At 45.7% G+C, this 72,089-nt stretch overlaps 2 protein-coding genes and 1 pseudogene across 2 annotated transcripts; all 3 read left to right on the top strand.

The window, feature by feature from the left end:
• The first annotated feature begins 22,320 nt into the window (after positions 1-22,320).
• LOC124662652 lies at positions 22,321-29,998 on the top strand. The gene is made up of 12 exons (XM_047200459.1): positions 22,321-22,546; positions 22,738-22,926; positions 23,016-23,135; positions 23,232-23,386; positions 24,484-24,810; positions 24,910-25,046; positions 25,246-25,363; positions 25,450-25,542; positions 25,644-25,721; positions 25,812-25,899; positions 27,857-27,919; positions 29,805-29,998. Exons 1-12 carry the CDS (start codon positions 22,321-22,323, stop codon positions 29,894-29,896), a joined length of 1,686 nt encoding a protein of 561 aa, XP_047056415.1. The 3' UTR covers positions 29,897-29,998.
• An 11,497-nt stretch (positions 29,999-41,495) lies between these two features.
• LOC124667593 lies at positions 41,496-42,534 on the top strand (annotated as a pseudogene).
• A 3,048-nt stretch (positions 42,535-45,582) lies between these two features.
• On the top strand, positions 45,583-46,668 carry LOC124659862 (BTB/POZ and MATH domain-containing protein 1-like). Its single transcript, XM_047197684.1, has one exon. The coding sequence runs from the start codon at positions 45,583-45,585 to the stop codon at positions 46,666-46,668; it is 1,086 nt and encodes a 361-aa protein (XP_047053640.1).
• Positions 46,669-72,089: the final 25,421 nt, after the last annotated feature.

The following is a 72,089-nucleotide window of genomic DNA, read 5'->3' as shown; positions in this document are numbered from 1 at the left end:
CCACCTCTGCAGTTCCCAAGACGGCGCCTTCAGGAAGGGGACCGACGTCGCAACACCGCCGCCGTCCGCAAGGAAACACCAGGCTTTCACCCACGCAGAGGAGGGTAGTGAGAGTGGTACCTCGACGAGGCCTTCAGGAAGGAGCGCGGTGCCGGCGGCGTCGTCCTCGTCGTGGTTGCCCAAAGGTTTCCCCCGGTACCACCAGCCAACACCACCCTCTGCCCAACACCTAAAATCGGCGGCCGGAACCACCGAGCTCCAGATCTGGCAGGGGAAGAACAAAATGAGGAAGATGAGGCTTCATCTTCAGCTCTGGCAACCGGGCCGACGGCGCAAACCGGTGCCGCGACCCTCAACCTCCGTCGCCTCGCCGCCCGCGCGGCCGAGAACGACGGCCAGCACGCAACCACGGCCGCCGCTCGCCGCAGGGCCGACGCCGTCCACACCCGCCCAGGGCCGCCGCCCTGGCTCCCAGAGCCCCCACCGAGGCGGCCGCCGGCAGGGAGAGCCCACCGAGCAGCAGCCACGACCATGGCGAACCTCGCGCGGCGGTCCTCCACCTAGTCGCCGCGGGAGGAGCGAGGGCCAAGATCCCCGCCGCCCCCTTCACCGACGCCGCGTGCTTTGACGCCGGCGCCTCTGGGGGCGACGAGGAGGAGGGGAGGATGGAGGGGGGCGGCGGCGGAGAGCGCTAGGGTTCGCTCCCTCGGTCGCCAGGAGGGGGCGACGCGAGGGGAGCGTTTTTTTTCTACTGTAGTGATAATTAATTTTTGGATCTTCTTTTTTTTTTTTTTCTTTTTTTGAGCTTAATCAGTGTCTGGATTTCTAGCGAGACCCCATTCAGTAATACTCATTTACTGGGATCGAGTATTACTGAATATTAGTGTACTTTGATTAGCGAGTACATTTCTATTGTTCCAGTACTGATTACCAACTATGATACCCCATTCGATAAAATTTGAGTTGGTACATTTTCGTATGTCCTACCGAGTTTGACACAGATTATTGAGAGCCTCAGGCTAATGCACAGTGGGTGACCTCCTGCTCTAGTGCGACACATCTCCATAAAAAAGCGGTCATCTGTTCATCCCCATGAGAATACATTGACTTGACAAACCCTAGTTTTCCTACTCCTAAACGAGGATGGCACCAATCTAGGCGTAAACGATACCCTCTTGCGTTTGTGGTTCGTGTTAATATAGGGTGAAAATAACCCCATATTGTGGTGTATATGGTGATGTACTACACAATGCCTATATGGTATCAGACTATCAGTACATGTAGCTTGGACTAGAATGCTTAACAGCCCACTTAATCTAAATTCGTACAAAGATTTAGATTATGCCTAAACTCATAAAGATTTTTTACTGGAAGTGTTTTGGTGAAGCCATCAACAACTTGATCTTTGCTAGACACAAACTTGATTTCTAACCTTTTATTTGCCACTTGTTCTAGTTTAGTACGTGCATTAAATACTAGATTTATAAATAAATATGTAGCACCTAAATTATCACACCATATACAAGGTTTTTCGTATAACTTCACTCCAAGCTCTCCAAGAAGTGTTTCAACCCATATGAGCTCAGCAGTAGCATTGGCTATGCTTTGTATTCAGCTTTTGTGCTTGAATGTGACTTGGAATCTTATTTTGTAGCACTTCATGAAACCAGATTTGGTCTGATAAATATAGCAAAACTCCTGGGTAGAACGAAAAGGCACTCAAAAGTGTAGAAGGTGACTACTGATATGTAATACTACTGATATGTATAGCAAACCAGGAGTACAACTTTTATAGTATCATTAACATATCTCAGAACTCTTTTGAGTGTTGTCCAATGAGTTTGTTTGTATGGAGTTATTAGGCAATGGATATGTAATGTACAGCGTGTGCAAGGCTGGGAGCAACAAGACAATCAGACAACCAACCTGATTACCTGACGGCATCATTCCATTACTACTACGTTTTTCTTTCTTCCATGTTTCTTTCTTCCTTCTCCCATGTTTCTTTCTGGTATGGTGTGGTACTCTCTGTTTTGTGATGTTTGGATGTATGAACATTTTACTGGAAATGTTTTGGTGAAGCCATCAACAACTTGATCCTTGCTAGACACAAACTTAATTTCTAACCTTTTACTCAAACTGGAAGTGTTTTGGTGGAGTATTTGCCACTTGTTCAAGCTGGTAAGTTAAATGATTAGACTAGTCTACGTGGTGTGTAGTATATTCTTAGATTAAGGAATCGTCCTAGGCTAGTTGAGCACCAGGTCTACCTTAATCGGCCGAAGACTCACAACTGGAGGACCTGGAAATTATAACGTGACTTCCACTAAAGCAGCCCTGATTGGATTCAGAGGAACGTGGGAGGAGGCCAACGGTTGCTGTACAGACTACAGATCAGGCTCTCCCAAGTTCAAACGCCTACGTGTTGTGTTTGTAGACCTGATATCCGACGACCGGCACATGATCGGTGTCGTCCCATCTGGATGTCATCTGGTTTTTCTTTCTTTCTTTTCTTCCCATTTGTTTTCTTTCGCCTGCCTTGCTAGTCTGGGAACAAGTAGTCGTGGCGTTGGACTGATCGATCTATCATGATCTGTGCCAATTTGCAGATCGCTGGCTGTCTGCCGCATTAGAGCGTCTCTAAATGTTAACCGAAAAAGTCTGAACAGAAATTATGGGTTCCGAGAAAAAACGCTTCGTCTGTGAAGGCGATTAGGGTTTCCTCGAGTAACCAGGTGGCGCACGTCGGTGATCGTCGGGGCGCGAGAAGGAGGACGCTTCTGTTAGCGTTCTCGGGGGAACTCTAGTGGGAGGCGGCTGTCATGGATCCTCATGGTTCGGCTGCAGCGGCGGGAAAGGAGTCGGCTGGTGGGGGATCGTCCTCGACAGCTGATGAAAACAGATCGGGGAATGGGACCTCGGTTGAGAATATGATGAAGAATCTCAAACTGACTGCTGCGGAGGCGGACAGATTAGTAGATGATGATGAGGAGGAAACAGAGAAACCCATGTGGGCGCTGGCGGGTAAGATCTTATCAGAGCCAAAAAATTTCCATATCAATACTATCTCCGCCGCCTTGCGACCAGCATGGGGAAACCCTAAGGGACTACTCTTTAGGGATGGAGGGAGGAACATGTTTATTGCTGAGCTTGATTCGGAGAGGGATCGTGACCGTATTTGGGAGAGATCACCGTGGATGGTGAATAAATGTGCGGTGGTGCTGGAGAATTTTCACCACTGGAGTCGACCCTCGGAGATGAAATTTGACAAGCTGCTGATCTGGGTAAGGATTATTGATCTTCCATACAATAAACTGAATGAAGTATGGGGAGAGAAGATTGCAAGCAAGGTTGGAGAATTTATCAAACTTGATATTAATAAAGGAGGCCTTGTTAGTGCTCAGTATTTACGTGCCAGAGTATGCATCAAGGTGAAAGATCCAATTATGAGATGGGTGGGACTTGAGTCTAAGAAACTGGGGAGAACCTTTTGGTACTCCGTCCAGTATGAATTTTTGCCATACTTTTGCTTTTCATGTGGAGTACTGGGTCACTCTGATACTATCTGTCCAGTGCCAGGTGAAAGAGATGAGCAAGGAAATTTACCTTGGGGTCCATATCTGAGAGCTCCGATTGACTTCAAGAGGAAGACTGGTCACCCTTTTGCGGAGGGAGGCTATGATGAATTTTATAAGGAGTTTAAAGAAGAGGGTACAGGAGAGTACCAAAGTGAGAATGGAAAGAATGCACCTGATGGTGTTCCCCCAGCACGGGCACCTATGGGTGGCCGGGGAAGGGGTGGAAATATGAATGGTCGGGGTGGTAAACCTCTAGTTTATCGGAAACTAACTATGCCATCTACGGGCCAACCTAGTGGAGCTCAGCCTATTGAAAATAATCCAATTAGAGATATGGTTATGTTTGAACCAAATATTGCTGGGTCCAAACGAGATGAAGCAGAATTGAGAAGATTGAAGGAGGGTTTAACTCCAGATGCAAAGAAGAAGAAGAACAATCCCCTTTTGGCGTCGGCTGCAGAGCAGCCACGCCAGGACTAATGAGTTGTTTAAGTGTGAACTGTCGGGGGCTTGGGAACGACCCGACAGTTCGAGAGCTTCGCGGTTTCGTGAAGCAAATGGACCCGGCCCTGGTTTTTGTGATGGAGACGAAGATCGAGGGTAAGAGAGTAGAGAACATGAAGAGCACTTTTGGTTTTGCTGGAGGTTTTGCTGTTGATAGTGTAGGGCTGAGTGGAGGCATTGGTCTCTTTTGGTCGTCAGCTGTCAATGTGGAGGTGAAGAGCTTCAACAAATATCACATTGATGCTATTGTTCAACCAAAGGACAATTCAGTCCCAAAGTGGAGGTTTACAGGTATCTATGGTGATCCAAGAAGAGAGAATAGACACCATACTTGGACACTCATGAGGAGGTTAAAAGGGCTCCGGAAGCTTCCATGGCTATGTGTTGGGGATTTCAATGAAACTATGTATGCCACGGAACATTTTAGTGAGCATGCTCGGGATGAATGGCAAATGAGGGCCTTTCGGGAGGTAGTAGAGGATTGTGATCTACAAGATTTGGGCTTCTCCGGTCAGGCGTTCACATGGGATAATAGAAATGATGGTATGGCAAATGTGAAGGCTAGGCTAGACAGAGCTTTTGGAACAGACGACCTATGTCAAATGTTTCAAGTTCTGCGTGTCAAGCATGTGAATTTGGTGCAATCGGATCATTGCATGGTGGTGATCGAGATGAGTAAATACGTGAAACAACGACTTTCAAATGGGCGGAGTTTTAAATATGAAAATGTGTGGCAAACTCATGCTGATTATGATAGAATTGTTAATGATCTATGGGGGAAAACGGAAAAAGGTACAGGCCTGTCTGGTTTTGCTAACTCTCTGTCTAGTTTGCAAACTGGTTTGGAGTCCTGGGGTACATCTACTTTCGGTAATTTCAAAAGGAAGCTTCAAAATTTACGGAAAGAATTAGATCGTGTGAGGAGAAACTCGATGGGAGGTGGCCCATCGGCTGAAGAGAAGAGACTCATGGAGAAAATTAATGAAGTCCTCTACCAAGAGGAAATTTGGATTAAGCAAAGAGCCCGGGTGAATTGGCTGAAATCAGGAGATCACAATACTGCATATTTTCATGCACATGCGGCTCAAAGAAAAAGAATTAATGGCATACATATTCTGCACAGAGAAGATGGTTCAATTTGTGAGACTGCGGATGATATCAAGGATGAAGTACAAAACTTCTATTCTGGTTTATATACCTCTGAAGGCATACCGAATTTTCAGCAAGTCCTGGACTTGGTTGAAGAGAAGGTTTCCACAGAAGATAAAATTATGCTTGAGGAAGAGTTTACAGTGGAAGATATTAAAAAAGCTCTTTTTCAAATGCATCCGTCCAAAGCTCCTGGTGTTGATGGTTTTACGGCTGGTTTTTATCAGAGACACTGGAATCTTTTTGGAGAAGAACTTTGTAAAGCAATACTAAGTTTTCTTAATGGAGGAGAGTTACCAGCAAAATTAAATGATACAGCTATTACTCTCATTCCGAAAGTTAGAAATCCTCAATCAATAAAACAGTACAGACCGATCTCTCTTTGCAATGTGCTTTACAAGATTGGTACAAAAACAATTGCAAACAAGATGAGACCAGTTCTGGAATATACTATCAGTCAAGAACAGAGTGCGTTTGTACCAGGAAGACTTATCCAGGATAATGCTCTGGTGGCTTTTGAAAGTATTCATTCAATGAAGAGGAGAAAGAAAGGCAAGAAGGGACACTGTGCTGTTAAATTGGATATGATGAAGGCTTACGATCGAGTTGAGTGGCCCTTTCTTGAAGCAATGATGCTGAAACTTGGTTTCCCGGAGAAATTGGTTCAATTAATTATGAAGTGCATATCTACTGTCAAATTTTCAGTTAAAGTGAATGGAGGCTTATTGGAACCCTTCCAACCCACCCGGGGTATTAGGCAGGGTGACCCCATATCGCTTTTCCTTTTTCTGTTCTGTGGAGAAGGTCTGACTACTTTATTGCACAATTATAGTATGGGTTTTGTGGATAGAGGGGTGAGAGTTTGCAACAGATCACCCTGGATTTCACACCTCCTGTTTGCTGATGATAGCTTAATATTCATCAATGCTAATGGGGCAAGCGCTCGGAGACTTAGTGAGATTTTGCAAATATATGATGAGGCGTCTGGCCAGAGAGTAAACAAAGAGAAGATTTCTATTTTTTCAGCCCATGTACCTCTGATGCTCATCGGATTGAAGTCAAGACGAATCTAAATATCCAGATTGAGGCATTCAGTGAGAAATATCTTGGACTACCAACTGCAGTTGGGAAGGTTACGAGTGAAGTGTTTGAGTTCATAGCGGATAATGCAAGAAGCAAGGTTAATGGTTGGGCGGAAAAGAACCTGTCATATCCGGGAAAGGAAGCCCTCATTAAATATGTTATTCAGTCTATGTCGACATATAGCATGAGTTGCTTTCTTCTTTCTAAAGGCTCCTGTCAAAAGCTAAATTCAATCTCTGGCAGATTTTGGTGGGGAGGAAATCTAGACAGAAGGTCTATGCACTGGTTATCATGGGAAAAATTATCAGTTCCGAAGAGTAATGGGGGTATGGGATTCAGAGATATGCATATGTTTAACATTGCTCTTCTTGGAAAACAGGTGTGGCGTCTTTTGACTAACCCTACATCTTTGTGCTCTCAAGTTCTATTAGGACGGTACTGCCATAATACGAACTTGATGGAAGCTTCTGCTCCAAAAACAGCTTCAAAAACCTGGCGTGCTATCTTGGCGGGAAGGGAAGCTGTGGGACTTGGAATGATTAAGAGAGTGGGATCTGGTGAAAGTATTTCTATCTGGAATGATAACTGGATCCCAAAGCTGCATTCTATGAGGCTATGGGTCGTCGTAGAGACACTGATATAGAGAAGGTAAGTGAATTGATCACGAATGAACATAAATGGAACATTGATGAGATCAAGGATCTGTTTTTTGCACCTGATGCTGAAGCCATTTTGAAAATTCCCTTGCGAAGCAGTTGGGGTGATGATAGTATTGCATGGTCGAAGGAGAACCATGGCATATATTCGGTCAGATCAGCGTACAACGCGCTGATGGATCGTCAGGAGAGGGTTCAGAGTATCAGTGGGGGAGATAATGCCTCTACATCCGATAATGGCGCCGATATATGGAGCCGATTATGGAAGCTTTGTGTTGTACCTAAAGTACGTGTCTTTTGGTGGAGAGTTCTTCGAGGAATTTTACCTGACTACAGGACTCTTACACGGCGGCATGTCATGGAGAACAGTACTTGTGGTATTTGCAAAGCGGAATCGGAAGATCTGATGCATGCTCTAATTGAGTGTAGTCATGCCAAGCAATTCTGGAGTGCAGCCAAAGAAATTCTTCTCTTGAAGTTACCTAAGCTTCACCCTCTGACTTGGACAAAGGATATATTATGTGATCCAAGGTATACCCCGGATGATCGAGCAAAGATTATAACGGTGATGTATAATATCTGGACTTCCAGGAATAACATTACTCATGGAGAGGTGGGGTATAATCCAGCAAAATCAATGGAATTTATATCCGAGACTTTGAGTCTTTTGGAGATGCCAAAGAAAGCCCCGACTAAGGAAGCTCGGCGGGCTAGTCAATGGAGCAGACCGACCCAAGGGTATGTGAAAATAAACCTAGATGGGGCGATCCGGGAGGAGGAGAATAGGGCGGCCACAGGGGCAGTTGCCAGGGACAATGTGTCCTTCCGCGGAGCGATTACCAAGGTTTATGATGGGGTTTTGGACGCCCTGACTGTTGAAACTCTAGCTCTGCGTGATGCTTGTGCCTATGCAGTTCAAAAGGGTTTTGATAAAGTGGTGTTGAGTACAGATTGTCAAGTTTTGTTGAAACATTGGGAAGAAAGGAATCGACAGAGATCTATGATTGGACCTATCTTAGATGAGATTAGTGAGATGAAGAGTGCTTTTTCTTCTTTTCATGTATGAGGGCCGCGAAGCTAACCAAGTGGCTCACTGTTGCGCTAAATTTGCTGCTATCAATGTTGAGCCTAACACTTGGGATGCTGAGCCACCGCTTTGGTTAGTTCACAGTCTTCGGGCTGATTGTAATAGTGTGTAACTGGTGGCTGCAAGTTTTTGACGCACTCTTTTCCTTACCAGGGTACCGAAGGGGACTGGAAGGTTTTTAATGAGGCGGCTTGCTAGCTTGATATATATATAATGATTTCAAAAAAAAAAGTGAAATTCAGTATCCTGAAAACGTCGCTTAGGATGATTTTGAAAAAACGGAATTAAAATCTCGCGGGAGAATTCATCTATGAACACATATAGATAATACTTTGATGCTCCGATTGAGCATCAAACTTTACATAATATCTACTAAAAACCTAAATTAACTAATAGCCCTAACTGCGCGAGCTAATTCCGACCAAAACGCGGCCCCGATGGCCTCTGCGCTCGGCGGTGCCGCTGGTGGCGGAGGAAGGCGTCGACGCGGAGGAAGGCGTGGAGCTCCTACTGGGGAGTCAAGCTCGACGATCTCGAGCTTGACGCGGCGGACGCGCTCCTCGCGGCGGACAACGTCGCCAGCGAGCTCGTGCCTCCGTCTTCGTGATGGCTGCCACGTGCGCGATGACGGCGTCCTCCTCGTCAAAGCTGTGGACGTAATCTCCCGCGGAGAACGTCGGCTCCCGCGCGATGATGGCGTCCTCCTCCTCGAAGTTGTCATAGACGGGCGGGCGAGGGGGGCGGCTCGACCCGTCGGAGGAGGACCCCTCGCCTCTGTTGTTCGCGTATTTCACGAGCTTGCCTGGGGGCGTGAGCCCCCAATTCGTCCACCGGCGGGCGTTGCGCTTGCGCGCGCCCTCCGAGCGGGTTGAACTTTCGCCGTTCCTCCTCCGTGCGGAACACGGGGGGGCCGCGGCGGCGAGTCCCCGCCGCCCAAACCTGCGTCACCCCTAGCAAAGCTACCGCGGCTAGCCATTGGGGCGCGTAGCTCGGGCGAAGCGGCGCTGGAGCGAGGCGGATTCCTTGTCGGAGAAGGTGGAGCGAGGCGGCGGAGCGGCTAGCAGCGGCAGAGGGGAGTAGGGTTTGGAAACCGAACTCCCCTCCGTGACCCGTTTTAATACGGGGTGGTCATCGCGTTTCTCGGGCCCCCGAACTAAGTTTACGGGCCAGGCCACGAGTTCGGGCTCCGTTCTGGGCCACTTTCGGCTCGAACCCATAAACTCGCTGGAAAAATACGTTGCTCTTACACTATGGTGAATCTGCGTATTATCGACTTTGACACGGTCTTTCTTTTATTCTCTCTGTTGCCTTCTTGTTTCAGGTTCTATGAACATAAGTACAATGTAAATTTATACACTCACACAATATCTACTTATTTCTTGTTTTGTTATAGTATATATACTCCAAGTGTTAGCTCATTACATCAAACTACCCAAAAAAAAAAGCAATAAATACATACTACAACTATCTGAGAAATGTTCAAAGTTTGAAAAAATAAATTAAATCAAAAATTTGAGAAATGTTCAATCTAAAAAAATGTTCAAGTTTGAAAATGTTCAAGTTTAGAAAATAATTTATATTTAACTTTTTGAAAAATAAACAGATTTTTAATAAAATATTAAAATCTTAAAACTTCCAGATTTTTTTAAAAACGAACTTAAAGATATTTCACCTTTTGAAAAATGTAAAAAGGAAAAACAGAAAAGAAAAGGAAAAAATAGAAACAAATAAAAAATACTGAGAGGGAACGTTGGGCCGGGCCAAAACACCCGCTGGGGGTTTGCTGTTCCGTGTCGGCATACAGGACCCCCCATCCAGCCCAGCCTTACTCTCAAAAAAAAAAATCTAGCCCAGCCTTGGCCCAGGCACATGGCCTGGTTGGTGGTTGCTGAACCTGAACCTGGGATCCGGCCGCCGTTGATGAACCTAAACTTGGTATCCGGCCGCCGGCGCGCGTGCCGCCGATCACCATTTTTTTTTAAGATGACCGATCACCATAACTTGACACACCTAGGAATCGTTGATGACGGATTGTTACCATTCTTGTTCCGTGTTATCGAATTCCCAGACGCAATCAATTTGGCCATCTTCATCTTACTGGTTGGTCAAGTGGTCATCAGTTCCTCTCCCTGGGAAGTGGATGCACTTGGACTACTGTAGTTACAGCTATCGAAGAGACCGAGACAAAACAGTTGCAGCTCTCTTACCATAGCGCATGCAGGTGTGTGTACATTCTCTGAATCACGCTCCTATAAGTGAATGCTCGAGTCTAAAATCCCGTCGTCTATCTCTGGTCGAGCGATGTTAATGGCGTTCAGTGAAGCGTGAAGCGTGCATGGCCGCGTGGCCATCCGCGCCGACGTTTATTGCGGCCAACGCCCCGCTGCCGCCTCGCCTACCGCCGTTGTACAATAAAAAGCGCCCCTCCTTCATCTCGCAATGTTCCCCATTCCAATCTCGCTGCTTCCAAGCTCACCGCACCTCCCTACTCGGAGCCAATATCGTCCTCCCGCAAGAACATCCGTTCGCCGCGGCATCCTCACGGTGGCGGGGGCGTGGGCTCTATACCGCGCGCGGTACCCTGTCCCGCCGGACATGCCCCTGCCGCCGCCGGGAACCGAACGCTGGAGGGACACGATCAGGACCCAGCGCGCGCTCGCCTCACCATCGAGGAGCGCGCCGATACCACCTAGGCCCCCACCGGCAACGACGAATGGTGGGCGGACTTCTTCCTGGCGCAGTACGACGTCGACATGAATAGCACCGACGGCCTCGTCGGCCAGAGGAATACGTGGAACAAGGAGGGGCGCGTCCATTTCTGGGGCGTTCCCAGGCGCACCCTTCCGAACATCGTCGACGGCATCCACATGGGCACCACAAGGTTGGAGATGTCAGCTTCCCCGTCACCATCTCATTCGGCCGCAGCGCACTGGCAACCAAGGAGGACGTACTCATCCTCCTCGAACTCTTCGTCTTCGGGGCCGGCGCGATCGACGCCTTCCTCGCACCGCCCCACATCGTACAACGTGCCAAAGCGCGAGGTGAAGGAAGATCCAAAGTACGCGACCCTACTCGCGACTCGGAGGCGTGGTGGCAGCAGCGTCAACATCCGCGAACCAGCGTGGCAACAACATAGGCGCGCCGGCGACACCCTCCTCGTCCCGAAGCCGGAGGTGAAGGATGAGCAGGACGACGAGGAAGCCGCGAAGGCCACTCGGATGGCGGAGTACGAGCGGCGGCAGCGCCTCATCGCCAGCAGGGATGACCCCGAGGACTTCCCAGGGTTGCACACGGCGTTTATGGCGTCATTGAACGACAAGGACGCCTGGAGGGGCAACCTCGACGCGGCGGTAACCCTATATATCCGCAACGCTGGGATGCCTCTCGTCGACCTCACCAATGACGGCGAAGCTGGGCCCAACGGCGAGGTGAAGGACGAGTCCGTCGATGAGCCTAACGAGCGCGGCAAGCAGGACGTCGTCGTTGACGGCATGTACAACTTCCACCAGTACTACGACTCTTCTGCCCCCCCGCAAGTACTACTAGATTAGGGTTTTGGTTTAAATTTCATCGAATTTCGCTCGAATCTATGTAATATATAGCAAGTTTGAATAAATTCAATTGTTTTCGATTAAATGTTGAAAATCTCAAATTCTGTTTTGGGGGACGCGGCTGGGGAGCGATATCCTCAAACGCGGCACGAAGAAAACACGTCCCCCAAATGCTAAATCCGGCGTTGTTTGGGAGACGCTTTGGTGGATGCGACTGGAAATGCTCCCACCGGTACCTTCCGAATAGGCGCCGGCACTATGGGGAGCGCCGACACTGCAGACTCTATTTGAAGATATTGTTCCCACACCAGCACCCCAAACCGACGACCCCGATAGGATTTTTTAGACAAACTAAACATATTTTTGTACTTTTATTTTTCATGTCATTCAGGATCGAGTAATGAATAATATTTTAGCAGAGGGAATCCAGGTTCACTTCACGAGCAGTAAAACATTATTCATTTGTCGATCCCGATGACATATGAAATCGGCTTGAGCTCTAGTCTAGTGGTCGCCCAGCTCTATGGAGAGGTTGCAACTACAAAATTGTGCTAAATTCTTGTAGAATTTATGTATACTAGCAAAAGTGCTCGTGCGTTGCATCGGGAAAAACTAATGCTGGAGATTGATGGAGATCCACGACGACCAACCAACATGCAAGGGGGCAACCATCGGGGAAGACATCTCCCGCATCGGTAGCAAGGGGCGCGTGGAGGCAGCATCCGAGAAAGGGGAAGCGCCTAGCGCGGGGATGAGAGCGCGTGGCGTGGCGGTGGGAGCGTGTGGTGGCAGGCTTACATCGGCGGCCAAGGTGGAAGCGTGCAGCTACGGCGGCCTGGATGGGAGCGCGTGGCTCCTGCGACGGTCTCCATAACAATGATGATTCCTAAGGGCGACTTGACACGCCGATATTTTTCTTGCCAATCTTGGTCTAGCTTCCCTTGGTCGACATCAGTGTGTTCGACGATATGAATTACATTGGTACGTACACTACGATCTCATCGGGATCGCTGTACCGTGGCTTCTCTAGCGCCTCCAAGGAATGCGGTTATAATCAAATTATATTAGTGAACAGATAGAGTATATCACACATACTTTGCATATGCAACATCTTCTCATAATCTCGTGTCAGATTTTCATCCTCTCTACCATCACAATCTGAAAGGTAACTTTATCTCTCTGATCCTTCTCATAATCTCGGCGTGCCAGCTTTCCATCCTCTCTTCCCATCACAAGAGAATTTTAGATCATGGTGCTACTTATTTTAGATTCACCTCGTATTCAGGCAAATTCAAACCTATATAAACCGGTTGGACTTACTATAGGGAAACGGTGTGGGACTATTCAACATGATTGATGGTTGCCTACAATTTTCTTTTGTGAAGTACGGAACAAAGCGGCCGTACTGGTGATGGTGATTGGGTTGTTCGATCAGTTCCCAAGCCACATCGATCGCGTAGGGCGAAGCCCAAACCAACCAATCGAAAGCCCAGTCGATTGGGCCGTTTGATCAGTTCCTAGACCACACCGATCGCTTTTGAGTTCTGACACAACGATGTCTCACAACATCATAACTCCATGATTATGTTCTTAAAAAAATGGAGAGGAAAGAGCAAGCATGTAGAATGGGTTGATGAGTAACCCAAACTGCCAAAGCAAGCACCAAGCAAGCACCATCTGAATGAATGTTTACTACGAAAACCGTTTCATATTCTTGTTATTGTCTCATTGGTGAACCGGAAACTTGCCAAGTCGCTAACACAAATGGAGTGAATTGAAATACTAATGACTGAATAGGTCATTGGTTGAACAAAAAATTCAATGTAATACTGAAACAATTATAAACGAATTCTGAGTGCGTTAGCTGACTATGCTAAGCGAGATACACTACCAGTTCATTGCCCTTGCATATACACTTCGATATTTAGGCTGTCGGCAGGAACTTGTCATCCGCTCTTGTGTCTATATCTAATAATAAAGGAGCTAATGTTTCTATACACTTAAATATAAAAGTGCAGATGACGAATCAAGTATGATATCAGAATATATTTTATTTGTAAGATACAGAGACCAGCTAACTCTGAAGAGATACAAAGCTAGACAATCACACATATGCGTGGCATCAGCACGCTGCAACTCCATCTTTTTTGTTCATAGCCATAATCAACAGTCCATAGGGAAACTGAAACTGAATCTGAATCTGCAACCACCACTTCTTGGCCGGAGCGTCGTTCTCCGCCTCTACGGCAAGCTGCTCGACAGTAGCCTTGTACGAAACGGTAATGCCACCGTTATCATCGTTGATCAGATGTGGATCATGAAGAAACACTTACCCACTGTACTTCTTCACGGTTGACATGAATTGCAGAGTAAAAAAATTCAGAGCAAACGAAACCACTTTGCTGCATCCGGACACATTAGATTCATCTCAAAAGGAAGAGCAGATGCATTCTTATCACCTTTTCGTTGACTTCATTAATCAAACCAGGTCTACTCCTACTCCAACCTAGAAAAAGCAAAAAACGAATTTGAGATTTTGAGCTTGCCATGAGGCCATGCTGCCTTCCGCGCCTTGAGCCCTTGCAGCAGCGACAAGCTGCAAACCCCATGCGCCTAGCCGAGGCCTCCAATGCGCTCTCAGCCGCCGTCGTATAGGCCGGGGATCGAGCGGGATCTAGAGCCGATGAGCTAGCGGCAGCGAACGGAAGGTCGACGTGGCTGGCAGCGCAAGGGGAGATGGGCCAGGTGACCCGCTCAGCCGCCGTCCGCTCTTCCCCCGACGCGGCGCAGCCACCAGCCCGCCTCCAGCTCCGGCCGACGGAATTCCTCCTGCAGGTTCCCCAACCAACGCCGCCGCCGTTCCTCTGCGGGCCTCTGCTCGTCTCCGACGCCTTCCCCTGCTCCGCGCCGCCGACCGTCGCCTCGCCGTCTGGCCCCGCGCGCGCCGCCAAGTCCTGCACAGCGGCCGCCTGCAGCCTCTCCGCCGCGGAAGTCCTTTTCCGCCACGGTGGCGCACAGGAGGGGCGCTGGTGGCGGCTGTCTGGCTTCATGGACGGAGGTGCGCTGGCGGTCGGCGAGGGCCTGGACAGCGACGGAAGTCGTGCAGAGGGGCGCTGGCCAGCAGCGCGATGCGCGGCGGCGCGCTCGGGCAGAGGAGTTCTCTACTGAAAAACAAAACGAACAGGTACCGTGGCATGTAGCCGTATTATGTACTAGTAAATATGCCCGTGCGTTGCAGCGGGAGAGGGACAATGTAAGTCGTGAAAATAATTCTAGCACGACACTGTGTGCTCTGCAGTCAAGCATGCCACCGGGGTCTCCAATCAAGCATGCCACCAGGGTCTCCTCGGCTCGGCGCTTCTCCGCAAGCGTCGGTAGTGCTAGGCGCCATTTTCACCATCTCATCCTATCGATCATCCACTCCAACACAATGAAGCCAAGAACTTTGTCCGTGCATTGCCATGGGTTCTCAATTCTTTTTACCGCCACATCACAGTTATGGGTCCTCAATTCTTTTTACCACCACATCACATGCGTAAACATAATAGCTACATACCAATACTGTCAAATCCATTTAAGTGTTGACAAATGACCATTATAATTCATGAACATGTGTAAATTAACATTTGATCGATGATTTGCATAAATGAAATATTCATACACAAATGATGTATTGTTACACTTGTGTCAGCAAACATAAATAAATATGATAAGAGTCCATAGTGTTCATTTCTTATAAAGTCATACATTGGATCCTACTTCATCAACTCTAGTGAACCTCCAATGATTATTTATCTTCTTAGGTCTTAAGTGTGGACACTATATATATAGAGTATTTTCTCATCTCTCAGCTGCTCGGTGATTCGATGACATCCAAGCCCTAAAACCATGATGACAGGCGATACTTCCTCTTTCTAGGGCTCAATGGCGTTCTCTTCCTAAATCCACTCCCGTTGGTGCTTCTCTTAGAGCATGAGTCCCATAAAATCGGCAGTTGCCGAAGAGCATTTAGAGTTAGCTAGGTGAGCTTTTTCCCTTGAACTTCAGCCTACAAAATGTAGTCAAATCATAAATATTGACTGTAGACACTCGGCAATGCAGTGAAATTATTAGTTAGATGGATTAACAATATCTAGAGATAAGTTCTTGTCAGTCAGAGGTTTCAAGCATCTACATCAGTGTATAACTCAGAAAATAGAAACCTTGAATCAGAAGTGGAGTATTGCGCCGCGTAGAGCAGGGAGTTACAACTTAGACATCGATGAGGCCTTCGCCAACGAATTCCCTATGAAAAAACTATAGTTGTTAGATGGACATATAAAATGTGACCATATATGACCACATGTTGGCGTAGAATAATGTTTCAAGCAGTGTGAGTTGGACCGGTGTCAAATGTTGTTTTCTGCTCCCGGGTACACTCATTTTCAATCGGATCAGCTGACGCTAGGAAGAATCATGAGGAGGGACATGGGGACAAAAACTATAGACAAAAAAATAAGAAGAAATTGAAGCTGGCACCAGTTTACCTGTGCTGCTAGATTCAAAATGAGCTAGTATCCGCATGTACCAACCCTCCATCAATATATAGTACTCATTGCAACGACGCAGGAAAATGAGTTAAAATTCATGGTCTAAACGGAAACCACACATGCAAAAACTGCTGCTGCCGATACACATCGGGACAAAAGACTAACACATTGAACCCAACCCCCAAATCCGCCTGCCTCAAATCTAAACCATCACCCACAACTCCATGGAAAATCGTAAGATCTACTCGACATTTGGATCGATAGCAATATAAGAAGAAGTGAGCTCGATCCGGAGAGGGAGTTGTGATCTTGTGGAGGGGCTTACCAGATGGGGACGGGACTCGACGACGACCTAGAATTGCTCGGGGTACTCTGGCCATCCGCCGCCTGCTGTTGCCCTTGAATCTCCGTGTATCTCCCCTTCTCCCATCGCGCTCTGATGATTTCTGTCGGTACCTCGAGCTGGGGCAGCGTGTGGTGGACGCCGCCGGGATCCCCGAACTGGACAACGCGCGATGGAGTTCTTGGTAGGGGGAGCGATGGCTGCCCATCGCTGATGCTAGATCTCGCCGCCCGATAGCCTCCAAGCCACTTTGCTCAAACCCGCGCGACATGGCCGTAGTGAGCGGCGGCGGGGTGGTGAACCCTAGCTCAGAGGGCTCGCTTAGCTGCTGGGTTGGGGCAAGATAAAATGAACCGGTATGGTGGCATCTGTGCATATTAAGTGATTTGGTGGGAGGGTAAAATGGTCAGATGAAAATATGTGGGACGAAACCTCTAGCCGGAGGAAACAGAACCAGTTCCTCCTTTTTATATAGTAGAGATTTTGGTGGGAGGGTAAAATCGGAAAATAAAAAGCTGGACGAAAATTTTGGCAGAAACCTTAGCTCCTTTATTATTAGGTATATATAGATATAGACTAGTAAATGTGCCCGTGCGTTGCATCGGGTTGTAAAAGACAAGATGATGTTGATATAGTTTTTAAAATTTGAAATAAATATTAATAAACATTATAATTTATACAAAAACATTATAAAGTTTTAAGATTCACTTTTGGCTTTCTTTTATACCAATTGAAATATGAAAAATTTCAGTTCAGAATTAGTTCACTTTACCACCTCGTGAGATAAAATTTCCTGTCACATGACGTACATAATTTTATATGCTAGGAGCGAACCTGGTCAATCTGCTTATTCATCTTGCTAGTACATAGCCATATAGGGTCAATCCACCAAAGTTTTCAACAGTTTCTTCTAGTTAGCGACCTCTAACTGAAATCAGCTCTACATGCCGTCGTGATTGGCTGCATGCACAACATCAGGTTGCCGGCTTCACTTCTGCACCAACATCGGATTGTCCAGCTCTAGCAATCTACGAGAGTGCTAATCCATACCTGCTACCTTCATGGGTAACCAGTAGAGGATCGTCGGCAATATGATTGAGAGGGAGAGAAAGGAGAGCCTCACAGGTGCAGCGAGCGGTGAAGGGAGCTGGCGCGTTGATGGTTAGGCCACGCGGCGGGTCGTACTGCACGTTTAATGAGGGACTCAACCTTGTAGAAAGCCGGTGTCGATGCTTGACTCGATCCGGACCTTGCCACGCCGGCAGGGGCTGAACTACCGTATGTGTGCGTAGGGGCTTGTCATGGAGAACCTTGTAGAAGCTCGGGAGGCTCCAGAACTCTGCGTTGCCCGCGTTGGCGTTTGGGTTATACTCTCCTAGATGGGGAATTCGGCGGCCACGGCCAAGAACAAGCATATGGGATCACGGCAATGCTACAGGAGGTCGCGCATCCGAGAGGTTTTGTTGAAGCGATCGAGGAGCGGGGTTGGGTTGGATTTCCTGATGGACTCAACCCCAGCAAAAGGAAACCAGAGTCCAGGAGATAACATAGCCACGTTCCGTGTTTTTATTTTTTTCCTTCCGAAACGTTTTTTAATTTTAAATTAACGGATGGCAGTGGTGGGTAATTTTATTTTACTTTTGGGGTAGTTTGACGTTGGACGAAAATCTCGCAAGAAAAGTTATTTTCTTTATTATTAGGTATAGATAGATAGCATAAATGTCCGTGTGTTGCACCGGGATATAAAAAACAAGAATGCACGTTCTCGTTGGTACAACCGTTACGTGGTGTGCAAATCGATAGCGGGGTGTGCCGGCGAGATCTTCTCAAGTACCACATTCGGGGTACCAAGCTTGCATCCGCCGCCGGCGGTTACGGCCACCTCAAAGTGGTCACCGTGCAACACCGGTCCCCTCTTGCCACGACCAAGCTTGGCGGTGGCGACAACAAGACGGCGACATTGTGGCCTTGAGTAGCTTGTCCTACACACGCTCTCACCCGCCACACACACACACACAACTTACCGTGCCGATCTGGTGAGCAATTGAATTGATTCTTCTGACAATAGCGAAGCCATCAGAACTTTTGTTGTCTTTCAAAGGTTGAGGATTAATATAATTAATCTGCTTGATAAAATAAAAGGGAAGACCTCGTAGTGCCATTCTCTTCTATCATTAAGAGGCAATGCTTGTTGTGCCTTTTAACTGAAAGAGCACGAACCCGTGCAGCGCTGCAGCCAAACAGCAAAGAAAGAGCAGAAAACAACCCGTCGCTATGTCGTCCCCTAGCAAAGCCCCAGTCAAACTCAATGCCAGGTTTGATTGGCGACGAATTACCCCTCTGTTCTTCACGCGCGCGCCCTGGCGCTTCGCTGTTTCCAGGAACTCCTTCATGTGCACGCAGGCTGCTGCTTCCTGGCCTAGTAAGCCTTGCTCAAAGAGCCGTGCCAGAACCCAACGAAGCGCCGTCCGGACTTGACGCCGCTGGCAGATCAGAGGCTCAAGGCCCGGTCTTCCTTCTTAGTGGCCGCGTTGGAGATGACGCAACCGATGGAAAACTCATCGACGGATAGCTTGCAGGTGCAGGCGTACCAGTACGTGGCCGGCGGCGGGAGATCGGACAATCCGATTGACAGCGACCGTGGGAGGTTCACGCGGGATTGGGCGATTATAATCGAGGCTGCAGACAGGCGGCGACGCCAGACCGTCGGATCGTGCTGAGCTTTAAGGTGCACCCCGCGGCACTGCAGACGTTCATGGGCGTAAGCATCATGGTGTTCATCCAAGGTGAATAGGTTTGTCGATTTCGTCTGTACCACGCCATGGATAGGCAGCGACGCTCGACTCGTGATGAGCTTCAACGTCCACCCGCCGGCGCTACAGATGTTCATGGGCGTCAGCATCGTGGTCATCATCCAATGTCAATAGGTTTACTGATCTCTTCTCCTTGGTCATACCCATCATCGTTATATAGGGATCGTGGTGGTTACGATAGGAAAGGTGCCAGCTAGGCAAAGAGTTGTTTTCTTCTACGGAAGAAATAATAAACCGACCGGGACATGTATGGGTGTCCATTAGAAACACGACCGGATCACCAGAGTATGGGCGTACAATGGCCTAGTAGGAAGACGTAAAATAAGTTGGACCAAAGCGTAGAGGGGCGGACCAAACCAAGGAAACGCAGCGACGCTCGACTCGTGATGAGCTTCAACGTCCACCCGCCGGCGCTACAGATGTTCATGGGCGTCAGCATCGTGGTCATCATCCAATGTCAATAGGTTTACCGATCTCTTCTCCTTGGTCATACCCGTCATCGTTATATAGGGATCGTGGTGGTTACGATAGGAAAGGTGCCAGCTAGGCAAAGAGTTGTTTTCTTCTACGGAAGAAATAATAAACCGACCGGGACATGTATGGGTGTCCATTAGAAACACGACCGGATCACCAGAGTATGGGCGTACAATGACCTAGTAGGAAGACGTAAAATAAGTTGGACGAAAGCGTAGAGGGGCGGACCAAACCAAGGAAACGTTAGCTCCTTTATTATTAGGTAAAGATAAAAATATAGATAGTCCAAGACCATGTTTGAAAATATCGTGCATCTACTATGATGGGGTTTTCTTTCTTGATTTATGTCATTTTGCTTGTGTCGATGTGAAATTACAAATCCCCTATTATATTTAAGAGGTGTTTTCCAGCAAGCCTGAAATGAATTATGATATGGGATATTTTTCTTTCTATTTAGCTTGTTAAGTTTTTGGGAAGAGAGAATTAGATTATACCTACATATATACAATGAAGTCATTTATCTTTTCTTTGAAAACTCAAGATAAGTGGATAATATTCATGAGCCATCAAATTCTTATTTTATATATGTTCTATTCTCATAAAACAATGGCCATGTGGTCCCGCAACAACGTGTGAGAAATCATCTAGTTTCACTAGTCTTGATAAACAATAAACATTTGCTGCTCTCTTTTGGCATGATCGCGTCTCCAAACCGTCCCCTCGGATCAAGCGTTTGGAGGACGTGTTTTGTTCGTGCCGTGTTTAGGGGACGTCGTTCCCAACCGCGTCCCCCAAACGCCCACCCCAAATAAATATTAATGCACGAAAATAAAGATTTCATTCAAATTTGATTATATATTAGAAAGTTTGAATGAAAACGGTCAGGTTTCATCTAAACCCTAGCATACTGACCGCTCGGCGGTACGTTCGACGGCTCTGCCCTGTCGTCGCCTCCCCTCCGTCGTAGCTCCTGCTGCGCGCGCCGCCTCTCCATGCGTAGGGCGGTGAGCAGACGCCACTGCTCCAGCAGCGCGTCGTCGCCTTCCCTCCCCTGATGCGCCGCCTGGAGGGAGAGCTCGATGGCGCGGCGAATCTGCGCCTCTTCGCGGGCACGGGCGTCGTCCTGGAGCTTCTTCTCCGACTCGAAGGACTCAACGAGCGCTCGTTGCTGATCCACCGCCTCGTCCGGGTGCGGCCCGTCGTCGTTGGACCACTCGAAGTCGTCGTCGTCGTCCTGCTGCTCCGCCTCCTCCTCCTCCTCCTCCTCCATTTGCGCCTCCAGTTGCGCTGCCAACGCATCCGCCCGCGCCCCCAGGCCGCTCTGTTGCCGCCTCCCGCTTCTGACGCTCCTCCGCCGCCTGCTGCTGCTAACGCTCCACCGCCTCCCGCCGCCGACGCTCGATCGCCTCCCGCCATTCACGGTACTGGAGCTCCCGCTCCATGCGCTGGCGCTGCCGCTCCGCAGAGCACCGCTCGGCCATCTCCTCCGTCCGGCGCCGCCGCGCCTCTTCCGCCGTGGCAGCGTCGAACGCCGCAATGGTGTCCGCCAGCGCCGCCTCCTTCCACGCCGCGTTCTCCTCAGCTTTGGGGTCTCCCGCTGCTGATGCTCCCGCCGCCGCCTCCCGCTGCTGACACTCCCGCTGCTCGATTGCCTCCCGCCGATGCCGCCGCTCTGCACGCCAACGCTCCGCCCAGTGCCGCCGCGACTCTTCCTCCACGGCGGCGTCAATGTCGAACTGCGGTGCTTCCGGTGGTGGAGGTGGTGGTGGAGACGGCGGTGGAGGGAACTGGCCGGCGCCAGGCGGTTCATCATTGCGGAGTGGCGTTCGAGCGACGAGGGCTGTGCTTGCGGCGGAGAAAGGGATGTCGGCGGCTGTGGTGGCTGCCATGGAATGCAGAGCTACCTGATGATGGGCCATGGTCCATCAAATTGCGGCGTGCTGTATGCCGACTAGGTCGGGGGTTCTGTATGCCGACCTGGTCAACACGGACCAGGCGCCGCACACCCCCTAGGTGGGTTGTTGGCCGGCCAAACATTCCTCCACCTTTTATTTTACTTTATTTTTTTTGCCTTTTCGTTTTGTTCTATTTTTCTTTTTACATTTTTCAAAAGCTGATTCTTTTTAGATCTGATTTTTTAAATCCGGAATTTTAAATTTTAGTTTTTTCTGAAATCTAAATAATTTCAAAATTTTAACATTTTTTGAACTTGAACATTTTTTGAGATTGAACATTTTTCCATTTTTTCGAAATTTGATCTTTTTTCGAATTTGAATATTTTTCGAATATGAACATTTTTCAACTAAAAACAATTTTAAATTCGAATATTTTTCAAATTTGAACACTTTTCCAATTTAAACATTTTTCAGATTTGAACATATTTTAATTTAAACTATTTTTTGAATCTGAAAATTTTCGAATTTACCAACACACGACTCGTCGTCGCCCTCTGTTACTCGGTTCTCCTCCTCCGGCGCCGCTCCCCTCAGCCCCCAAACCGCAAACCCTAGTCCAGCTGAAAAGATGGGCAGAGGACATCGCCGGCAGGCGGCAATGAGGAGAGGCCCCTTGACAGAAGAGGAGGAGGCGGGGACGCACTCCCGAGCGCCGGGGGCGGCAAAGAAGAGAGACTCCTTGCCAGAGGCGGCAGAGAAGAGAGACTCCTTGCCAGAGCCAGAGGCGGATGCGTCATCTGGGACCGATACGGAGAGCGAGGCAACGAAGATGGATGTCTATCGGGCTGCCCAACTTGCCCGTCCAGAGATGAGAGGAGTTGGAGGTAATTTTTGCCCTCCCCGACCTATTTTTTCGCCGGGGGAGAAGATGGATGTCTATCGGCCTGCCCAACTTGCCCGTCCAGAGATGAGAGGAGTTGGAGGCAATTTTTTACGTCCCCTCCAACAACCTATTTTCCTCATAGATTGTTGCATACTGGATGTTAACTTGTTCTTGGTGCACGATTTTCTTTAGATGACCCGGACGATTCCGTGACACAAACACATGGATCGAGATCGACCGAGGCAGTTGAGGAGGATGACTTCACACCGAAATCTCCAATCAGCATGCCCTACATCCCCGACGAGCTAAATGATCCGACTGCTTATCCAGCGATATTCGCCTCCTTCAAGGAGGCCCAAGTTAAATACACAGCGAAATTAAGTAAACCCCTACCCCAATCCCTCTACTCTTCTCAGGTTTGCAACCTCCCATTGTGCGTGCTTACTTAGTTATTTGTTCGTTCTCTCTAGGTCGTCGGCTCCGTCTCTTGCCCAACTTGGCACATTCATGCCATCTTCCGATCGCTGAATCTGCCAAAGAGGGGGTGCTTCATGCTGCTAAATCTATCATCAGGCTCTCATCTTCTGTTGGTGCGTATGTTGTGGCGTGCTGCTTGCTGAGTAATATTTGCAGATGGGGAGCTAGCGGCTGACCAATTGGTGTGGTTTTCTGATCAATATTTGCAGACGGGAAGCCACTGGCCAACTGCTGTGGTTTGTTGATTAAATGGGACCCGGAGAGCAAGACAGGGACTGTTTTGACGACCGCACACCTGATTCGCTCAAAGCATCCCACGGAAAACCACTGGGAAGGCAGAGACGAGTACAATATTAAAGCTAACGTGAGTTTCTGTCATAACACTCACTTGTCCATTTGTTTCCTTCTTTTAATCAGCCGCTCATAGCAGTACTGTAAACTGATTAATTAATCAACCCTGGTACTGAATAAGGTGATCTATTCAGCGCAACTTCTTGTTTTGGATTGTTGAAATTCATTCTTTAAGTAGTCTTTGAACCATAGGTCATTTCACCTTGCCCCCCAACTTGGGAGGATGGCTGAGGAGACAGATAAAATAATAAGTTGTACTATAGTCTTTGAACCATAGGTCATTTCACCTTGCCCCCCAACATGTGACTGATTTCTTCTTTCGTCTTGCATTACACCGAGGTACTTAACAAATCCAAATGGAAAGTGTAATAGTTCTGAATCACATGTTTCCCAGTGCATTACACCCACGTCATTAGTTGTAGTCAATGTATAGAAGTTAAAGCCCCAATATTTTTGTGTATTTATTGTGAGTTGATGCCCTCTAACTGCTTGTTGTTATGCTTATGACAACTGAAGCTATTTTTTCCCAATATAGTTATTTACTCGATTTAGCTGCTTGTTGCATCTTGCATGTGAACGGGAATTGTAAGAAAAGCTGTATGTCCATTCCGCTGAAGTAACTACTTGTTGCTGCTTTGATATGCTGCTTGTTGCATCTTGGTCTGAGAAAGCACAAGCTGTGTTCGATTTTCGGTCTGAGAGAGATCTAGACCTCGGTTCTGACTTCACTTTTTCCCTTCGAAGGAGTGTGATTCTGTTTCATTCTTGGTCAAGTGATGCAGGTTAAAATGAATTTTGCTTCTGGCCATTCGGTCCCCATCCACATTGTATTGGCCCAAGTCAGGTTATGTCTGGAGTTCTTGTCCAAATAGAATAGCTTTTATCTAATAATCCTACTTAGACGTGAGGTCATAGCTGCATTTATATAAATACGCGTATACGCCCTGTAAAATTAGTGAGCGAGAAAGAAGTAAAACATGGAAACAACACACGTTATGTCAGTCTTCTTGCGTGCAGGAAGTGTGTGTTAGCTACTAAATATTTTTCATGCCTCGTTTGCTAAACTCAAATGGTAGTGTAGTGTCATAATATTTGCAGCTGCCATTTCAGGTTATTGTTCACTTGCTGGATGGCACCACTGCAGATGGCCACTACCTCTACCACCAGGAGCATTATGATCTTGCCTTTTTTAAGGTTAGAGTGGATGCACCGGATTTGCCCTCTTTCAGTGGCAGTGTGCATTGTGGTCAAGACGTTTTCAGGCTTGGAAGAGATGACCATATGAATTTAAGGATAACCCGCGGTAGGGTGGAACATCAGAATCCAAGAAGTAATCAGAGGCATCACTACATGTACTTTTTCCATCAAAAAGAAGATTCTCTTTCCCATCCAAAAAATGACTGTTACCTTCCCGATAAAAAAAATGACGATTATCTGGTACGTAGTGCTACTTTCTTCTAACTCTATGGGTTGCAATTCAATGCTGATATTTTGTTGTTTTGAGTTGTAACTAGTAAAATATTTGTCATGTTGTAGTGTGATGACGATGGATGGTCCATCATTGATTTGGATGGGAAGATCGTTGGACTGGTTAACAAGCACCTTAGGCTTAAGAAGTCTTTGATACCTTCTTGTATCTTGGATAAATGCGTGGATTTGTGGTGTGAGTTTCGGTACGTTTTCACCCTAGTGCTGTTAAAGCTAATGCAGTTTTTTTTCTGCTTCTCATTTGGGTTGATAAACACAATTGACTTGATTAATGATTGTTCCCATGGATGTCCTGTACATTTCCACCTTGGTTAAGGATTCTTCTGTATACCATCTTTATATGTTTTGTTTTTTGTGTTATAATAATGATTATGTTTGGTAAAGGTGCATCCCTCGGCTCCATCTAGGGATGAAATTTTCTTCCATCAAGCTTCTTGATCCAACACATATTGACAAGATGTGGCGCATGTATAAAATTAAGGACGGCCTTATTGTTCAAGAGGTATGCAGTTGTTCACTGTTATTTAGTATTGCTAGAACTGTTCCTGATATGCATATAATGGAGTAATCATGGTAATTGAACATTAGGTGTCAAAAGAATCGCATGCTGAGAAACTTGGAATCTGTCTCGGTGATATTATTGAACGTTTTAATGGAGAATCCATATCTACTACAGTTGAGGTAGGTGCATAGTGTATATAAATGAGTTTCAAATAAAATGAAATGAGAGTATATATTAATGTTACACATTATGCACTTAACTTTTGTATTCTTTTTTTCAGTTGGAAAACATGTTGCTGGGCAGATGCAGGGATCATTTAGATCAAGGGAATCGCTTGAATGAGAAAATAAATGTTTCAGTAAGTTACTTTTAAGTTTTAAGTTTTACCCATGATTTGCTTGATTAATGTCGATCATAGCACTAATGAATAATATTGTTAACTTTACAGATTCAAGTATTTCACACGGAGGAACGTCTCCGAAGAAACATAAATTTGATTGTAGATGTATCAGAGGGTGGAGAGGTCGTTAAAAGAAGTAAACATCTCCCCTTTTAACATTGTATAGTCAATTCTTATTGTGAATCTGAAGTTATCACATTTACTGCTTCTGTAGTATGTTTTAAATGAAACTTGAAGGTTATATCCATTATGCAGTGGACTCGTCAATTATATTCATGCAGGGACTGCATACTGTATTTCCGCTGTTCATTTAGTAGTGGATCATTCAGACTAGTAAAAGCATGTTCAGTTCGATTCCATGTCGAGAGTACAAGCAAGCATCACATACTATGCTGTCACCGTTTATTTGGATGACCATTAATTCAGACTAGAACAGGGACTCTCAATTCTTTCTCTGTCTGAAGTGTAAGCATACATTACATAGCATATTCCCCTTTCCCAGCATCAGCTCATTATCTCAAGGTCCAAATCTGAGAAAACTTATACTCCGTAGGTTATTTTCCACATGATCTGAGTTTTTATCTGTGTCAGCTTCATTTGGTATATAGATATACATGTTGAATGGAGGCAAAATTGGTTGCATATGTATTTTAGATGGATTATTGAAACCTGATCATGTCACTAGAAGAGTAACAATTGATTGCTGTGTATATGCTCTTTTGATGCACAAAACATTGCCGGTCAAATTAACTCACAATACATACTATTTCCTACTGAATCTCTGAAACTCAAATACTTATTATGAAAACGATGTAGTGACCTCTAATTATTTTAATATATTTTCTCTAATTTGGTTTCCAATTGAACAAATAACATATGAGGGGCTATATTTAAATAGAGTAGATTCCAATTTACTTATTTAGCAGCAATTCATCTTGCTTCCCTAGTTAGTGACAGTTGTGTCAAAATTTACCCCCTTTAAACATGCGTCGTGTTCTGTTAGGTAGGGGAACGGCCGGGCTATGTGTTGTGCCGCAATGCAGGTATCTCGGCAACACACAGGGCCAGTACTTGTTAGATTATAATCCAAGCTTCTGGCATCCAAGTTCTATGAGCTTTGTTGCTACTAAAATATCATGTGCTAGTTTAATAGGTTGAGTCCGTCTTGGAGATGGACTTCAAGTATTTGGCTTACTTAGCCGAAGTCTTATTATTATGCATGGCCTGGCTATGTGTGTTAGTGTGTATGTATACATATGCCATGCGATTGGAGTTATTGAATAAAACGATCAAGGCATGATATGTGTTTTGGCAATCAATCTGCAACGTCTTGTATCTCGTACGTGCTAGCTAGTAGAATCAGTCTACTTCGTACATGAGCTATCCCCCAACTTTGGCATTATGATTGAGTGATAGATAATTGGCAAAGATTCTGTGATGATTGAAAATTGGATCTACATTGTTGCAAGAGGATTGGCCAAACATTATTTGGTGCTATGTATATTATTGTGGTTTAAGAGCTGAGTTTGATGTGATAATCGATAAGATTTGTCGAGTTAATCTAATAAGCTGGTAATTTTGTACCTAAATTTGGGCTCATTTTCTATTATTAATCGCTAAAAACTATTGGATAAACTTGATATTGATACCATCATCACTTGTTTATGCATATGCATGCACGCACTCAAGGTCTAGTCCTCTCTTACTCCAAATTTTGATGATGCTGCAAAATTCTTAATGAGATGACATGGGCCTCCTCTCCTGTTGATGAAGTTTTTCTATTTTCATATTATATCTAGGATTGTAAAAATATTTTTTGTAAAACAATATTGATCTAAATAATCATTTTCCATGTACTTATGTGTTCATTGTAATATTTCATTGGCTAAATTGATTAATGTTTAGATTTTTATAGTACGGGGCCTCAATTTTTTTGCCACCCCCTAGCTCTAACTTTCTTTTGTGACTCGTGTCTACTTTATTTTATTAGATTATAGATGGGGCTGGCGTTTCACTTTGTTCTTCTCAAACGTGCACATAAGTAAAGTAATACTGTAGCATTCATCTTCATAGAGATGTTTTTATTTGTGTAGGGACATACCCCATCACTGCTATAGAAGGGACGTCTTCAGGGCAATCTAGCCAAAATGTGGCAGGTAAGTAAACGTAAACCTGCACGTGCAATGCACACATCTACTAATATATAGAAAAATGTAGTACATTACAAACACTGAAATTCAAATTGTTGGATGTTATGAAACAACATGGCTCTTGTGTCCAGTCACAAAAATAAATTTGACATGTTTCCGTAATTTATTCTCTAGCTATTTCTTCGAACATACATTTTCATTGAGTTGCCTTGGCCATACAGATGATCCTTTGCTACCAAGGCCAAAACGTACTTGGGAGAGTTATTGTAAAACGGTACTCCTGTACAAAACTAAATGTTTGCCCCTTCCATCAGTCTCTAGTCAGATCTATTTTTTCCTTAACCTGCAAAAGAAAAGATTTATTTTTCTTAATATAACTGATGCTAGTGATGTCTCATGTAACAATTTTTGAAAGGAATAATGTAAGTCCGAACACATCTCACCTTTTATTGAACCATTGCACATAGAAGCACAGATGTGCCAGCAGCAAAAGTTTTGCACATTGACATAGCCTTAATGTCATATGAAGTAACATGAGAGAAAAAAAATATAATATGCACACAAACATGCCAAAATCATTCTAAATTTGCACTATCTGAACTGAAACTCACAAGCATCAAAATGAAACGGACCATACCACATTGTTTTAGCATTGTCAAGCAATCATGATCAGTATAAACATGCATTCCACCACTTCAGCAAGAAAAAATAGAAATCAGAAAACATTATGTAGTATACCCCTGGCCCCGAGGCTAGGCCTCTCTTGAACAACTCATAGTAAACCTCGATGGTTATCTTCCTCACTTTGCTGTTCACGTTGCAAGTCATAGAATGCCCCTCACTTGGACACATGTCCAGAACCATCAAATAAATACATGCTGCATTTCAGTCAGCTCGGCCGTGGCATCCCCGACATGGTTTTGAAGGCGTTAAAGCGTCTTAGAGCGGTTTGGGGGCACTCTAACGCCTAAGCGCCTAAAGCGGTCGATTTTCCAAGGCATCGCCACCACACCGGCCCTGTTCATACAGGAAACCCCAAAGGATGCCATTTTGCCAATTCTCGCACCACCTCACAGCTGGCCCACATGGACCCATCAACTATGTGCCACAGTACCTGCTTGGGCTGTTAGCAGTAGATGAAAAAGATTAACCGAGTTGTGTGACTTTGGGCGGGATTTCTTGAGTCGATTGGGGTCTGAGGAAACAGGGTTTAGATTTGGGGCAGGACGTCTGCGGGGAGTCTGCTATGGTAGACCATTTATTCTGAGCCATTTGAATGTTGTGATATAGGCTCTTGGTTTTTATTAGGTGGATTAGATCCAACCACACACCATGTGCTGTAGTGAAGGAAAAACATCCCAAAGACACTTTTGATACCCCATGAATGAAATGCAATCAAGAGGCTCTTCTGCATTCCACCATTGTCTACTTCGCAATCCACCACTATCTAGATTTGCTATAATCTTCAGGCTGATGTATTACCCAATGTTTCAAATGGACTTGTGAAGTGGAGAGCTGTATCCTACATGTGAGCTTTGTTGCTTAATCCTTGATATTTTCAGGAGTCTAGATTGTACAATGAATGACCACCTAAATAAGTACTTGTATATTGCGTAGGAGTTTGAATCTGTATCTTCTACATTTTCTCCTTAGATCACATTTCCTTCTGCGTTTAACGCAAATGGAATGATGTCCTCATGTTCCTTAGTCAAATCGATAAACTATTTCCGTGTTCTTGGTGTTTTATGCCCAGTTTCTGCATACAAATTAAAGTTGCACACATTTGGACGCATGTTCAACTTCACCTTGTTGATTTTTAAGTTTTGTTATAATATGAGAACCCTGTTTCGTACCGACAGTTTGACTCCTGTTTCTTGGCAATGACGGCCAGGGTCCCAAGATAGGCGAAGGGCGTTGGGTACTTCTGAAAGTGAGTCCAACAAAATTGATTTGAGAACTGAGACCGAGGTGATTCAGCTGTGATGCCCTCTCGGGAGTATCGTCAGCATCTCAGAAGTGAACCAATAATGTTATGTTGCCACAGTTTGTTAGTTTAGCCGTGCCTAATCACATTCCATTGTAGATGCCATGTAATTGATGAGCAACTTCATTTGTACGGTTTAAGTCTATTTGATACGGTGGTTGCTCTTATGAAACCAATCTATTTTCCTGTGATGTTTTTCCCCTTTTTAAGGCAGAGAGATGTTTCTGCTTGCTTTCAGATAAAGGTAGTGCAAGAGCATTAAGGATAAATAGCCCACGTATACAAACAGTCAGATTCGAACGCACAGGTTGCAGAGAAAATGCAACTTGAAAATAAAACCTTGCTCTAGTACTGTCTCTCTACTCCCTAGTGCTCTTCAGCCTTGCAAGGCAACTGTACTTCTGGATAAGATGCCGCAAGATTCACTGTCTGGATAGTACTTCTGGGAGCTATTCCATGCAACGGTGCTTGCAAACAGACACATGCAGGTGCAGCCCAGTTCGGTTCGCAGTGCCAGTTACGCCATAGTGTGAAAGTGTGAGACACGCTCTGTTTATGTGTTCTAGATTTAGCGATATATGTAATCTACTTGGTATTCATGAGGTTTTAACACAAGTGTGCAGCTTGAAGAGTGAAGGAGGTGCGATTCTTGAAATGTTGTTGCGTGATAGCATGTGATGAAACGTTGTTGCGTTAAGGTACAGACAATGGAAGTATGAGACACGCTCTGTTCATTTATGTGTCCTAGAGTTAGTGATGTATGGAAGCTCCTTGGCATTCATGAGGTTTTAGCACAAGTGTGCGGCTTGGAGAGTGAAGGAGGTGCGATCCTTGAAATGTTGTTGCGTGACAGCACGTGATGAAACATTGTTGCGTGAAGGAGTGCCAGTTATGTCGTACAGACTGCGAAAGTGTGAGACACGTTCTATTCATTCATGTGTCCTATAGTTAGCGATGTATGGAAACTCCTTGGTATTCATAAGGTTTTAGCACAAGTGTGCAGCTTGGAGAGTGAAGGAGGTGCGATCCTTGAAACGTTGCTGCGTGATGGCACATCGAAAGCACCGTTGCTTCCTGTTGCGATCCTTGAAACGTTGTTGCGTGATGGCACATTGAAAGCACCGCTGCTTCCTCGGGTTAACATGAACGATCTGATTGCAACTGCAACTTGGTATATTTGGTGGGAGCGTAGTCAAGCTACGCACGGCGAGACAGTTCAGGCTCATGCGAGGACGACACAAGCAATCTCTACCGTGGCACTTAACTACTCGCCGGCAAAGAAGAGTAATGGGTGAATTACTAGGCGCATATGGAACAAAACTGAGGGAGGACTACGTGAAGCTCAATGTTGATGCTGGTTATAGGGCTGATGCAGGTTCAGGAACTACATGAGCTATCCTTCAAGATCGTCGAGGCTTCTTTCTTGCAGCTAGTTGCAGCGGCATTCCCTTTGCCACCGACGCAGCTACGAATGAGGCCAGAGAACTACGCGATGGACTTCTCCTGGTAGGCCAAATCGGGTGCAACAGGTTAGAAGTGAATTCAGATTGCATGGAGGTGATCGACGTGTTGACAAACGACGGGAACTCACTTGGCCCGACCGCTGCTATCTATGAAGAATGTAATTTTCTTAGTCGCAATGTTACTGAATTTGTATTTTATCATTGCCCTAGGGAAGCCAATATGGCACACATGTTTTAGCTAGTCATTTCAGATGGTTTCAAATCGATTATCTCAATTGAGGAACCACCTGATTATTTTGGTTATGTATTAGCGGATGATGTAACTGTGTTTCCATATTAATAGAATCTGCCATCATGGCTTTCCCTAAAAGAAAAAGATGCATCACCATGGCTTAAGCGATAGCATACCCTCCCAACACACGACCTAGCTCATGCATGTGCGGATTCCACAATGTAGCAACCCAAGTGGAAAACAACCGGAAGATGCTGCACAATATGGATTCTCAAAACACATAATAAGTGAGGTAATGAAATTAATCAGTGACATGGAAAGAGAAAGAATAGATGGCAATAGTTTTGGTCGACATGAGCTATGATGTCGACGCGTGCCCACTTGATGACGGCTATTAGCAACACCAAAAGATCTTGATACGTTGGAACTCCAAGTGCAGAGTGTTGTATCAACAGAATATTTTTCCTACAAGGGTGACTCGAGGGTTTATATCGAACTTTCGGGGAACTGGACAAAGAGTATACTCTTTTCCCTTCTTTTAGCAATCCTGCAAGTAAAATAAATACCTTGTGTCCCCAACTCCACCGTGTGGTTGTCAAGCACAAGGTTTCGCATAAGTAAATAAACACAAGTAGAAATAAAGTAAATAAAACTAAACCAGATAAAATAACAAAGTAAAAAATGTAAAGAGGCTGATTGTTTTTGGTGTTTTGGATGAAAATAAGAAAAGTGAATATTTTTGTACTTTCGGATTAAAATAGTGCAACAAATAGAGAACAAGGTAAAATTAATATAAATGTGTTTCTTATGATAAAAACTGGACCGGGGTTCATGGGTTCACTTGACTATTTTCTCTTTAAGTTGTGGTGGACAAATAATAATTCATCAATGAGATATGAAGGTGCAAATAATATTATATGTAAGATCAGAATTAATATTGGCATCACGTACTAACATAGAGATGATGCAACACATCTCTCTTATGCTCCAACAAGAAAGAAACTTCATCAATCTTATATTAAAAATTAACAAAGCATAGCCATCAGTATTTTGACATGAAGTTTGAATATCAAATATGCTACCTTGAACAAATAAGATCATAACTACTGTCACGTGACGAACATAGCACATGCATTCACTTTATCCCTAGTGAGGAAGCAAAAGAAAAGGCAAAGCTATAATAGATCTTGAACATATTGTCACTATCCAATCACTAAAACCATGCTACTCCATCTAATACACACATCACGCCACACACACTCTTGCATAGACGTTGAATCAGAACAAATACTTAAGAATGGGTACATAATATGCATCTATCAATACATCTTACACATAATATGATCAGATCTCATAGCACAATATCATAGAATAAGGATCCACCTCATAGGTATTATAAATATGGCCATAATCATGTTATGCAGCTCATATGGCACTAAGAACTATGAAGAACATGATAGAAACCCGTAGTCCAGAGGTGGACTACTCTCCCTAGATCATGGTGATGATGATGCAGACGTTCGAGAAGGTGGAGATCCCTCCGACGGTGATCCCGGTGGAGTTTTCCCCTCCAATCTTCTCGGCAACAGCCTTCGTTTTCGTGTTTATGTGTTTGTGTGGCTGTTGACTGCCAAAACCCACCGGCGGGCAGCGGCCTTATCAACACCGTAGAGCCGGGAAGAGCCTAGAGCTGCGGCTGGCTGAGACCCCTCCGAGCGACGGCCCGCAATGCTCTTCTGGTCACACGCGGCGCTGCGGGGTGCAAGGGCGTGCCACCTGACCTATACCTGGTCGTGGAAGGTGATGGGGATGCCTCGCTTAGTTTCCTGCAGGGCATACATGTAAACATTAAATACGAGCCTCGATCGGCTCTCAGGTTATCCCGTGAATCGGCTCAAAGAGCCGATCCACCCATGATTCGTACGGGGCGCACGAATACTTGGTGGTCCTGCTTGATCAAGATAGAGCTAATGAGATCTACGACGATTTAGGGTTTTCACCGCATAATCGGATCATCCTACTCCAGGTTGGGCCTCGCGGCCACGCACGGTGCTCGTAAGCCGATCCTAAACAAGGCCAAAAAACCAACATGAAGTTGATCCTCGGAACATCCCGTTTAGGACTTGCGAACGCCACCCTACGTGCCACTCGGATCCTCCCCCTTTGTAAGGCCTAACTATTGCGAGATATTAAACTAATCCTTGTAGAACAAGGAGCAATCGTAACGGATCAGATCTACTAAATAATGATCAAGCGGGTGCCGCCCCACACCTAAGATAGGCGTGAGGGCGGCTAGATATGCAAGGGTTGCACTACGTAAGCATGCTTAAACGAAGAACAATGCTAACCCTAACACATCTAATGATAACTACGTTGCTCGCCATCAAAAGCGCTTCGATACGAGCAACGCATGAACAACGTGGGGCTTGTGCTGCCTAGATCGCAAGATGCGATCTAGGCGCATGTCGCTTACCCGATAGAAACCCTCGAGACGAAGGAGTTGGCGATGCGCCGAGATTGGTTTGTTTTGGGGTTGAACGTGAGTTGTTGTTTATTCCAAAAACCCTAGGTACATATTTATAGTCCAAATGGACTTTCTAATGTGGGCGTGCACTAAACCGTGCACGAGATAAACTCTAACTTCTAAATCGATACACAATCTATTATACTAAGATACACGGGCTAACTAGCCCAAAATCTCCGTGCAAGGCCGCTTCATAGATCTTCCATATGTAATCTTCCAAGCCCATCTTGATCGCGGCCCACCTCCCTGATTTAGCCAAAATCTGGTGATAACACATGCCCCCTGGTTTTGGTAATGATAATTTCAAAACCACTCTGTTTTTTCCCTCGTAGGGGTCGTGTCACGGCAGAGCCGGAACCGTCGCAAGCATGCCTCATCATGACGACTTGCCTTCCCAACTTCTCTCGCACGATTTGACGAGTTTTGGCACCATGTCCTCGAGAACCGCTCGGAAATTAAAAACCCCCACCTCCTTTTACTTAGTCGCATCGAACAGCTTCTCCTCTTTACCCCTTCCGCAGTAGCACTCCAAAAACCCTCCCCTCGCAACCATGTCCTCTTCCTCTTCCTCTTCTTCTTCGTCGGATCTTTCCCACGTGTCCTCTCCCATCCGAGAGTCGACGCCCTCGTGGGGTACGCAAGCGGCGTACGACATCCTCGCCCCAACGAAGTGGGATAAAGAGGACCATGACTCCTCCGTCAGGTCCGAGGATGACAAATCCCACACCGACGGGGAGAGCGACCTCCGCTTCCTTGCCGACGAGGAAGTGGTGGAGGAGAGCGAAGACGACCGCCTCTCCGGGCGGACTTCACCACCTCCGAGGAGGTGAAGGAGGAGGAAGAGGAGGAGGAGGATGAAGACAGCTCCTCCGACGAGCCGCCGGCCAAACGCCGCCACCTCTGGCCCGGGAACTTCAGCAACGTCGACAGTGACGACGCTGACGAAGAGGATGAAGACGACGAGGGTCATGTCGGCGGCCGCTGGAGCAGTGATGACGAGCCGGCAGGGAGCAGCGCCGGCGCAGCGGGCGACGACGGCGACGAGGGCAACAGCGGCCCCTAGATAGGGTCTTAGCATAGGGCTAGCAGTAGCAGACGGGGCAATGTATCCCCCTGGTATTCCCTTTTGAGAGCAATCAGCTCTTCTATGTAAGAAATCTGGCTTATCAATGAAGAAATTCCCCAACTCAATTTTGCCGATTCCCTTTATGATAATTTAGCCGATTGCCCTTCGTTCTGATTCTGCCGATTGTCAAACTGGACAATGCCCAATAAGCCGATGGCATCGCATCGGTCTCTCACGATAGATTTCGAGATAGATCCACCCAGACCCAAACTCCTCGCCAAACAAGGCCAAGCCTTAATCGCGCAAATCCGCAGATCTCTCAAGATGGCATGTTGAACTTAGCGGCAAAACTCCTGAAATAATGTCAGGTCTCTTTTAAACTATCCCCTCCGAATTCTGCTCGCTCAGCTCCGGCAGCTTCCTTCTACAATCACCGTCTTTTGAACGAGCCGTCACGAAGAGTGAGCCCACTTCGACGTAGTCGGTTAAACCTCGAGGGCGAGCTGCCCCCGAGTCTCGGCCAAGGCGAGGATAAAGAATGGATCATCACCGTTGAGATTTCGGGGCGGGCTCAACCTTGTCCAAGAGAGCTATCCTGCAGGGCCACCAGCCGATCACCTCCCTTCCGTCGAGGGTCCATACGGCCGATCCAGAGCAGGCTTATGATAATTTTGCAACACAAGCACCATTCTTCAGGTAACTTGTGGTGCAGAGTTTAGCCGATTCCAACGAAATCGGCTCTCCGGAGCAGAGAACCTTCAAGGTGAGCTGCCCCCCGGGCCTTAGTCGGGTGAGAATAGCAGCGAGCTGATCACGTCGATCATCCTTGGTTTCCAACTCGCAACGCCGTATCAGCCGATTCAACAAAATCGGCTCTTTAAAGTGAGGGAATTTCAGGGCGAGCCGCCCTCCCCCGAGCTTCTTCAGTCCGAAACCTTGCGCCTTGCTGATCAGATCAGCTCATCATCTTTGGCAGGCTGAAGCAACTTCCGGTGAGAACGTCTTTACATTTCTGACGCCCTCCAGATTCTGGGCGCAATATCTCTTGGAGGGAACTAGCCCCCTGCTCTTAAGTCGATGTCTGTGCATCGGCTATGCTTGAAAATTTTCGAATTTTTTCGGCCGACTTGTGTATCGGCCCCCATATTCCAATACCCATCAACAGAAGATGAGATGCTTCCGTTGCATATCCTCGTATTTTATCTACCTGGGTGCCCCCCGAGCCGATTCTGTCAAGAGAATTGATGGTATCGGCTCTGTTGGATAACATGTTGAACCCGGAGCAGAATGGTGGGTGAGGATATTCACGGCCGATTATTGGAATCGGCCTCCACGTTGTTTGCTCGGTGAAGGTTTTGTAATGCTCCTTCATAGACCCTTGGGGCCGATCACAAGGATCAGCCTCGCCAACTTGCACATCGCTTGGCTTCAACTACATGGTCAGGCCAGTGGATAAAACTAGCTTAACCCTTCCCTTTGTCACATCGATGCGCTCGCAGTCGTCCAATTTGATGCCTGAGAGGGGTTCTTGGCCTGCTCGCTTCCCATGCGTTCATGCCGCCCGTTGAAACTTCAGCCGAGTCGTCGGCTTGGACGACCTCTACCTCATCACCATCCCACTGTATTATGCATTGGTGCATCGTGGAGGGAATGCAGCAGTTGGCGTGGATCCAATCTCTTCCCGGCAAAAACAGCATAACCGCTCGTGCTATCAACGATAAAGAACGCCGTAGGGATGGTTTTTCTTCCTACGGTCAGATCCACGTTCGGAACTCCTTGTGCCTCGGACGCTTGGCCGTTGAAGTCGCTCAACGTTACGTTGGTCTTGATTAGATCCGAACTCGAGCGTCCCGGCCCGACGTAGCATAGAGTACGGCATGATGTTAATCGCCGCTCCGGTGTCCACCAGCATCCTGTTTACTGTGCCTCCCATCGATATACCCTCGTAAGTACGGTGGCCTTCAGATGCCCGTAGCTCCTGTCTCGTGGCTTCTCAAAGATAACCGGCCGTGGGCCGCGATCAAGTTGTGCCACGGATGTCTCATCTAATCCCGGAGCACCGAACTCCGAAGGGAGGATAAACACCATATTTGTGCCGGCCGATGTTTCATCATCGGCTTTTCTCTGTTCGGGGCGCCACTCTTTTCTTTGTGGCTGACCTTCCTCGTCCAGGGTTCGCAGAATTTTGGCGGCCAGATCAGGCCGTGCCTTCCTTAGCGTGCGCAGGTATAATCTTTCGGTTTCTTCCAACCCACGCAGACGCTGGACTCTTTGCTTCTGGGAACGGCTGAGCCCATCAGGGCACCATCTGGGCTGATGATATTTGTATTCTTCACCACCGTCCTCTAGCTCCTCAAGATCTTCCATCTGAGGGGACTCAAGCACGCTTGTTCCGATGCGGGAAAGGCCCTAGCCGGCTGAACACGGACACGTTAGCGGCACCCTTCTTCCTTTGTTTGCATTCGGGCAGTCCTCGATTGTTGGCAATCGGCTCATCCCCGAGTCCCAGCAATGTTTGAAGAACGGGCAGTCCCAGTGCTTATCCATGTCACTCTGCCCCTTGGCCTCCCTTCGGCGCGACGATCGTACCCATTGTTGCTTCTGCCATGTTGGCGGTGCCTTCCGATCTCGGCATCAGACCGGAAATTCCTTTCATCGTCCGCGTCGTAGTGCCGACGTCGGTCGTGGTGTTGCTCGTATTTGTTGAGAGGGTGCTTGGAGCGTGGGCGCTGATACCGCATGCTTCTTATTCCCTCCCTTGCCAGGTACCGCCTGTCTTCACCTCGGGGTTGGTCGCGCGGATCGGCTCCCTCTTCATCCTTGCCACGGGAGTGGCTGCTTTCTGTTTCCTCTTTGTCATGGCGGCTTGCAGATCCTGCCATATTGACACCAAAGGAAAACTTTGGTTGATCCATGGGGTGGCTGAGATCCACCGTGTCGACACCGGGCCCCGGACGTGGGTTTCTACCGAGCTTGATATCGTGCGGCCGGGTCTTCTCAGCGGAGCCGATGAGTTCGGTCCCAAGGGTTGCCTTGATCCCGTCATATTTCCTTCTGAGCTCCTTGGGCAGATCCCCATGCTTCAGAGACCTGGTGCGCTCCTCCGATGGGGTGGAGAGATCTATCCCATCGAGTGCGCCTTCGGGCGTGGAACCCCTCCCCCTGACGCCATGGGAGTGGGTTCGGTGGGAAGAGCCGAAGAGTTCGGCTTCAAGGATGGCTTTGATCTCATCGCACGTGACTGGCGTGCCGCCCGCCATCTCAGATGTAGATGGCGATGTGGTTGGTGTTGACGTTGGTCCCACCGGGCGTGCCAGAATGTGTTGACTGCCAAAACCCACCGGCGGGCAGCGGCCTTGTCAACACCGTAGAGCCGGGAAGAGCCTAGAGCTGCGGCTGGCTGAGACCCCTCCGAGCGACGGCCCGCAATGCTCTTCTGGTCACACGCGGCGTTGCGAAGTGCAAGGGCGTGCCACCCGACCTATACCTGGTCGGGAAGGTGATGGGGATGCCTCGCTTAGTTTCTGCAGGGCATACATGTAAACATTAAATACGAGCCTCGATCGGCTCTCAGGTTATCCCGTGAATCGGCTCAAAGAGCCGATCCACCCATGATTCGTACGGGGCGCACGAATACTTGGTGGTCCTGCTTGATCAAGATAGAGCTAATGAGATCTACGACGATTTAGGGTTTTCACCGCATAATCGGATCATCCTACTCCGAGGTTGGGCCTCGCGGCCACGCACGGTGCTCGTAAGACGATCCTAAACAAGGCCAAAAACCAACATGAAGTTGATCCTCGGAACATCCCGTTTAGGACTTGCGAACGCCACCCTACGTGCCACTGGATCCTCCCCCCTTTGTAAGGCCTAACTATTGCGGATATTAAACTAATCCTTGTAGAACAAGGAGCAATCGTAACGGATCAGATCTACTAAATAATGATCAAGCGGGGTGCCGCCCCACACCTAAGATAGGCGTGAGGGCGGCTAGATATGCAAGGGTTGCACTACGTAAGCATGCTTAAACGAAGAACAATGCTAACCCTAACACATCTAATGATAACTACGTTGCTCGCCATCAAAAGCGCTTCGATACGAGCAACGCATGAACAACGTGGGGCTTGTGCTGCCTAGATCGCAAGATGCGATCTAGGCAGCATGTCGCTACCGATAGAAACCCTCGAGACGAAGGAGTTGGCGATGCGCCGAGATTGGTTTGTTTTGGGGTTGAACGTGAGTTGTTGTTTATTCCAAAAACCCTAGGTACATATTTATAGTCCAGCGGACTTTCTAATGTGGGCGTGCACTAAACCGTGCACGAGATAAACTCTAACTTCTAAATCGATACACAATCTATTATACTAAGATACACGGGCTAACTAGCCCAAAATCTCCGTGCAAGGCCGCTTCATAGATCTTCCATATGTAATCTTCCAAGCCCATCTTGATCGCGGCCCACCTCCTGATTTAGCCAAAATCTGGTGATAACAGTGGCACTCCACTCCCGAGAACTCTTTGGGACCATATATATATAGTGATTTTAGGGCAAAATACGTCGGTGGGCGAAAGAATCAGGGAAAATGGACGATCGACGACTGAAAGAGCCTAGGTGGCGCGCCCTCCCTTGCTGGGCGTGCCACCTGGCCTGTTTCGTCCCTCAGGCTTCTCCAGGTGTGCTTCCAGGGCCCAGGGTGCTTCTCCCGATGAAAAATGATGCTCCAAAAATCTCATGTCAATATTACTCCGTGTAGGTCTCTGAAAGTGAAAAATACGCAAAACAGATAAATCAAATAAAGGGGATCATTGGTAAATCCCCATAAATCAATGTGAAATATGGTATTATCATCATGTATGTTGCAAATATGTGGGAATTCAATATGATCAAGGACAACGTTCATGTATGCATTTTACATGCATCAACATCCCCAAGCTTAACCTATGCTCGTCCCTAGCATGAAGGTGATAAAACTAACATGAACTTTGTAGTTTATTATATATAGCTAAATAATCATGCAAAGTATCACAAGGTTAAATCAATAAAGAATGACAATAAGTAATATGAACTCATCAAGTGCTTACATTCTACATAGTATGCATAAAAGTAAATAGCATTATAAGAAACATGAATCATAAGTAATATGAATCATAAAGCATGCTTAGAAGAATCCTATAGAATTGTTAGAAGAGTTTTCTAACAATTCTAGGCGCGCGCCGGCCGGACACTACAGAGCAGGAGAGAAGGAGCGGAGGGGACCACGGGGAACGCAAGCTCACCACGATCACGAAAAGCTTGGCGGCGAGGCCGGAGGTGGCCGGAGTCGGCGACGAGGAGCGGTGGCCGGCGGCGCACATGTCGGTCGATTCGGCCGATTCCGGGCGCCTCGGCTTGCGCTGCTAGACGGAGGAGGACGAGGGCGACACGGTGAAGCTTCAGGGATGCTCGGCTGGGAGCGGGCAGGCGCGACGGTGGCGACGACGAGATGGTCGGGGCTAGGGTTAGGGCCGCGCTCGCAGAGAGGAGGAAAGGGAAGAAGGAGAGTCGAAGCTAGGGTTCTCCTGTGGCGGCGCGATGGCTTTATAGGGGGCGGGGTGGCGGCACGCATCGCAGCGGCAGGGCGGAGGATCGGGTGGCCGGAGCAGCACCACCAAGCTGCTTCTAGCTGGAGGAAGAAGAAAAGGAAAAAAATGCGAAAAACCCCTGCCCTTTTGGAATTTCGCTGAAAAATAAAAAACATGAGGTATTTTGGGAATTCTAGGGTATTTTAACCAATTTTTTAGGGGCTATTTGCACCAAATTTTGAATAGAGCAAAGCTACAAAATTGGCAACATTATTTCATAACTTTTTAGTGCAAAATTTTCTCAAGTTCAATGCAAATGCATGCAATGCACATGAACAACTAGCATTTATTTTATTTAACAAAGTTGGGATGTTACACAAACGAACGAAGTTAGGATCTACTGTAAAATGAGAAGGGCTTACTGACATGAAAGGGGAAACCACGGGGTGTTTTCTGCAATGTGTAAGGAGGTGCATAAATCTTAAGCACAAATGGATGGCCAGGATAAGCTCGGAACACCCACATATATGTAGAGATGCATTTTCGGGGGTTGCCTGCACTTTCGTTCGTGTATATATATGCACACAACGGGATGTGTATTAACTATCGAGGGAACAAAATAAGAAACATGATATCTAAGCCCAATTCTGATCGCGCTCGTGAACTTCAGCGATCGAGTTTCCCCAACTTTGAAACATCATCAACGGTAGACGAGCGGCAGTACTCGATCACGAATTCACCCTCATCTGCCATGGCATTCGCCGGCGTGTCTATCGTCGGCGATGGTGAGGTTGTCGGATATGCCATCAACGTCTCCAGGGCCAGTGGGTATCACCTGCAAGTGGTAAACCGCTACTTGCATTCCAAAGCCACTACACCTAATGGAAAGAGAATCCACTTATCCACTCTCTCTCTATCATAGTCGGAGGCCATCTTTGGTGTATCCTACTATCCTAATGGTACCAAAGAGTGTCCCGACTTGTATCTCTCTATCTCCGCCTTGTTAATGAAAATATTGCAGAGGCCTTGAAGGTGCAGTACGAATTTAGTTTCGTTGACCAGCTTGAGAAACAAAATTCCATCCATCTTGGGGTTTCAAGAATTTTATGAAAAGCAAAGTCCTTCAGAAATCAAAGCATCTAAATAATGATGGTTTCACCATCCGATGTGACCTTGCCGTTGCCACCACCATGGACCTCTTCATTAAGGTACCGAGTTTTTGTCTGCAACAACAAATCAGCGATCTCCTGCAGTCCAAGGAGGGAACCGACGTGACAACCAAGGTTGACGATGACATGTTTGCTGCACAGAGGTGCGTCCTTGCAGCTCGGTCTGCAGTCTTCAAGGTAGAGCTATTTGGCCCAATGAAGGAGGGCACGATAGCAAGTGTCATCCACGTAGAAGACATGGAAGCAATAGTGTTTAAGGGCTTGATAAGCTTTATTACACTGATTCACTACCCAAAATGGAGAATGACATGGTAGGGGAAGGAGAAGGGTCAGGAAGCACAGTGGCTGCGACATTTGCTTGCAGCAGCGGACAGATACGATCTTCAAAGGCTGAAAGTACTATGTGAAGAAAAATTATGTGAACACATCGACGTGAGCTCAGCGAGGGATATTTTTACTCTAGTTGAGCGGTACAAATGTTGTGGATTGAAGGAGGTCTGCCTTGAGTTCATCAGAACTCCTGCTAATTTGAAAGAGATAACGGCGGGTGACGGCTTGGACGACATATTTAGAACCAGCCCCTCTGTTCTAAAGGAGCTTATCAGGAAGTTCGCTTCATAAAATCGATACAAATGGTTAGCTCCTGTTATCTAAAATCCATGATTTAGGGTTGCAGTCTTAGTCCTTGTCATCATTCACTGTACCTTCATGTTGTCTTCTAGGCATTTTTTTTTTTTGACACAAAGTCTTCTAGGCATCTAATTCCTAGATTTCTTCTTCGATATATATAGCCGATGCACGTCATGTATAAATCAGTTAGGACTTGAGCCATCTTTTTTTTCCTAATTTCTTGCCGGCGGCAGATCAGGTGGCAAAAAAATCATGGTATTTCTTAGGGAATATGTCCCTGCTCCATTTGCCTATATATATGTGTGCCTTGTCCCTACTCCCTATTCATACATTTGTGTGCCCTCACGTCGTCCAACTCCACGAAGATGAGCACAACAATGGGACACACTTCAGGGACATGGTTTCTCACTCCCCCTCTTGTTCTGAGCATAAGTGATTCTCAATTCACACTGCCACCAACATTGTTTCGTGTTTTTGAGACACACTACCTACAGATCCTTTAGAACTTGTCATTGTATGCACCGCTGTCCGTAGACTTGTCTAGAGGAAGGAATCGACCCCAATGGCCCTCCATCACGGACATCGATCATGACCATCTTGTTTCTCTCCGGTGAAGTTCTTCTGCTGCATCGGTCTACAGCTCCAGGCCGTCCATGTCATCACGCCCATCTTCCTTAGATCCATGACGCTCCCATGAAGCCATTGATGCTTCCCCAAGAAACCATGTGTCTTCATCCATGTTGTCGCACTAAGGCCTCCCTGGCCTTCCTGGCGACCTAATTGTGCTCTTGGTCCCAACGCCCTTCCTCCCTTGCTCTCCCTCAATCTTTATTAGAGGCGACCTAGCTCCATCGGAGGTGCCGACGAAGACGGTGGAAGATCGGGAGTTTCCCCAGAGGAGGTGAGCATGGGTGCCTGCCAAGCCGCAGGCGCATGTGCATGTGCAGAAACAACTTCTCGCTGAGGGCGGCGACAACATCCCCATGTCTGCAGCTCCGAAGGCATCGATGCTAATGGCATCCCTATGTTATTTGTCTCGCTGGTGTGGTGACGACTAACGAGGATGAGACATGCCATAAAAATAGAATTAGTATTTCAGAGGGTTGTTTTTGCAAAATACTTCCTATGTGGCAAGAGCCAACACGCCGACTATGCATGTCAGAGCCGGATAGGACCCGCGGTGAACTACTTATATTCTTTTAGGACCTAGATATGCATTTTGCTACATTTAGGACCCAATTGACACCGCCTAAATTCTTTTAGGACCTGTGGTGCGCTTTACTCTTTGAAATAACATAAATTCAAATCATAGAATTATTACTTATGTGAATTACAGTAATTCGTTTTACTTCTTTACTTTGAGTAATACAAGATTTCTTAGAGAGAGCTCAATTAGTCGATTAGCTTACCCCGCATTGAAAAAGTATGCCGTCGTCGTCTCCTTAGGTCATCGAGCATCGTTATTCACCTCCCTCATGGTAGACAATGAAGACCAATCGCCGTAGAGGCCTCACATGAGAGGCATCAAAGCGGCATATCCCTTTGTGCCCCCAAATTATTCAAAATTTTCTAACAACCCGTTTGGCGCACCGGGGCTTTGGCTATGCACATCAAGCGCCCTAGTGCCGGAGTCTGACACATCTTATCCAATTGTCATGCACAATCAATTCACTACCCTCGGTATTGTTGGGGACATCAAGATACTTTTTGTTTTATTTACATGTTGCTTTATATAATTGAGATTCACTACCTTCGCGTTATGTTCAATAAAACCCTTCGTCGCCACTAGAGGGAAAAGTTGGCGCATACTACATATGTCCATGTTGGGAGGGCCCAACAAGGATTAACTCAGCAATGCTCGTGTGCTCTCATGCTTTCCATACCCTACACCTCTTCATGTTTATTGGCATTACCCTAAACTTAGCTTTTTATCTTCTTTATTTTGCAGTTCTTACGATAAGTTGCATACTCATGCAATTTTGAACTTGTCACGTTCATGTTTCTTTTTTCTGATGAAAATGCGGTCGGAGCTGCTTTTTCATTGAATGTATTTTTTCTTCGTCACGTTCAAGTTGCAGGGTTGTTTTCACAATTCTTTCAAATGTTTTGCTTCTACGCACATCTGTAGTCTGTTGCCTCAATCAAAATAAACATTTTAAGTTGGATGCGCAGCAGGCGGGTTACCAAACCATCTGTAAAGGGCTGGGCCTAGCTTGTTTGCGTACTGGTTTAGGACTTCAGGTTGGGCCAAAGTGGTACTTTTTTTTTGAGGTATGGGCCAAAGTGGTACTTAATTGAGAGCGATAAAATCAGAGTCCTGGTCGTGTGTCCAAGTGTTTTGTACGCACTACATACATAGGGCGAGCCGGCCATGCATTAGGGTAGACTTTCCCAAAAAAGTAGTATTAGGGTACACCAGTTTATTTGAGATTTGACGTGTAACCAGAAAATTGCCAGGATATTGCGGCGGCCAATTGTGCTTGTCGCCCGACGATAACTCGTCGAATCTGTTTCCAATTTTCCACGCGCTGGAATTGCAGGAATCGATCGACCGTAGTAGCCGCGTGAGCTCAACCGCGCACATCCAACGCTAGCAGGGTTCCCGTGTGTTCTTACGTTGAATCTGCAGTTGTCAGGTAAACTTGTCACTGAATTTATTCGTGTGTTCCGCTGATTGCTAGCCGGGAGTTCCTCTTGCCGCTGATGTGAGAAGACATTCCTGTAATCTCTGCTGTTTTCAACGCTAAGGGAGAGAATCTATAGATACTACTGTTGGTTGATTGCTGTTAACACGTGAGGATAACTCTGCTGAGATTACCAACTGTTACTGGGTAGTCAGAAGGATTTTTTTTATTGAAAGATACCTGCTGTTGAAGACTCTACAAGCCTCAACTAAGCAGTTCTTGTGGAAGTTAAATTCGTTATTAGCATCTTTACCGTGAAATATTGGGCGGCCTTATCAATCCTTGCGAATTCATTCCGAGCGCGAGTGCCACATTCTCCATCATCAGATTCAGTTAAGTGTTGCTCATCTGGCATATGTCATTTGCTGGCGTGTCTATCGTCGGCAAGTGCATGGGGAGCGCCGGCCATGCCATCAACGTCGCATCAGCCAGTGGCTACCACCTCCTTGTGGTTAACGGATACTCGTATACCAAAGCAGTTACACCTAATGGCACGGCGTTCTACTCTCTCGGTTTCATGGTGGGAGGCCATCGTTGGCGCATCAAGTACTATCCTAAGGGCGACAACTGGGCTAGTGCCGACTCGTTATCTCTCTTTTTGCAGCTTGATGATCAAGATGTTACAGGACCCCTGAAGGTGCGCTACATATTTAGTTTTGTCGACGAGCTTGAGAAGCAAGATTCAGCATATGTTAATGCAGCCCCTCCAGGCATGTTCTCCAGCAATGCTCCATCTTGGGGTTACACGTTTTTCATGAAAAACAACGTCCTTGAGAAATCAAATCATCTAAAGGACGATTGTTTCACCATCCGATGTGACCTCGCCATTGTCACCACTGTTGATATTGCAATTAAGGTACCACCCCCTAGCTTACAACAGCATATCAGCGACCTCCTACAGTCCAATGAGGGAACTGACGTGACATTCAAAGTTGACAATGAGACGTTTGTTGCCCATCGGTGCGTGCTTGCAGCTCGATCTGCAGTCTTCAAGGCTGAGCTCTTTGGCCCCATGAAGGAGGGCACAGTATCAAGCGTCATAGATGTGGAAGAGATGGAAGCAAGTGTGTTTAGGGCCTTGCTTTTCTTTGTTTACACAGACTCACTGCCAGATATAGAGATAGCTATGCTAGAAGAAGAGGAAGAAGCCCAAGAAGCATTGTGGCTCCAACATTTGCTTGCAGCCGCAGATAGATACGATCTTCAAAGGCTGAAAGCACTATGTGAAAAAAAGTTGTGTGAAAACATAAGCGTGAGCTCAGTGACGAATATTTTTACTCTAGCTGATCGGCATAACTGTTGTGGATTGAAGGAGGCATGCCTCGAGTTTGTCAAGACTCCTGCTAATTTGAAAGAGATTACAGAGGCTGACGGCTTGGACGACATAATCAGAACATGCCCCTCTCTTGTAAAGGAGCTCATTGCCAAGTTTGCTTCCTAAAATCGAAAAAACGGTCCGTATTTCCTGTACTACCTGAAGATAGTACTCTGAAATCCATGTTCTACGTTGCAGTGTTGTTTTATTGCTACTGTTCGATGTACTATTTTCATGCTTACTTGGATGCATCGTGTACATCTTTACTTGGATGCATCGTGTACATCTTTCCTTGATTTATGATACAGTATAATGTTTGCACTGTCTTTACTCATCAGATAAGACATGAGCCTTCTTTTTGCTTGTGTCAGGTGTCAGTTCAGGTGGAAAAAGGCATGACGATGGGTGGCCTGGACAGTCTAGCTACATGATGCCATATCAGATATATCATTCCCAGTCTTGGTTCCCTTAAGGAGTGTAGCTACATGATGCCATCCCATTCTCAAATATAGTATCGTTGCCAATCTTGCTACCCTTAAGAATTACTAGTGATATTTTGTAATATTATTACTTTTATTCGGAGCGCATGCTATCAACTTTTGTGGAATTTGTTTCCTGTTAGAACTGCTACGTAGTTGGATGGTGTCTTCTTATCAGTTCGAGATTCTATTACACGCTTTCTTTCAGATAAAAGGCTAAGAAACCCGACTTTAAATTAATAAAGCCAGCACGGCCGAATGATACGAAGTGTTGAGAAAAATCTCTTACAATGCAGATCCAAGATCAAACTAAAACAAAAACTAGAGCACAACTACTAGGCTGAGCACGAAGACTCAACCGCAGAGGGCACCACAACAACATAAGGAACAAGCTTGGTAAAGAACATGAGCCCAAGAAAAGGAAAGACGGAGCCTTGCAAAGATGTCGAGAACGGAAGAGGGGAAGCCCAACATCACAATGATGTGCGGAGCCGTAAAACGTGGCCCTTTGAGCCGGTTGGAAATAGAAATTCAGGTGGGGATCCTCTCCCCCCCGGTGAAAATTCAAAAAAAAAAAAACAATGACGTGCGGAGGTCGCCAGCCATGGCCACGGTCCGACCCCAAGTCCGGAAACCGGTGGTAACGGCTTTGTCGACATGCCTGCGTGGGGACAAACCCCAGCCCACCGCAACACCGACAACAACGGCGAACGGCATCCCGCCGACCGCGGCTGCATCGCTCGGCGAACATAGCACCGAGGTGGACGACGCCTCCATGGGCCGAACTGGCCTCCCATGAAGCACAAGAGCAAGGAAGCCACTACAACATCTCTTCGACCACTGAGAAGGCACCAACTTTGCCGCCAAAGCAGGTATGGCGAAGACAAGACCGATGCTCCAAGGCAGTACCTCCAACGAGGTTATGACGTAGCAGCGCTGCGACCGCCTGGTCCGAAGACCAGGGCTTTCACCTGGAGCAATGACTTGGGGCGATGAGGTGGAGCCACGGTATCGCCCACAAGAGGGGAAATGGCGCCCATGAGCGTCGCCGATACCAGAACCGACATCGTCAGCCTGAGCTTTCGCTCGGCCACAACACCCAGCAACCCCGAGTAGAGGAACTAGCTCCAGCCCACACCGCGAGGATGAGGGACACCATGACTGCCACAACGCCTCCAGATCGAGATCTGGGCGAGGAACGGCGCCCGTGCCGGACCTCACCAGGAGCTCCCGATGCCGCCCGCATTGCCGTCCTCACGACCAAGGGGCGCGACCAACACCGCCGCCACGAGGCTCGCCGCATAGCCGCTCGTGCGTCCACCACCCGGAGCCGCCGCTCCGGCTTCCAAACTACCCCAAACCGGCAAGCCTAAGAAACACAACCACACCAAACCGGGAAACGGCACCGGCCAGCACACCTACCACCCACAGCTCGACGAAAAAACACGGCTTGGCCATCAGATCCCCAGATCTAGCCAGCCAGATGCGCGTGCAACGCGGGAAGACGACCACAAGGAGCTTGCAGAGGAGAAGCTAGGACATGGAAGAGCAAAAGAGGCCACACCCGCCGGAGCACCGCGCCGGCGACGGGTGCCTGGGACCCCTGTCCCGCCTACAGCCACTCCCTCCCAGATCCGCTGCAAAAGGTCACCCTGACCAACTCCACCATGGCCAGCACCTGCGGCGTGAAGCTTGGAGTTGTCTCCGCTTGGGAGAAGGCGGAGGTCGAGGATGGCCGAAGCTGCAGTCCATGGCCAGGCATAGCTCCGCATCTGGATGCCTAGGATGGCCGTGCCGACCGCCGAAACAAGCACATCACTTGGAGGTCGCCTCGCCGCCGCCATCCTCGAGGTCGCGGGCTTGCCCACCGGCAGTCTCAAGCGGCGGCGAGGCAGGGACGTGGGGGGCTGCAGGGGTGAGTAGGGTTAGGGGCCACCCGAGTCGCCCCAAGCTGGGAGCGACCCGAGCGGGGAGGAGCTGTCATTCTATTAGACGCTCACTGACTAATTCAGATTGATCATTCCAAGTTACAAATGTGGGTTTTTTTTTAGTTTCCGGCCATACTTTGCCAAGCAAAAGTTTGATAATTTGGCATGTGTTTGGTTTTGCCATACTTTAGCATAGCCATATTTTATTATCCATATGGCGCATTGTCGTAGATTGAAATTTTGGGCACATTTTGTCGCTCAATTTTTTAGCCACACTTGCTAAAGTTAAGCTTACCAAATTGTATCTGAAACTAAATGAAAATGCAGATTTTTTCTTACTATCGTTTTCAGTACTGATCGCCAACTATAAATTTTTAGGAAAGAAACTACCGGCCTCTCCATCAATGCACCCAACTTGTTTTATTATTTTATTCAAAAACCTTATAATATAACATATTGATTAACTCAAAAACACATTCTTAGTGGCAATTGTTGCTACGCTACTACACATCACCCTTCGGGTATCTAACATTAGATTACCTCCTCCGACTTAACTAGAGGCCCATGAAGATTGCTCAATAACCAAGATGGGCCTATACGTTGGTTCCAGAGAAAGAGAATTATCTGAAGAAGGATTCTTGAGATACAAGACAAGAAGACGCTATACAAGGAAAGATTGGAATAGATCTTTTTGTAACCTAGTCGAGTCCGGACAGAACTCTCGGGACCTGGCCTGCTATATAAAGGTCATGAGAGGTCTGCCGAGGGACAACTTCAACATGTAGATTCACCGCAAGTCAAGAGCTAGAACCCTAGAATCTTAGCTTCTCGACGAGACAACCACCACAATCTATGGGCTACCCCAATGTAACCCGATATATTCGATAATCAAGATCAGACAAGCAGGAAGTAAGGGTTTTACGTCATTGAGAGCCTCGAACCTGGATAAATCTCTCTCCCCGTTTGTTTGGTTTCCGATGTTTCGTGTCAGCCTGCAGGATTCCGTCAACCCTAAGCCCCTCATGGTGGGCATTGCCGGGGAGCACCCTCGTCAACTGGCGCCATCTGTGGGAACCCTGTCGGTACAAGGCACATCATTGGCTGCTCCAGTCACGTCAGCTGCGTTTTTGCTGATGTCACAAACACCGTCGTCACCAACACCTTCAGGCTCAAGGGACCCGGTTCGTTGCGGATCCTTCGAGTTCACTCCACGCAACAACGCGTCGCTTTCGACTCCTTCAGAGTTACGCGACGACATGGACACAATGTTCGGCGATGTCCACTTCATCGTCGACTCCGGAGGTTTCCTTCGACTCTCGGGTTCGGGCGCGCCGGGTTCGGAAAGAATTTCAATTCCACCAACAATCGTTGTTCCGCCGCTAGCCGCGGTGGATTCACCATACTCGTTCAACAACAATGACGTAAGCATCCAAAGAAATCTTAATAGCATTGGGAGCAGGCAGGAGCTCCAGAAGAAGATAAGGTACCTTCATTTGTGAGGCAATTGATCGTGTCGCAAGTCGCCCCTATCAGTACGGCGAGCAGGATGAAGGATGGTACAATGAGCGATTAACCAGAAGCCGCAACCGACATGTTCGCCTCCCTCGGGCGCCTTACCTGCCAGCTGCAGAACCACTTGTTGCTCCATGTTACTTGCATACTTACATCGACCCAAAGAACAATCTTGAGACGGCATCACATCGGCTCAAGGATTGTCGACAGTTCCTCGATATTCAGAAGTTGTGTGAGGAGTTAAGGTCTAATTCAGAAGCAATGGCGCGTCCGATAAGAGAAGGTACACCTGCCTATGCTCAATCACAACTACAGCAGTACGTGCCAGCCGAAGATATCTGCGTGCCTGCCGAAGTTTACCATTGATGTCTACGGGAGCTTCTATTCTTGTAGACAGTGTTGGGCCTCCAAGAGCAGAGGTTTGTAGAACAGCAGCAAGTTTCCCTTAAGTGGATCACCCAAGGTTTATCGAACTCAGGGAGGAAGAGGTCAAAGATATCCCTCTCATGCAACCCCGCAACCACAAAGCAAGAAGTCTCTTGTGTCCCCAACACACCTAATAGGTGCACTAGTTCGGCGAAGAGATAGTGAAATACAGGTGGTATGAATAAATATAAGCAGTAGCAACGGCACCGTAAAAGTGCTCGCCGGCGTGTGGTTGATGGTGGTAATATTGCAGGAAGTATAGATGCGAGAAAACAAGTAAACAAATAGCGATAGCAAGTATTTAGGAACAAGGCCTAGGGATCATACTTTCACTAGTGGACACTCTCAACATTGATCACATAACAGAATAAATAGATAGATGCTAGACTCTACACCCTCTTGTTGGATGATGAACACCACTAACCGTGTAGGATTACACGAACCCTCAATGCCGGAGTTAACAAGCTCCACAATATTCGATATTCATGTTTAAGTAACCTTAGAGTGCATGACAGATCAACATAACCAAACCAAGTACTAACATAGCATGCACACTATCACCTTCACACTACGAAAGGAGGAATAGATCACATCAATACCATCATAGCAATAGTTAACTTCATAATCTACAAGAGATCACAATCATAGCCCACGCCAAGTACTACACGATGCACACACTGTCACCATTACACCGTGCAGGAGGAATAAACTACTTTAATAACATCACTAGAGTAGCACACAGATAAATTGTGATACAAAACACATTGCAATCATAAAGAGATATAAATAAGCACTTCACTATGCCATTCATAACGGTGAATAAGTATTCTCGTGAAATATAGCCTAAGAGACCCACACGGTGCACACACTCGTCACCTTTACACACGTGGGACAAGGAGTCTCCGGAGATCACATAAGTAAAACCCACTTGACTAGCATAATGACATCTAGATTACAAGCATCATCATATGAATCTCAATCATGTAAGGCAGCTCATGAGATTATTGTATTGAAGCACATAGGAGAGAGATTAACCACATAGCTACCGGTACAGCCCCGAGCCTCGATGGAGAACTACTCCCTCCTCATGGGAGACAGCAGCGTTGATGAAGATGGCGGTGGTGTCGACGGAGAAGCCTTCCGGGGGCACTTCCCCGTCCCGGCGGCGTGCCGGAACAGAGACTCCTGTCTCCCAGATCTTGGCTTCGCGATGGCGGCGGCTCTGGAAGATTTCTCGTACCGTGGCTTTTCCGTATCGTGTTTTAGGTCAGGGACCTTTTTATAGGCGAAGAGGCGGAGTCGGAGAGGCGACGAGGCGGTGACACACTAGGGGGGCGCGGCCCAGGCCCTGGCCGCGCCACCCTGTCGTCTGGGGCCCACAGGGCCCTCCTCTGGCGGCTCTCGGGTGTTCTGGAAGCTTCGTGGAAAAATAGGATGATGGGCGTTGATTTCGTCCGATTCCGAGAATATTCCTTACTAGGATTTCTGGAACCAAAAACAGCGAGTAAAACGAGAACCGGCCCTTCGGCATCTCGTCAATAGGTTAGTTCCGGAAAACACATAATAATGACATATAATGTGCATAAAACATGTAGATATCATCAATAATGTGGCATGGAACATAAGAAATTATCGATACGTCGGAGACGTATCAGCATCCCCAAGCTTAGTTCTCGCTCGTCCCGAGCAGGTAAACGATAACAAAGATAATTTCTGGAGTGACATGCCATCATAACCTTGATCATACTATTGTAAGCATATGTAATGAATGCAGCGATCAAAACAATGGTAATGACATGAGTAAACAAATGAATCATAAAGCAAAGACTTTTCATGAATAGTACTTTCAAGACGAGCATCAATAAGTCTTGCATAAGAGTTAACTCATAAAGCAATAAATCAAAGTAAAGGTATTGAAGCAACACAAAGGAAGATTAAGTTTCAGCGGTTGCTTTCAACTTGTAACATGTGTATCTCATGGATATTGTCAACATAGAGTAATATAACAAGTGCAATATGCAAGTATGTAGGAATCAATGCACAGTTCACACAAGTGTTTGCTTCTTGAGGTGGAGAGAGATAGGTGAACTGACTCAACATGAAAGTAAAAGAAAGGTCCTTCGCAGAGGAAAGCATCGATTGCTATATTTGTGCTAGAGCTTTTATTTTAAAAACAAGAAACAATTTTGTCAACGGTAGTAATAAAGCATATGTATCATGTAAATTATATCTTACAAGTTGCAAGCCTCATGCATAGTATACTAATAGTGCCCGCACCTTGTCCTAATTAGCTTGGACTACCGGATCATCGCAATACACATGTTTTAACCAAGTGTCACAATGGGGTACCTCCATGCCGCCTGTACAAAGGTCTAAGGAGAAAGCTCGCATTTTGGATTTCTCGCTTTTGATTATTCTCAACTTAGACATCCATACCGGGACAACATGGACAACAGACAATGGACTCCTCTTTAATGCATAAGCATGTAGCAACAATTAGTGTTCTCATATGAGATTGAGGATATATGTCCAAAACTGAAACTTCCACCATGATTCATGGCTTTAGTTAGCGGCCCAATGTTCTTCTCTAACAATATGCATGCTCCAACCATTAAGGTGGTAGATCTCTCTTACTTCGTACAAGACGGACATGCATAGCAACTCACATGATATTCAACAAAGAATAGTTGATGGCGTCCCCGAATCATGGTTATCGCACAACAAGCAACTTAATAAGAGATAAAGTGCATAAGTACATATTCAATACCACAATAGTTTTTAAGCTATTTGTCCCATGAGCTATATATTGCAAAGGTAAAGAATGGAAATTTTAAAGGTAGCACTCAAGCAATTTACTTTGGAATGGCGGAGAAATACCATGTAGTAGGTAGGTATGGTGGACACAAATGGCATAGTGGTTGGCTCAAGGATTTTGGATGCATGAGAAGTATTCCCTCTCGATACAAGGTTTAGACTAGCAAGGTTATTTGAAACAAACACAAGGATGAACCGGTGCAGCAAAACTCACATAAAAGACATATTGTAAACATTATAAGACTCTACACCGTCTTCCTTGTTGTTCAAAACTCAATACTAGAAATTATCTAGACTTTAGAGAGACCAAATATGCAAACCAAATTTAGCAAGCTCTAGGTGTTTCTTCATTAATGGGTGCAAAGTATATGATGCAAGAGCTTAAACATGAGCACAACAATTGCCAAGTATCAAATTATTCAAGACATTTTAGAATTACTACATGTAGCATTTCCCGATTCCAACCATATAACAATTTAACGAAGAAGATTAAACCTTCGCCATGAATACTATGAGTAAAGCCTAAGGACATATTTGTCCATATGCAACAGCGGAGCGTGTCTCTCTCCCACACAATGAATGCTAGGATCCATTTTATTCAAACAAAAACAAAAACAAAAACAAACCGACGCTCCAAGCAAAGCACATAAGATGTGATGGAATAAAAATATAGTTTCGGGGAGGAACCCGATAATGTTGTCGATGAAGAAGGGGATGCCTTGGGAATCCCCAAGCTTAGACGCTTGAGTCTTCTTAAAATATGCAGGGGTGAACCACCGGGGCATCCCCAAGCTTAGAGCTTTCACTCTCCTTGATCATATTGCATCATTCTCCTCTCTTGATCCTTGAAAACTTCCTCCACACCAAACTCGAAACAACTCATTAGAGGGTTAGTGTAAAATAAAAATTAACATGTTCAGAGGTGACACAATCATTCTTAACACTTCTGGACATTGCATAAAGCTACTGGACATTAATGGATCAAAGAAATTCATCCATCATAGCAAAAGAGGCAATGCGAAATAAAAGGCAGAATCTGTCAAAACAGAACAGTCCGTAAAGATGGATTTTATTTAGGCACCAGACTTGCTCAAATGAAAATGCCCAAATTGAATGAAAGTTGCGTACATATCTGAGGATCACGCACGTAAATTGGCATATTTTTCTGAGCTACCTACAGAGAGGCAGGTCGGAATTCGTGACAGCAAAGAAATCTGTTACTGCGCATCAATCCAAATCTAGTATGAACCTTACTATCAAAGACTTTACTTGGCACAACAAAGCACAAAACTAAGATAAGGAGAGGTTGCTACAGTAGTAAACAACTTCCAAGACATAAATATAAAATAGAGGTACTGTAGCAAAATAAACACATGGGTTATCTCCCAAGAAGTTCTTTCTTTATAGCCATTAAGATGGGCTCAGCAGTTTTAATGATGCACTCGCAAGAAATAGTAGTTGAAGCAAAAGAGAGCATCAAGAGGCAAATTCAAAACAAATTTAAGTCTAACATGCTTCCTATGAAAAGGAATCTTGTAAATAAACAAGTTATGTAGGCATAATGCAATAAGCATAGGAAAACAAGACAAGCTCAATTTCAAAATTTTAAGCATATAGAGAGGTATTTTAGTAACATGAAAATTTCTACAACCATATTTTCCTCTCTCATAATAATGTCCAAGTAGCATCATGAGCAAACTCAACAATATAACTATCACATAAAGCATTCTTATCATGAGTCTCATGCATAAAATTATTACTCTCCACATAGGCATAATCAATTTTATTAGTTGTAGTGGGAGCAAATTCAACAAAGTAGCTATCATTATTATTTTCATCATCAAATATAGGAGGCATATTGTAATCATAATCAAATTTATTCTCCATAACAGGCGGTACTAAAAGACTACTATCATTATAATCATCATATATGGGAGGCAAAGTATCATCAAAGTAAATTTCCCCCTCAATGCTTGGGGGACTAAAAAGATCATGCTCATCAAAACCAGCTTCCCCAAGCTTAGAATTTTCCATATCATTAGCAACAATGGTGTTCAAAGCGTTCATACTAATATGTTCCATAGGTTTTTTAATTTTCGCATCAAACCATCCATGTCTTAAATCAGGAAATAGAATAAGAAGCTCATTGTTGTCCATTATGCCAAACTAGTGTAAACAAGAAACAAAAAGATGCAATTGCAGGATCTAAAGGAAATAGCTTCGAGTACTTACAACGGCGAAAATAGCTTAGTAGCCGAGATCCGGAGTGTGAGTACCTTTTACCTTTCCTCCCCGGCAACGGCGCCGTAAAATAGCTTGATGTCTACGGGAGCTTCTATTCTTGTAGACAAGTGTTGGGCCTCCAAGAGCAGAGGTTTGTAGAACAGCAGCAAGTTTCCCTTAAGTGGATCACCCAAGGTTTATCGAACTCGGGGAGGAAGAGGTCAAAGATATCCCTCTCATGCAACCCTGCAACCACAAAGCAAGAAGTCTCTTGTGTCCCCAACACACCTAATAGGTGCACTAGTTCGGCGAAGAGATAGTGAAATACAAGTGGTATGAATAAATATAAGCAGTAGCAACGGCACCAGAAAAGTGCTCGCTGGCGTGTGGTTGATGGTGGTAATATTGCAGGAAGTATAGATGCAGTAAAACAGTAAACAAACAGCGATAGCAGTATTTAGGAACAAGGCCTAGGGATCATACTTTCACTAGTGGACACTCTCAACATTGATCACATAACAGAATAAATAGATAGATGCTAGACTCTACACCCTCTTGTTGGATGATGAACACCACTAACAGTGTAGGATTACACGAACCCTCAATGCCGGAGTTAACAAGCTCCACAATATTTGATATTCATGTTTAAGTAACCTTAGAGTGCATGACAGATCAACATAACCAAACCAAGTACTAACATAGCATGCACACTATCACCTTCACACTACGAAAGGAGGAATAGATCACATCAATACCATCATAGCAATAGTTAACTTCATAATCTACAAGAGATCACAATCATAGCCCACGCCAAGTACTACACGATGCACACACTCGTCACCATTACACCGTGCAGGAGAAATAAACTACTTTAATAACATCACTAGAGTAGCACACAGATAAATTGTGATACAAAACACATTGCAATCATAAAGAGATATAAATAAGCACTTCACTATGCCATTCATAACAGTGAATAAGTATTCTGTGAAATATAGCCTAAGAGACCCACACGGTGCACACACTCGTCACCTTTACACACGTGGGACAAGGAGTCTCCGGAGATCACATAAGTAAAACCCACTTGACTAGCATAATGACATCTAGATTACAAGCATCATCATATGAATCTCAATCATGTAAGGCAGCTCATGAGATTATTGTATTGAAGCACATAGGAGAGAGATTAACCACATAGCTACCGGTACAGCCCCGAGCCTCGATGGAGAACTACTCCCTCCTCATGGGAGACAGCGAGCGTTGATGAAGATGGCGGTGGTGTCGATGGAGAAGCCTTCCGGGGCACTTCCCCGTCCCGGCGGCGTGCCGAACGGAGACTCTGTCCCCCGGATCTTGGCTTCGCGATGGCGGCGGCTCTGGAAGGTTTCTCGTACCGTGGCTTTTCCGTATCGTGTTTTAGGTCAGGGACCTTTTTATAGGCGAAGAGGCGGAGTCGGAGAGGCGACGAGGCGGTGACACACTAGGGGGGCGCGGCCCAGGCCCTGGCCGCGCCACCCTGTCGTCTGGGGCCCACAGGGGCCTCCTCTGGCGGCTCTCGGGTGTTCTGGAAGCTTCGTGGAAAAATAGGATGCTGGGCGTTGATTTCGTCCGATTCCGAGAATATTTCCTTACTAGGATTTCTGGAACCAAAAACAGCAGAAAACGAGAACCGGCCCTTCGGCATCTCGTCAATAGGTTAGTTCCGGAAAACGCATAATAATGACATATAATGTGCATAAAACATGTAGATATCATCAATAATGTGGCATGGAACATAAGAAATTATCGATACGTCGGAGACGTATCAACCATCTATCTCGAGGGCATGTGAACATGATTCACAAAGCCATCGTTTCAAAAAGAGAATCCAAGAAGTTTTCGCGGGAGATAAAGCTTGCATAAGTGGCTATGGCAACTGTGTCCGAATATATCGATTGGTCAGATCAAAGCATCCTGTTTAGCATGGCAGATCACCCTACAGCCGTTCCAAGGCCCGATCACGTTGCCCTAGTCCTTGAAGCACATATCGGAGGATACAACATGAACAAGGTGTTCATGGATGGAGTGAGTGGTTTAAACCTCTTGTTTGCAAGCACGATGAAGGCGATGGGTTTAACGGTCGATATGTTAAAGGAATCCGATACTGGTTTCCACGGCATCATCCCGACCCGACCCGCATATCCTCTTGGCAAGATCTCGCTGGACGTTGTCTTTGGTACTCCCAACAATTTCAGGAAGGAGAGACTCGAGTTCGAGGTAGTAGATTGTGAATCGCAGTACCACGCCATACTCCGCCGACCAGCATTTGCCAAGTTCATGGCAGTTCCTCATTATGCGTACTTGAAGCTCAAGATGCTAGGCAATAACGGGACTACAATAACTGTTCATGGAAGTTTTTCTCGTTCCGATAATTGTGATAAGGATTTCCAGAAGATCGCCCCCAAATTCGGAGTCAAGGAATAGCTCAATGCACTGGACGTGCCAACTGACCATATGCAGCCACCTGCCGATAATCGGAACACAAAGTCCGACGAGTTTGACGCCGCCAAATAAGCAAAGAAGCATCAAGTGCATCCCTCTGATCCGAATAAAACAATCAATGCATCGACTGATCTACTATCGCATAGGAAGGCGCGCTCATCGAGTTCCTCCGTGAGCGCTAGGAAATATTTGCACGGGAGCCATCCGACATGCCAGGTATTCCCATAGAACTCGCTGAGCACACCCTCAATGTTCACCCCAAAGCCAAGCCTGTACAATAGACATTACATCGTTTCTCGGAACCAAATATAAAAGCCATTGGAGAAGAAGTTACTCGGCTCCGTAAAGTGGATTTATTCAAGAGCTTAAGGAAGCCAAGTGGGTAGCCAACCCAGTCATGGTGCCGAAGAAAGATACGATAGCTCTTCGTATGTGCATCGACTTCACGAGCCTCAACAAATATTGCCCGAAGGATCATTTGTCGTTGCCTCGTATCGATCAAATTGTCGATTCCACGGTAGGTTGCGATCGCCTCTCCTTTCTAGATGCTTACTCAGGGTATAATCAAATCAAGCTCAAAGAAGAAGACCAAGAGTTAACAACGTTTATTACACCGCATGGTGTTTACTGTTACAACGTCATGACCTTCGGGTTAAAAAAACACGGGCGCAACCAATCAACGGTGTATGCAAGCCTGCCTCGGGGAGCAGATTGGCCGGAATATCGAGGTTTATATCGACGACATCGTCTTTAAGACCAGAAATGCCGCCACGCTCATCGACGACCTGAGATAAACCTTCGACAACCTCTATCGTTACAAAATCAAGCTAAACCCGAAGAAATGCTTTCTCGGGGTACCAGGAGGCCAGGTACTCGGGTACTTTGTTTCAGCCAGAGGAATAGAGGCTAATCCCTTGAAGATCAAGGCTGTCCATGACATGGAGCCACCAAGGAATTTGCAGCAGGTGCAACAACTAGCAGGACGCGTAGCAGCTCTCAGCAGTTTCATTGGAAAATTAGGAGAAAAGGCTCTACCCTTCTATCAATTGATAAAAACATCAGAGAAGTTCGAGTGGATAGCAGAAGCACAGGGATGCTTTCGACAATCTAAAGAAAGTTTTGCCAACTTCCCCGGCCCTCGTTACCCCACATGACAGGGAGCCGATGTTACTTTATATCGCAACAACTAGTCGAGTTGTTAGCACTGTGCTTATAGTCGAGCGCGCGGAAGCAGGGAAAGTTCACGACGTACAATGCCCTGTCTACTACCCAGTGAAGTACTCACACCAGCAAAACAGCGGTACCCACACTACCAGAAGCTGGCATATGCCGTATGGATGACAGCACGGAAGTTGAGGCATTATTTCGCTGAGCATCCGATCATCGTCGTAACTGAAGCTCCATTGAAGAATTTACTCACCAATCCAGATGCTACAGGTCGGGTATCTCAGTGGGCTATCGAGTTAGCGCCACATGATATTTCCTACATCAACTGAACATCTATCAAGTCCCAGGTCCTCTCAGACTTCTTTGTCGATTGGATTTAGTCGCAAACTCTGGCGCATGCGCAGGAGTGGTGTTAATTTCACCACAAGGAGACAAGATGAAGTATGTGCTAAGGATGAACTTCTCGCTACCGACAAACAATGAAGCAGAATACGGAGCATTATTGCACGGCATGCGTATGGCCAAGGCATGTGGCGCTACCCGTTTGGATATTTATGGAGACTCAAACCTCGTGGTCCAGCAGTCGATGAATTTGTGTGACGCCATCAGCGACAACATGATCGCTTATCACCAAATGTATCAATCGATGGAAGCCAAGTTCGAAGGTTGTGAGTTAAAACATATCGGTAGAGCTAGCAACGAGGAAGCAGATGCCTTGGCAAATGTCGGCTCCACATGCTCCGCAATTCCAGATGGAGTCTTTTATGAAGTAATTAATCAGCGAACTATTAAAATCAAGACTTCGACACCTCCTGAAAAATTGACTACTGACTTGGGGGCTGCACCCCACGACGCTATCGAAGATATTATCGTTGGACCCGAACAACAAGTTCTACTCCTCGAGCCTCTGTGGACTGAGCCCTTTCTGGCGTATTTACTTCAACAACAGTTGTCGGATGATCCGGCAGAGCCTAGGCGCATTATGCGACGCTCTAAAGCATTCACTATAGTAGATGGCGAACTTTATAAACGAAGTATCTCTGGCATCTTTCAACGGTGCATCGCCATCGATGATGGAATGGCCCTGTGGCAAGAGATACATGAAGGCACGTGGGGTCATCATGCAAGCAGCCGAGCACTTGTGGCTAAAGCTTTTAGAGCTAGGTTTTATTGGCCAACAGCAGCAGCCGATGCAAGAGACTAGGTTCGGAAGTGCGACCTTTGCCAACGTTTCACACCAAAACCACACGCACCTGCTACGGACCTCATGAAAATACCTTTGGCATGGCCTTTTGCGCAGTGGGGACTCGATCAGGTTGGACCAATGCCAAAGTCATCACCAGGTGGCCATACCTATTTGCTAGTGGCAGTCGACAAATTTAGCAAGTGGATTGAGGCCATACCAGTAACCAACCAAACGGCTACAATGACTGTCAAATTCTTCAAAGGATCACCTGCCGCTTCGGTGTACCTCACAACATCATCACAGACAATGGAACCAACTTTGCATCCAAAGAATTTCATGAATTTTGTGAAGATAATGGCATCAAGATCAGTTGTGCTTCTGTTTCACAGCCCCAAACCAACGGGAAAGTGGAGAGGATCAATGGTCTAATTTGCGATGACATTAAAAAACGTCTCACAAAAGCAGCTGGAGCTTGGGTCAAAGAATTTCCATCGGTACTTTGGAGCCTGCAGACTACGCCGAATAGATCAACGCAGTATACTCCCTTCTTTCTTGTGCACAGATCCGAAGCCGTTCTTCCTGCCGACGTTCGCTTCAAAGCACCACGGGTAGTCGCATATAATGAGAAAGCCTCTGTTCAAGCATTACATGATGTTGTGGACCTCGTTGACGAAGCTCGAGATGTTGCTTTGGTGAGAACAACAATATATCAGTAGGCGATACAGAATAATCACAGTCGAAGGGTGCGCACTCGAAGTTTTGATGTAGGCGACCTAGTACTACGCTTAAAGCAGAAGGGACATCTGAAGCTTGAATCTCCATGGGAAGGACCATACATCGTTACTGAAGTCACTCCAGGAGGAGCCTATCGCATTAAGAATACTACAACATGACAAGTGGAAGGCAACCCATGGAACGTTGCACGATTGCGACATTTCTATGCTTAGGCCTCGACTGTTTACTTCTTTTATTTTACAATAAGGCATCTTAGTCAACATCGGAATAATGTATACCCCAATGCATGTTATGAATAAAAATTTCTGATTAAGTCTATATAATTATTATTTTACTTGAACAAATGTTCGGGAGCTTTTCGGAATTATCGGCTACTATTACTCCCATAGGGAGCTCTGGTTATCGACATATTGCAACTTACCCGGCAATACTCGGGGGCTGCAAGGTCCATTACGGTTTTCGTCAAGAGCCTCTGGAAACATGTGAGTGTTACAATTGATGAAAATCTTTATCGGTTACTATTACTCCCATCGGGAGCTCTGGTTATCAACATATTGCAGCCTACCCGGCAATACTCGGGGGCAGTAAGATCTATTGCGGTTTTCGTCAACAGCCTCAGGAAACATGCGAGTGCTACAATTGACAGAGATCTTCATACAAAAATACTTCCACCAAGCCTCAAGGAACATGCGAGTGCTGCAATTGGTGGAAACAATGCAAATATGAAAGGCTCACGCCGGTGCACCGCGTTACAAAGCCGAATAAGCGCATGATTCCCTCATTTACTCAGGGGCTGTCTCCATTACAAACATACACACGACCCAACAAATATATTGGCGATTACTACAAGATCGTCGAATGAGCAAACTGAACTGATACCTCAGTTGCCTTCGACAAACAAAAATCTTTGGATCGGCTTACGGTCTCTTCAAATATAAACTATCGACTCGATACGATGTTATAGAAAGAACATCGATGGCATGTGATGTTAAAAAAGAACATCATCATTGCAATACAAGGTTCTCTTCAAGATAGGAGAGTGATTCAATTACAGTAATTACAAAAGCACACTATGTGCTAGGATACTCGAAAATCTCTGTCATGATGAGGTCGCTTGACCCGCCTGATTCTTCAAGTCTCTTTTAGTACCTTCCTCAATCCTAGAGATAACAATATAAGCAGGATGCCTAGCTACGGGGTTGTACTGATCAAGTTTTACGTTGGCGTTAGCTATGGACTCTAAATCTAGGGCCGGATGACAAGCTAGCTAGAACATACGCAAACGCCAGTTCAGCTCCAGCAAGAAGTTCATTGCGTACCAAGGATTGAATTCCGGCAGGATTCTTGAATCGAGTCATCAAAGCTAACAGAATCTCGGGAGCTGGATCAAGAGGTAACATGGTCTTCCACACCATGGTCAGATGAGCATGGTACTTGTCAAAGTAATAATATACCTTTTCCACCCGATACTCGAACAAATTCTGGCAGGATTCTTGAATCGAGTCATCAAAGCTAACAGAATCTCGGGAGCTGGATCAAGATGTAACATGGTCTTCCACACCATGGTCAGATGAGCATGGTACTTGTCAAAGTAATAATATACCTTTTCCACCCGATACTCGAACTTTGCCACAATTACGGCTTTCGATCTATTCGACCATAGTGAGCACTTCGGGTGTGACATATCGGTCATTGCTGCAATCTTCTCGTGGACTCGCGTGTTTTCCTCTGATTCGTTGAAACAAACGACTGTCAAAGGAAAGGCAAGTCAGGAGAAAGTTTTTTCTAAGAAAAATATAAGGAAACAAAAAGGCGTCGATTGCTTACAACTTAAGCTCTCGCTACACGCAGACGATCCAGAGCATGTTGTTCGACTACTGTGGCAAGCTTGCTCTTCTTCTTCACTAATGCAGCCATGGCATGGAGCCCAATGATGGCGTGTAATTCACACGTTCGTTGGGAACCCCAAGAGGAAGGTATGATGCGCACAGCAGCAAGTTTTCCCTCAGAAAGAAACCAAGGTTTATCGAACCAGGAGGAGCCAAGAAGCACGTTGAAGGTTGATGGCGGCGGGATGTAGTGCGGCGCAACACCAGGGATTCCGGCGCCAACGTGGAACCTGCACAACACAACCAAAGTACTTTGCCCAAACGAAACGGTGAGGTTGTCAATCTCACCGGCTTGCTGTAACAAAGGATTAACCGTATTGTGTGGAAGATGATTGTTTGCGAGAGAAAACAAGTAAAACAAGTATTGCAGACAGATTTGTATTTCGAGTATTAAAAGAATGGACCGGGGTCCACAGTTCACTAGAGGTGTCTCTCCCATAAGATAAAAGCATGTTGGGTGAACAAATTACGGTCGGGCAATTGACAAATAGAGAGGGCATAACAATGCACATACATGTCATGATAAGTACAGTGGAGATTTAATTGGGCATTACGACAAAGTACATAGACCGCCATCCAACTGCATCTATGCCTAAAAAGTCCACCTTCGAGGTTATCATCCGAACCCCTTCCGGTATTAAGTTGCAAAGCAACGGACAATTGCATTAAGTATGGTGCGTAATGTAATCAACAACTACATCCTTAGACATAGCATCAATGTTTTATCCCTAGTGGCAACAACACAACACAACCTTAGAACTTTCTCGTCATCGTCCCGGTATCAATGCGGGCATGAACCCACTATCGAGCATAAATACTCCCTCTTGGAGTTAAGAGCAAAAACTTGGCCGAGCCTCTACTAATAACGGAGAGCATGCAAGATCATAAACAACACATAGGTAATAACTTGATAATTAACATAACATGGTATTCTCTATCCATCGGATCCCGACAAACACAAAATATAACATTACAGATAGATGATCTTGATCATGTTAGGCAGCTCACAAGATCCAACAATGAAGCACAATGAGGAGAAGACAACCATCTAGCTACTGCTATGGACCCATAGTCCAGGGGTGAACTACTCACTCATCACTTCGGAGGCGACCATGGCGGTGAAGAGTCCTCGAGGAGATGAATCCCCTCTCCGGCAGGGTGCCGGAGGAGATCTCCAGAATCCCCCGAGATGGGATTGGCGGCGGCGGCGTCTCAGTAAGGTTTTCCGTATCGTGGTTCTCTCTTCTGGGGTTTTCGCGACGGAGGATTTAAGTAGGCGGAAGGGCAACGTGGGGGGCCACACGAGGGCCCCACACCACAGGTCGGCGCGGCCAAGGCCTGGGCCGCGCCGCCCTATGGTGGCGGCCCCTCGTGGCCCCACTTCGACTCCTCTTCAGTCTTCTGGAAGCTTCGTAGCAAAATAGGACCCTGGGTTTTGATTTCGTCCAATTCCGAGAATATTTCGTTACTAGGATTTCTGAAACCAAAAACAGCAGAAAACAACAACTGGCTCTTCGGCATCTTGTTAATAGGTTAGTTCCGTAAAATGCACGAATATGACATAAAGTGTGCATAAAACATGTAGATATCATCAATAATGTGGCATGGAACATAAGAAATTATCGATACGTCGGAGACGTATCAGCATCCCCAAGCTTAGTTCTCGCTCGTCCCGAGCGAGTAAAACGATAACAAAGATAATTTCTGAAGTGACATGCCATCATAACCTTGATCATACTATTTGTAAACATATGTAATGAATGCAGCGATCAAAACAATGGTAATGACATGAGTAAACAAGTGAATCATAAAGCAAAGACTTTTCATGAATAGTACTTCAAGACAAGCATCAATAAGTCTTGCATAAGAGTTAAATCATAAAGCAATAAATCAAAGTAAAGGTATTGAAGCAACACAAAGGAAGATTAAGTTTCAGCGGTTGCTTTCAACTTATAACATGTATATCTCATGGATAATTGTCAACATAGAGTAATATAACAAGTGCAATATGCAAGTATGTAGCAATCAATGCACAGTTCACACAAGTGTTTGCTTCTTGAGGTGGAGAGAGATAGGTGAACTGACTCAACATAAAAGTAAAAAAGAATGGTCCTTCAAAGAGGAAAGCATCGATTGCTATATTTGTGCTAGAGCTTTTATTTTGAAAACATGAAACAATTTTGTCAACGGTAGTAATAAAGCATATGAGTTATGTAAATTATATCTTACAAGTTGCAAGCCTCATGCATAGTATACTAATAGTGCCCGCACCTTGTCCTAATTAGCTTGGACTACCGGATCATTGCAATACACATGTTTTAACCAAGTGTCACAATGGGGTACCTCCATGCCGCCCGTACAAAGGTCTAAGGAGAAAGCTCGCATTTTGGATTTCTCGCTTTTGATTATTCTCAACTTAGACATCCATACCGGGACAGCATGGACAACGGATAATGGACTCCTCTTTAATGCATAAGCATGTGGCAACAATTATTATTCTCATATGAGATTGAGGATATATGTCCAAAACTGAAACTTCCACCATGAATCATGGCTTTAGTTAGCGGCCCAATGCTCTTCTCTAACAATATGTATGCTCCAACCATTAAGGTGGTAGATCTCTCTTACTTCAGACAAGACGGACATGCATAGCAACTCACATGATATTCAACAAAGAATAGTTGATGGCGTCCCCGTAAACATGGTTATCGCACAACAAGCAACTTAATAAGAGATAAAGTGCATAAGTACATATTCAATACCACAATAGTTTTAAGCTATTTGTCCCATGAGCTATATATTGCAAAGGTGAATGATGGAATTTTAAAGGTAGCACTCAAGCAATTTACTTTGGAATGGCGGATAAATACCATGTAGTAGGTAGGTATGGTGGACACAAATGGCATAGTGGTTGGCTCAAGGATTTTGGATGCATGAGAAGTATTCCCTCTCGATACAAGGTTTAGGCTAGCAAGGTTATTTGAAACAAACACAAGGATGAACGGTACAGCAAAACTCACATAAAAGACATATTGTAAACATTATAAGACTCTACACCGTCTTCCTTGTTGTTCAAAACTCAATACTAGATGTTATCTAGACTCTAGAGAAACCAAATATGCAAACCAAATTAGCAAGCTCTAAGTGTTTCTTCATTAATGGGTGCAAAGTATATGATGCAAGAGCTTAAACATGAGCACAACAATTGCCAAGTATCAAATTATCCAAGACATTTTAGAGTTACTACATGTAGTATTTTCCAATTCCAACCATATAACAATTTAACGAAGAAGAAACTTCGCCATGAATACTATGAGTAGATCCTAAGGACATACTTGTCCATATGCTACAGCGGAGCGTGTCTCTCTCCCACAAAGTGAATGCTAGGATCCATTTAATTCAAACAAAACAAAAACAAAAACAAACCGACGCTCCAAGCAAAGTGCATAAGATGTGACGGAATAAAAATATAGTTTCAGGGGAGGAACCTGATAATGTTTTCGATGAAGAAGGGGATGCCTTGGGCATCCCCAAGCTTAGACACTTGAGTCTTCTTATAATATGCAGGGGTGAACCACCGGGGCATCCCCAAGCTTAGAGCTTTCACTCTCCTTGATCATATTGTATCATACTTCTCTCTTGATCCTTGAAAACTTCCTCCACACCAAACTCGAAACAACTCATTAGAGGGTTAGTGCACAATAAAAATTAACATGTTCAGAGGTGACACAATCATTCTTAACACTTCTGGACATTGCATAAAGCTACCTGGACATTAATGGATCAAAGAAATTCATCCAACATAGCAAAAGAGGCAATGCGAAATAAAAGGCAGAATCTGTCAAAACAGAACAGATCCGTAAAGATGGATTTTATTAGGGCACCGGACTTGCTCAAATGAAAATTCCCAAATTGAATGAACGTTGCGTACATATCCGAGGATCACTCACGTAAATTGGCTTAATTGTCCGAGTTACCTACGGAGAATTAGACCCAGATTCGTGACAGACAAAGAAATCTGTTTACGTGCAGTAATCCAAATCTAGTATTTACTTTACTATCAAAGACTTTACTTGGCACAACAAAACATAAAACTAAGATAAGGAGAGGTTGCTACAGTAGTAAACAACTTCCAAGACTCAAATATAAAACAAAAATACTGTAGTAAAAACATGGGTTGTCTCCCATAAGCGCTTTTCTTTAACGCCTTTCAGCTAGGCGCAGAAAGTGTATATCAAGTAACATCAAGAGATGAAACATCAACATCATAATTTGTTCTAATAATAGAATCATAAGGCAACTTCATTCTCTTTCTAGGGAAGTGTTCCATACCTTTCTTGAGAGGAAATTGATATTTAATATTACCTTCCTTCATATCAATAGTAGCACCAACGGTTCGAAGAAAAGGTCTTCCCAATATAATGGGGCAAGATGCATTGCATTCAATATCCAAGACAACAAAATCAACGGGGACAAGGTTATTGTTAACCATAATATGAACATTATCAACTCTCCCCAAAGGTTTCTTTTTAGCATTATCGGCGAGATTAACATCCGGATAACAGTTTTTCAATGGTGGCAAGTCAAGCATATCATAGACTTTCTTAGGCATAACGTAAATACTTGCACCAAGATCACATAAAGCGTTACAATCAAAATCTTTGACCCTCATTTTAATGATGGGCTCCCAACCATCCTCTAGCTTTCTAGGAATAGAAGTTTCAAGTTTTAGTTTCTCTTCTCTAGCTTTTATGAGAGCATTTGTAATATGTTTTGTGAAAGCCAAGTTTACAGCGCTAGCATTGGGACTCTTAGCAAGTTTTTGTAAGAACTTTATAACTTCAGAGATGTGGCAATCATCAAAATCTAAATCATTACAATCTAAAGCAATGGGATTATCATCCCCAAGGTTGGAAAAAATTTCAGCAGTTTTATCACAGAGCGGTTTCAGCAGTTTTAGCAGCTTCGAGTAATTTTGCGCGCTTTGCACTAGGAGTAGAAACATTGCCAACACCAATTATTTTATTATTGATATTAGGAGGTGCAGCAACATGTGAATCATTAGCATTGCTAGTGGTGGTAATAGTCCAAACTTTAGCTACATTTTTCTCTTTAGCTAGTTTTTCATTTTCTTCTCTATCCCACCTAGCACGCAGTTCAGCCATTAATCTTATATTCTCATTAATTCTAACTTGGATGGAATTTACTGTAGTAACAATTTTATTTTCAATATCCCTATTAGGCATAACTTTCGATTTCAAAAGATCAACATCAGAAGCAAGACTATCAACCTTAGAAGCAAGAATATCAATTTTATTGAGCTTTTCCTCAACAGATTTGTTAAAGGCAGTTTGTGTACTAATAAATTCTTTAAGCATAGCTTCAAGTCCAGGGGGTGTATTCCTATTATTGTTGTAAGAATTCCCATAAGAATTAGCATAACCGTTACCATTATTATAAGGATATGGCCTATAGTTATTACTAGAATTGTTCCGATAAGCATTGTTGTTGAAATTATTATTTTTAATGAAGTTTACATCAACATGTTCTTCTTGGGCAACCAATGAAGCTAACGGAACATTATTAGGATCAACATTAGTCCTATCATTCACAAGCATAGACATAATAGCATCAACCTTATCATTCAAGGAAGAGGATTCTTCAACGGAATTTACCTTCTTACCTTGTGGAGCTCTTTCCGTGTGCCATTCAGAGTAATTAACCATCATATTATCAAGGAGCTTTGTTGCTTCACCAAGAGTGATGGACATAAAGGTACCTCCAGCAGCTGAATCCAATAAATTCCGCGAAGAAAAATTTAGTCCTGCATAGAAGGTTTGGATGATCATCCAAGTAGTTAGTTCATGGGTTGGGCAATTTTTAACCAAAGATTTCATTCTTTCCCAAGCTTGAGCAACATGTTCATTATCCAATTGTTTAAAATTCATTATGCTACTCCTCAAAGATATAATTTTAGCAGGGGGATAATATCTAGCAATAAAAGCATCCTTGCATTTAGTCCAGGAATCAATACTATTCTTAGGCGAGAGATAGCAACCAATCTTTAGCTCTTCCTCTTAATGAGAAAGGAAACAATTTTAATTTTATAATGTCACCATCTACATCTTTATACTTTTGCATTTCACACAATTCAACAAAATTATTGAGATGGGCAGCAGCATCATCAGAACTAACACCAGAAAATTGCTCTCGCATAACAAGATTCGAGTAAAGCGAGGTTTAATTTCAAAGAATTCTGCTGTAGTAGCAGGTGGAGCAATAGGTGTGCATAGGAAATCATTATTATTTGTGCTAGTGAAGTCACACAACTTAGTATTTTCAGGGGTGGCCATTTTACAGTAGTAAATAAAACAAACTAGATAAAGTAAATGCAAGATCATAAACAACACATATGTAATAACTTGATAATTAACATAACATGGTATTCTCTATCCATCGGATCCCGACAAACACAACATAGAGTATTACAGATAGATGATCTTGATCATGTTAGGCAGCTCACAAGATCCAACAATGAAGCACAATGAGGAGAAGACAACCATCTAGCTACTGCTATGGACCCATAGTCCAGGGGTGAACTACTCACTCATCACTCCGGAGGCGACCATGGCGGTGAAGAGTCCTCCGGGAGATGAATCCCCTCTCCGGCAGGGTGCCGGAGGAGATCTCCAGAATCCCCCGAGATGGGATTGGCGGCGGCGTCTCTGTAAGGTTTTCCGTATCGTGGTTCTCTCTTCTAGGGTTTTCGCGACGGAGGCTTTAAGTAGGCGGAAGGGCAACGTGGGGGGCCACACGAGGGCCCCACACCACAGGTCGGCGCGGCCAAGGCCTGGGCCGCGCCGCCCTATGGTGGCGGCCCCTCGTGGCCCCACTTCGACTCCTCTTCGGTCTTCTGGAAGCTTCGTGGCAAAATAGGACCCTGGGTTTTGATTTCGTCCAATTCCGAGAATATTTCGTTACTAGGATTTCGAAACCAAAAACAGCGAGAAAACAGCAATCGGCTCTTCGGCATCTTGTTAATAGGTTAGTTCCAGAAAATGCACGAATATGACATAAAGTGTGCATAAAACATGTAGATATCATCAATAATGTGGCATGGAACATAAGAAATTATCGATACGTCGGAGACGTATCACCCAACCATGTCTTTCTCCAATTGAGATATTTGATTGCGCAGTCGACGCACAAGTTCAGATTCATCGACAGTTACAGAGTTCAAAGAACTTTCGGCACGGGAAGAAGTCGAAGGAATCTGCAACAAGTTGTTTAATATGCATCCTCAGAAAATCAACAAGGAGAAATCATCAAATTCAGGAAACTCCCATCGGGAACGATCAAAAGCTTTTTGTTCAAAGAAAGGCTATGTTAAAAGTTGAGTGCTGGCAATAGAGCCAGCATAATTTGTTATAGAGTTTGCGCAGACGAGCTTGGAGCAGTCTGGGATGCAGATTTCTTCTTTTCGTCGTCAACTAGCTTGAGGAGCTAGCTTGCGCATATGCATGCTGATTCATTCAAGGGGCAAGATCGACAGGAGAACCATCATGATCTGTTGGTAACGCTTTGTATGGTTGCTCCAATTCAGATTTACAACCATGCCCCATCAAGAGCTGAAAAGCAAGAACCGCTCCATAGAGGCGACAGCGACGCTTCAATACCTCAATGGCGCTGCTGAGTCGACGAAGAAGGTGTTCGCAAGCTCTCCAAGAGTCTTGTTCTGGTCTAGCTTGGGGACCATCAACGAGAACAACTTCGACAAAGCTCCCTTGGCCTTCTTCAAAAGCTCTTGGATCTGATCACTGGATTCCACAACAAAGGAAAGGGCATCCGACATGGAATCCACCCTAAGCTTGTTGGTACGGTCGACAGGAATGTCGGCAGTACCTAAAAATATTACGGAAAGCAATTCATTACAACGACAAAATTACGCAAGGAAAAAAGAAACAAACAAGGAGAAGAAGTCTTACCTAGCAAGCTTTCCATGGATTTGCGAAGAGCACCCTATTTCTTGTCCGCTTGATCATAAGCTTTAAGCTTCGACTCCTCCTCCTCCTTCATCTTTTTTTCAGCTTCTTCAGCTCCTCCTTCAGGCTCGTATTCTCTTTTTGAGCTTCAGTTGTGATGATCCAAAAGTATAGGGGGTGTATCGTAGTAGTTTCGATAAATAAGAGTGTCGAACCCAACGAGGAGCAGAAGGTGTTGACAAGCAGTTTCGATGAAGGATTCACTGTAAATGCTCACAGACAAGTATTCAGGGGTTTTAATATAGCAGATGAATAAAGTACAAGTAAGTAAAATGCGAGAGTAACAATTGCAGCGAGTGGCCCAATCCTTTTTAGCACAAAGGACAAGCCGGTTTGTTTACTTATAATGACCAAACGTTCTTGAGGACACACGGGAATATAGTCTAGTGCTTTCGCTTCATATAGCTGATTAATCTTCATTGTTTTGATAAGTGTTGTGTGGGTGAACCTATGCTAATGCACCGCCCTTCCTAGGACTAATACATACTTGTGATTATACCCCTTGCAAGCATCCGCAAATACAAGAAAGTAATTAAGATAAATCTAACCACAGCCTTAAACTCGAGATCCCGCTATCCCTCCTGCATCGATATACCAACGGGGGTTCAGGTTTCTGTCACTCCAGCAACCCCACAATTAGCAAACGAATACAAGATGTATTCCCC

This window comes from Lolium rigidum, chromosome 6 (assembly GCF_022539505.1).
Source record: "Lolium rigidum isolate FL_2022 chromosome 6, APGP_CSIRO_Lrig_0.1, whole genome shotgun sequence".
NCBI classification, from domain to species: domain Eukaryota; kingdom Viridiplantae; phylum Streptophyta; class Magnoliopsida; order Poales; family Poaceae; genus Lolium; species Lolium rigidum.
Note: the sequence above shows the minus strand (reverse complement) of the source record. Positions and strands in the feature narration are given on the sequence as shown.

What these genes read in the sequence shown, in the direction of transcription:
- LOC124662652 (XM_047200459.1), top strand. Translation starts at nt 22,321, where the DNA reads ATGAGGAGAGGCCCCTTGACAGAAGAGGAGGAGGCGGGGACGCACTCC. An exon ending in AGAGATGAGAGGAGTTGGAG is followed by an intron (nt 22,547 to 22,737) that starts GTAATTTTTGCC and finishes GATTTTCTTTAG; the next exon opens with ATGACCCGGACGATTCCGTG. An exon ending in ATCTAGCCAAAATGTGGCAG is followed by an intron (nt 27,920 to 29,804) that starts GTAAGTAAACGT and finishes AATGACGGCCAG; the next exon opens with GGTCCCAAGATAGGCGAAGG.
- LOC124659862 (XM_047197684.1), top strand. Translation starts at nt 45,583, where the DNA reads ATGTCATTTGCTGGCGTGTCTATCGTCGGCAAGTGCATGGGGAGCGCC.